Raw genomic sequence first — 72,089 nt, 5'->3', positions numbered from 1 at the left:
GTGGCATATATATAAAAAAAGTGTCACAATACATTTAAAAGCAAGGTCAGTGTGTTCACAGAGGAATAAACATGTTTCTTTTCAACTAACCACCAAAAGGTGGGATCTCATAACCATAAAACATCATTTAAACTTTATAAATCAATTGATTTATATCAAAAATTCATATTTTTAATAATATTATAATTCCCTGTGTTCAGATGTATTCCAGCAACATGTTATGGTCAGAACACTATGGGTTATACATCACAAAAAGTGATGCAATCCCATCTGTTCATTTAATCCCCTGGGGGAAATCGTGTCCAATACAAAAATCCATCTAGCTTCTGCTTGTAGGAGGCGCTTGCCTCTATTACCTCCTCTTGCTGAGACTGGAATATGGTCTATTATTTTAGACCTGATACTTGCTATGCTATGCCCCTTTTGCACACAGTGTCTAGCCACCGGCTGATCACTGGTGCCTGAACTCAATGCATGGCGTATGGCAGTTCTATGGTTCGCCATGCGCTCTTTAAACTGGCATTCTGTCTTGCCCACGTAATAAAGACCACATGGACAAGACAGAATATAAACCACATAGCGGCTAGTACATGTAAGGGGGTACTTAATAGCATATGGGCGTCCTGTGTGGGGGTGACTCACAGATTTACCTGGTAGCATTGATCTACATGTTGTGCACCCTACACATCTGTAACAGCCCGCAGGCCTAGACAGAAAATGTGTGGGTGTCTCTTCTTTCATGAGCCCAGTTATGTCAACTTTTACCAGCATATCACCCAAATTTTTGCCACGTTTGTAGGCCGGCATAATTCTTGAATTTTTGAGGCCTTTAAGTTCTTTATCAGTATTAATTAATGGCCAATGTCTTTTAACTTGCTTGGTGACTTCAGCACTACCATTTGCATACTGTGTCACCCATGGCATCCGATTGGAAATATCTGTGCTATTGGTTGGTCCTGTGGGCACTGCAATGCTTGGATTCCTAAGCACTCTATTTTTAGCTGCTAGGAGATCTTTCTTTTTATATCCCCTTTCCAGGAATTTTTGTTGCATATGATCTAAATCTTCTTGTTTTTGTTTTGATTTCTTGTGTTTGTTTTGTTTTTTAGGGTCAGAGTCTGGTCTTCATCCCGGAGCATTATCACATCTCCATTTCATATTCTCATGGTAAGTATTGACTTTGTGTACCGGTTGTTAGGTTTGTTTTTCATTAACATGTATATTCTTGTTCAGAGAATTGTTTAAAGTTTGTTGGATATTGGTTCTTTTGATCCATTGTCGCATTTATTTTGGAGTTAAGCATTGTATCTAGAGGGTCTTAGAGGTCCCCTCCATTTTGGGTATTTGAAATTCAAAGGTATGACATATAGCTGTTGTTTTCGTTTAAGCCTTTCGGGGTTAGGTAGTCCATTAAACAAATCATTTTTTTTTTTTTTCCCTAAGGCTTGATAATTACATCTTCCCATTTCTCCATTTCTCTGAGCGAATGGAGAAATGGGAAGATGTAATTATCAAGCCTTCGGAAAAAAAAATGATTTATTTAATGGACTGCCTAACCCCGAAAGGCTTAAACGAAAACAGCGGGGATCTAGGGTAAACCTGAAACAGGCTTATTCACGTGCATCTTTTGAAATTAGCCACTAGATGGCAACAAACATTTAGGGAACCAGAGAATTAGTTTGAAAACAACTACCTGGAGGAATTATCCCGAGCACTCGAATTACGAGAAGATTGAGAGGCAGATACACTCAATGTGTATCCAAAACAAAATAAAATCAAAACAATGCACGTAGCCCTGTAACAAACACCTGCCAGATAAAAATAATATCCAATTAAACCGACATACTTACACGTGGAAGATAACCCACCAAAAATAACCAAACCAGTCGGTGATTGAATGACACAAACCTTCCTTCCTATGAGGACTTGAATCAAAATCACAGCATCAATAAGTAGCCAGCCAAAGGGAAATCTATTTTAATCCCTATATACACCCCTATCTTTTCCTGTGCATCAGCACAAACACATTATATGTTATATGTATGTATGTAAAAGTCTTAACCTCTTAAAAAATTTTCACAAGGCACAGAAGAAGATCACCTCGTGAGATTCTATATGCTAAAAAATCTACACAGGTCTGCTCTTTCTTCTTTTTAACAAATACCAATAAAAGTATAAGTTTTAAAACGTAAGGATTCTTTTTTCTCCCTTGCAAAAGATCCTCTTTCCTTTGGTGTGCATCCTCAGTGCAACTCTTTTCTCTCTCAAAATTCCTATGTGTAAAAGTAACCTGGAACCTGTATACCTCAGATCCTTGGAGATGTATAAATGAGTAGGAGCTGTGTCCTCCAGCGGCATCTTGACAAAGACCATAATTGGTAGAAACTAGTTGGTGAGCAGCTGGAGGATATTGCTTGTGGAGAGAAGGAGAAAAGACCAGACTCCAAACAGACCAGAGTCCCCTGTATTATCACACAGTATCCAGCTAAGAACTTTTGGATCTGTGTGCCCGTCAAACGCTGCAAGCGCAGGCAGCAGAGGTGGAGGAGTGTGCCGGCACTTTACATCAAAGACGGACACTCTTTAAACGGGACCCGGGACGGGGAACCAAGCAAGGGAAATAAACCGCAGTGGCAGTGCGGCCCTCCATTCCGTGTTATACCAGACACCGGGGATCCCTTTTGGGGAAGAGTAAGGACTTAGGACCCAAGTGGCAGTACGGTTCCTTTGTCCTGAAAGTAGCCATCCAGATACACTACACAGTAAAGATCTGCAGGTGAGCGCAGAAGGAGGAAGGAATAACCGTAGTGGCAGTGCGGCTTCCAGAACCCAAAGCGCAATACCGTGAGTCCGGGTGGAGCTGAGATCTGGGGAATCCATAAGGACTAGAGAGGTAACCGTAGTGGCAGAACGGCCTCCCAGCCCTGAAACACCCCATACACCCAGATAGGTGTACCCACCATAAGGACCTATAGTGCAGTCTGGAGTATACAGGGATACTTGCGTCTCCAAGAATCTGGTGAGCTACCTTTAAATTGTTTTCTCTCCTATGCAAAGAAGAGAGTGAATCCTTTTTTATATACTTTTAGACTGTTTTTGTGTGATTTTTTAAGGAGATTTTCTTCCTTTTATGTGACTTTTTATTTAATAAAGCATTCAGTACTTTTTTTTACCTTGAAACTACGGAGTGGACTGCTTGTCTTTGGGATTTCCAGTAAATTTATTCATATTGTCCAGCGCTGCAGACTGGTTCCCATTCCATTCCATTTACTTTACTTCCCATGCTGCCTTTCACCAAGGTGCAGGTGATTCTTAGTGCAGCCTGTCCTAGTCTGTTTTTCTGTCATCTGCTGTTTCTTCAGCTTTCCAGATCCAGCCGGTGGCCTTGGAGTTCTCTGCTTGTTCCCAGATCCTGAACATTAATTCCAAGAGAGGAGGAGAAAAAAGAAGTACTCTGGGTGGGGGCACCCTTGTATCACAAACAATGAGAATTGCTGGTATTGCTTATTTTTTAAAACATAGGTTTTTTATTAGGGAGATTATTAAAAACGGGGTATGGGTGATATGAATCCTTGTCACAAGAAAAAGCGCTCTGCAAAAATATGAGTGGATAGTAAGGCTAGTGGTAGCCTAGCAGCTAATTACACACTTATTGGTGTAATTCTGTGATCCTCATATATCCCCAATTGGTCATGCCAACAAACAGGTAAATTGTATTGGGGGATTATAATCATGGGTCACACTGAGAGGACAGAATGGTGGGGCAGCCAATAGGTCGGATCACGCTGTCAGTTACACAGGGAAGCCGACGATAGGCTGTCAGTGACAATATCTAACAGGGTTCCCCCAGCAGATGGCCACACCTCCCGTGACCAAGCGCCACCAGCGAAAAGTACGTCGGGATCGCCGACCACGTGATGTACACACGTGACCGGCGCGCAGCTGAGAGACAGTGGGACGGAAGCGAGCAGCGTAGCGGCCAGGGACTCCGTGCACATATCACCACAGCAGGATAAGGTAACCACTGGACTTGTCCAGCGGACCCTCTCTTATATAGATACGCATATCAACGGTGTAATTGTGCCTTTACCAGCCCGCTCACACGCAGTACACTTTTTTGCTCATCCTACGAGCCATAGCCATACACACTAGCAGATCTACGCTCCAATCTGCTGCAGGTCAAACAGCAGCGAGATAGGGAAAGTGACACCTATTTTTACGATAACATTTCAGCTCAACTAATTAAGAACCAATAGCGCTCCTCCCCCCTGCAAATTTCTATAACCAAAATACAGGAGCAGCTTTATCCTAAAAAGCGCAAGAAAACCAAAATATTCTAAGAAAATTAAAATATAAAAATAATAAAACAAGTAACAATAAACACAAAATAATAATATATAAAAAATAAAAATAATGAAAACCAAAAATCATTAATTAATAGCGTCTCCCACAACTTTAATCCACAAGTGTAACATGCAATAATAAATTCCATCTTTCCTTCAAAATAACCTAAAAAGAAAAATTAACAATATTAAGACAACAATGTCCCTTACAAAATACCTTGAAATACTATCCATATGAATAAGGAACAATGCCACGATCTGGACAAATGGATAGTGATATTCTAACGCCCCTGTACATGACAGAGCATCATGTAAATATGTAGAAATACAACAAAAATGCCCACATACCGGCAGTGACGTCAGGAAACTGCAGGAACGACAAAACCAATTCTGATTGGATCCTCCCTCAATATAATCCCACCGGCAGTGACGCTTGTGTCAGCCCTGAGAAAGCCGTATGTGAAACGCGCGTCGGCAACCCCGATGCACGTGTTGTGTGTTTGTTAAAAAAAATGTGCAGGACAGATTGTTAAATTGTATAAGCCGAGCAACAATAATATGTGCCTGTAATACAACAATAAACAGCCATCAGTTTAAAGTGTAAGCGCAACCCGAGTACGGAGCGCTACCATCTAGCCATCTAGTTAACATACAAATACTATGTGCTTGTAATATAACAGCAGCTAGCCATCAGCTCACAGTATCAAGCGCAACCCAAGTACGGGGCACTATCACCCAGTCATCCAACCAATGTGTTAATACCATATGTTTGTAACATAACAGACGCCAGCTACTAGCCTACAGTGCAAGCGCAACTTGAGTATGAAGCGCTATTAATCAGCTATTCATCTAATGTGTCAGTACAATGTTTCCGTAATATAACAGCAGCCAGCAAATAACCTAAACTGTGAGCGCAACCTAAGTACGGAGCGCAACTATTCAACCAATGTGCCCCGACCAATACTATCAGTGCAATCTCAGTGCGGCAATAAGCACATCTCACAGATATACTATCTGTGAGTCTTAAGCTGAAGAATTTACACTATCATTAGCCCTGTACTATATGTGCACATACTAGTTGAATTGAGCAACGTGTGGTATCATATATAAAAAACACACAAAGGTGCAGAACAAATGCACTCATAAGTACATTATTACACGTGCACACACAAAATTTAGTAAAGTGTGGCATCCAAAATAAAGAATAAACCTAACCATTAGCGGATTATTGCAAGTGCACATATCTGCCAAATTACCGCATATTATCACAAACAAATACCTGCCAATTTGAACCAAGTGCGGTATTATAAAAGGCACCAAAGTGAAGAAAACTTATTGGGCGTATATACACACCATCAAATCTATTGGATGGATGTGCCAAACTGTCGATATTCTAAATAATGTAAAGATATAGCGCACATATCTGCTAAATTACCGCATATTACCATCAGCGCATATACCTGTTAAATTGAGTATAGTGCGGCACTTAGAAACGCACCAACAGCCAAATCACTGGTTGCACACACACACACTATCAAATTTATCGGATGGATGTGCTGACCTCCGATTTTTCTAAACAATATAAAAATACTAGCAATAGAATAAAATACAATTACGGACACATCCTTATGTACGTGTGAATTTGCTTAATTCAGAAAAGCGCGTCACTCTACCATTGACTGTACGCAGAAACTACTAAATTCCTTGGACAGAGGTGCTGAACCACTGATCCCTAAACAGAACAATACCAGTAACACAGCAAAGCGTGACAATTTAAACTGTCACATATGCGCAAATCGCTGGTTTTCGAAACAATCAGGCACACGAATATAGCAACGCCACGAAGTATGGCAACCAAATCATGGTATGCATGATAAATGTAGCAATTCTAGCCCTATATAAACGTGCCAACCGTGGAGCCATATAAAGTTTTGCTTGAGTATGCTCTCATTCTTGCCGGCAGTTTACTTCAGACAAATAAACCTAAATTTGCACAATAAATGGGAATTATACCCCATATGAACTGTTAATTAAAATCAGTTCCCAGTGTCATTCAAACAGTGATACAATATCTGTATGCCGAAATGCTCAAATGTGGAAATGCTTGAATATATACAATACTGTCTTATTATTTAATTTTATTAGAACGATCAACCAGACAAATTGATGAGACTACACCAATACAACTTATCTGCAAAGAGAGCAGCGTAAAATACGTATGCTACCAAAGCAGTGCTCCTGAGCAACAACCTGCTCGAGTACCAAGCTATAAATCAGTTTGGTTTCTGAAACTTAACTTCACTAAAGGGTTATAATAGAGCAGAAAATATTGCTCAACTGCAAATAGAGCAGCAACAAAAATATATGTGCTGCCAAAGCAGTTATCCTGAATAAATCACCCTTTTGTGAAACAAGTAACTAGACTGCTTGCTAAGGAAACATTGTGTCCATTTATTCGATACAGACACACTTAACTATTCAGCTGCCAAAGCAGTCTATCTGCAAATAGAGCAGCTGTCAAAGCAGTCTATCTGCAAATAAATAGAGCAGTACAAGAAAGAAAGTCTCAAAATACCATATTGGTTGATACAGACCCTCTAAATCATAAATTGCCAATGCACTTCTCCTGCAAATAGAGCAATATACTTAACTCAAGGAGGCAATCACTTTCTCCAGCATTTACCAAGAGAGCAGCATGACACAAATATTACATAGAACACTATTACAATAAGAGTGTTACTTTGTAAAAGAATTGTCCTGCTAGTAATCGCAACATTTCCGCCAAACATCATTAGGGCACTGTATACCAGAACAACACATCTATTTTTACAACACGTGCTTCTCTTTTCATTTTACTGTTCAATGTTTGTAACGTTCAATTGTGTGGTTTAAAATTTTCACTTAAACGGTTTTAACAATATAATAATAAAAAGGTAAATTTTATGTATTCTTTTTCTTCTCTTTAAAAGTGTGCCAGGAAAAAAGACAATCCTTTTTTCTGTCCTTCTTTCGTTTTTACTTATTGTCTTTGGCAGCACCCCCAACGTTAGCTGTACTGTAAATTAACCCAGTAACTAATATTTGGGGATCATTACAAAAGAACTCATATATATCTGGTGCAGAAGCAACTCCAAAACCCCTTTTCCCTTTCAAATATAATTCCCTCAGAGATGCAAAAAAGGTGAACAGCGCAATAGTGTTGAGAATCGATATAACAATTTATTTTAATAACAATAAGTAAATAAGAAATTCATAAAAATACAATATTAAAAACTGTAATTAATATAGTGCACAATTGATAGTAGGTGGGTATGAAATATGGGGTTCCCCTGCAAATGGGATAAAGCTCGAGAGTCCGTTCCTATATTTCCCCTGGACAAAGTTGGTATAAGGTATAATTACCACCCTTGATGGGTATGGGATGTCCTCGTCCGAGTGTCCACTTATCGGCCCAAGTTGGCACAAATTACCGATGGTGGAATGTTGGTAATGTGCTCGGATGCTCCAAGGATGGAATTAATAGGTGTATTACCAGATGCTGGTCCTTTTAATGGAGACACGAGAAGACAATGTCCTGTGGTGGTATTTGTAAATCCAGGGGATGGTTCGGGCTCTAGCGGCAGGACATGGCAAAGCAACAGACAGGGAGACTGACTTCTGGAACCATCCCCTGGATTTACAAATACCACCACAGGACATTGTCTTCTCGTGTCTCCATTAAAAGGACCAGCATCTGGTAATACACCTATTTATTCCATCCTTGGAGCATCCGAGCACGTTACCAACATTCCACCATCGGTAATTTGTGCCAACTTGGGACGATAAGTGGACACTCGGACGAGGACATCCCATACCCATCAAGGGTGGTAATTATACCTTATACCAACTTTGTCCAGGGGAAATATAGGAACGGACTCTCCTGCTTCATCCCATTTGCAGGGGGACCCCCATATTTCATACCCACCTACTATCAATTGTGCACTATATTAATTACAGTTTTTAATATTGTATTTTTATGAATTTCTTATTTACTTATTGTTATTAAAATAAATTGTTATATCGATTCTCAACACTATTGAGCTGTTCACCTTTTTTGCATCTCTTCCATTTTATACGGGACTAACTACCCCGTTCACCGAACAGCTGCAGGTCAAGCATACTCGTGACTTAGCGCCCCCAAGTTCTAATCCCTAGGGGACAGTCCTATTACATTTTTATATAATTCCCTCAGAGTAACCATTTGTAGAAATCCTCTGAAGTTAAATGGTCTGATAAGATCTGAGACCCCTCATATACTATGGTCCAGAAGAGAGGTCAGAGATTGTCACCCTCCTCCTCTAAAGGTCTCTTAAAACATGAGGAATGGGTATCAATCACTTTGAAAACAGCAGACAAATTCTGCATGTACTGTAGAAGATCCATTATCTAGGGACATTCACTACATACAGCATGGAAAGGGTCAAAATCCCAAGGGTGGGAGGGATGAGGGAGCCTGCAGATAAAACCACTCTCCTGTCAATATTTGAGTGTTACTTCTTGGGGGAACAGTAAGCTGGCTGGAAGTGACCCATTTGATTCAGGTGGAAATCCCCCCCACTACAGAATGAGTTCTTGGGTGTAAGATACAATTCTGTAATTTTTTAATTCCCTTTTATTTCTGAATTGTATTTCTCTTGTGTGTACTTTAAAATCATTGTAATATCTTGTAACCCTTTTTATCACTTAAAGCTCTGTAGTATTTCTAGGAAATAATAATGCATTTTACGCCAGAAGAGAACGCTACAACATTACCATTTTTATACTGTATTGTGTGGTCAGGTGCGAGCAAGGCGTACCTTGCACAATTGTGAAAGCGCTAAATTAGGCTTTGCTGGTGGCAGTGTACTTCATAGAGGGGACTTGTGTGTCTAAAGTGAACCCCAGTCATGGCCGGAGCTGCTCAGATTGACATATCTAAGGAGGTGACCAGGGGGGTCTGTGAAACATATCTTAAGATTAAATCGCATTTTGATGGTGTCCTGGGTCAGTACGCTGCCCAAGATACTTTTGCTAAAAATTGCAGCTATCATAAATTTGGTAACAAATCAGGCCGACTCCTTTCTAATCTGATTCGTACCCATTCTACATCTTCATCCATTGTGTCCCTACAGGATCAAGCAGGAAGAATTACCAAGAAAGGGCAGGAAATAGATAATTTATTTAGTGATTTTTATAAAAAATCTTTATTCTCAGCCTAAAATAGATGAGACAAAGAAAACTGATTTCTGGAATAACTTAGCCACCCCACATCTAACACAGAAACAAATGGAATCTCTGTTTGTACCTATCACATTAGACAAAATGGTAATGTGCATTAAAACTTTAAAATCGCAAAAGAGCCCTGGGCCAGATGGGTTTTCAGCGGAATTCTTCAAAATCCTACAAGATAAAATTAGCCCACCCTTACTGGCATTTTCTAATGACATTTTCCAAAAATTGACATGTTCCCAATTACTTTAATTCTGCTATTATTAGAGTCCTTCCCAAACCAGGTCGTGACCCCTTACTCCCTGCCACTTATCGCCCTATATCTTTATTAGATGTAGTTTATAAAATATTTATGAAAATCATTGCAAATAGACTTAAAGTTTTCTTGCCTGATATAATAGCACCAGACCAAACTGGGTTTATCTGGGGAAGGCACTACACTATTAATCTTCGAAAGGTGATCTCGGTGATACAGTTGGCAACCCTTCATGCTAGAGGTACTCCTCAGGCAATCATTTCCATGGACGCTGAGAACACACACACAAAAACAGTACAACACACACACAGAACACATAAAAAATAAATACATCATAGCATACCCTTCAACTGTTTTTTGCCATTTTTTACCAGTCTGTACCGGCAAATAAAAACTGTACCGAATATACGATTTTTCTTTTTTTCCCCCCCATATCTGTCTCCAGTCGATCACTGCACTCCCCGGCCGGCGGCACTGAGAAATCTTTGTCCTGGCCAAGGCACCCATTGATAAATACAAAATGGGTACAATGCGCTCCCCCTATTAGTCAGTTGGATATTAGGCGCTGATCTGCCTTAAGGGCGTCCCAGACCCTTTTGGTTCATAGATAATGTTTGGTCAATGGGCATGAGCGCTGCCTGTATTTGTTTGAGTATAAACAGTTTAATAATAAAACTGAGATGAAGATTTGTCACGTTAAAGTGTACAATTTACTCAATAAATTGTGAAAAAAATATAGGTGTACATAGAAATACAATACAATCGAGAAATTAACCCCACAATATCCACACACCCCCACCTATAGATTTGTTTCGCAACCCACCCCCATCCAAACAATTATCAATTTGAATCAGAACTTATATTTTAATCCTACTTTCATTTCTTGATTGTATTTCTATATATATTTCTTTCACGATTTATTGAGTAAATTGTACACTTTAATGTGACAAATCTACATCTCGGTCTTATTCTTCAACTTCTTACTCTCATAACATTCAAACATATACAGGCAGCGCTCATGCCCATCAACCAAACATTATCAATGCACCCATTGATGCTTGCAATGGCTGGATTGGTGGATTGGCCCGGCAAGTGTAGGGAAGAATTTGGCCCATTGCACCCATTCGCAGTGGTGCATTGCAGTCTGGGTAGCGTGTGTTGCATCATGAAGTCATGTGGCCGGCCCTGCAGACCTGCTCCAGCACTCAGGGGCTGCCCCACTGTTTGGTAGAGATGCTCGGTCCATGCACTTTACAAATCTCCAGACGTCAGAGACTGCTGCAGCAACTCTGTGGTGGGAGCAGTGATGGGAGCGGCAGTGACAGTGAGCGGTTAATTTTTAATTAATTATGGTGTGGTAAGTAAGGCCCACCCCGGTCTCCTCGAATTTAGTGCCTGTAATTACATACCCTAGAAACTGTACCATTGAAAGTATAGAAATGGAGGTGTGACCACGCCATTTTCTGATTTTGTACCGATTTCTGACCCTCGGATGTTGGAGGGTTTGTCATAGGTGCTAAATCACAGGAGTGAATGGGAATTCATCCACATACACAAACTATGAAGTCAGGAGCGGTGTGTTTCACACAATACCACACCTGATTTCATTGCTGTCATTGAGTAGCAATGCAAATACATTCTAACATTATGGTTGAGGCTTTAACAAATTATAATCTTAGGTAAACCCCATTGTTTTTCCAGGCAATGCTGGGTGGGTCAGCTAGTAATTAATATTTAACAGTACATACGGTATATAGTATAGGTTGTTTTAAACATTTAAATAAGTTAAGTGGACATGAAAAGGTTAAACATAATAAATAAATACACAAACATACAGTTATAGAACCGGTACGGCACTTTCTAAGCTCACAATCTCCCACTTTATGGTAAGGCTCCTGTCTCTTCCTCCTGGCATCTACTCTCTGGTCCATTGTAATGTTTGAGGGTTCAGATTCACACATACAGTAAATGTGGTAGAAGAATCTGGTACACTAGGCATGTGCAGCGGCTCTGCTCTGTCCCTTACACTGTAGCTCTATTGATCATATAACTGTATATACCAGTGCTATTGTTTTCAGAATTTAAGGCACTTGCCAAGAGGAGGGGGGTTCCCAGGCAACCAGAACCCACACCAACACCCCTGCGTTTGCATATGGCTATACCCCTCAGAGATGTGTGAGCCCTCTTTTAAGGGATTATCTATATAATAAGTTGAAGAGTCTGTGTGCGTGTGTGTGTGTGCGTGTCCGTCGCATTGCGGACACACCGTGGCACTCAGAGACACCAAATTTGGCAACAAGATACCTTTGGACCCGGTGGTGTGCACCTCGAAGCTGTTTTTGGGAAATTTCACTTAGAATTTTAAAAAACACCAAGTTTTAATTTTCCTTCATTGATGATCTGGGGAAAAGATCGACGATCTGGGAAACCGTGGACGAAGGAACAACTCCACACCTGATTTCATTGCTGTCATTGAGTATGACAGACACATTCTAACATTATGGTGAAGGCTTTAAACAATTAGGAAATAATTGAGGATATACATAGACCACACATAACACACACACACGTACACATTGTACACGCACACACACACACAGTACACCACATACGCACACATAGCACACAACACACACATTTATACGTAGAGCACCTCACACACTTAAGCTGTGTACACATGGGGGGAGATAGGGGCTGAAATCGCTGGAAACACACTGCATGCAGTACAATACAAATCCATACACACTACAACACACCCAAAAACAGTACAACAAACACACAACTCCTGGCTTCAATCAATTCTATGGAGACGGACAATGATAAAATGGCCGCCCCATAAAGCAGACAGTTCTCTGAAACTGTTTGCGGTATGGGGGCGGCCATTTTATCGTGGTCCGTCTGCATAGAATTATTAATTGAAGCCAGGAGGGGAGCCGGGACGCGCAGACAGGTAAGCCTGCGGCGATGGGGGGGGGGGGGGGGGGATGGCACCGGCGGCCGGGGTGGGGAGCAGTGTTCCCTCTAAGCTGTACACACAACTCGACGAGCGTGCGCACAGACATTACAACAGAGCGCACAAAGCAGCAGTGGTCCTTTTTTGCAGTTGTGGACTCAATTAATGTGTGTTTCACCCATTAACTACATTGTGTGCTGTGTTTTGAATGTTTAAATGTTTAATATCATTTTGAAGTAAAGTTAACACAAATGCTGAACGTCATTTTCCAGTTATTTATAAGTGACGCACAAAAATTAAAATTTCCCTCCAAAGTTGCACTGCCAAAATCTTTTGCCGCACACAGCCTTTGTAAAATTAGAGGGAACATTGGTGGGGAGGGGGGAGGCGCCCCCCCCCCATTAACGGTGGGGGTGGGGAAGCTGGTGGGGAGGGGGGGAGGCGCCCCCCCATTAACGGCGGGGGGGCGCCCCAAACCAAGCTACGCCACTGAGAACACACACACTTAAACATTGCCAGGATATGCACAGCACACTACATACACATATATACGTAGCGCACCTCACAAACTTACACATTCGGCAGATATACACACAACACACACACACATAACACACAACTCACAGTACAACACACACCAACATTCACTACAACACACACCCAAAAACAGTACAATACACAGAACACACACTTAAACATTGCACAGATACACACACATAACATACCTCTAACAGCACAACCCACACCCACATTCACCACACACACCCAAAAAACAGTAAAACACACACAAAACACACATTTAAACTTTGCACAGATACACAAAGACACAACACACACATACTGTATATACATAGCACACCTCACACACTTAGGCATTGGACAGATACATACAATATAACACACAAAACCACATACATTACAACACACACAAACACACAGAACACATAAAAAATAATTTTCACTACAGTGTCACCGTAGGGGGATTTCTAATTGGGGTTCAGGTGGTCTTTTAGGGACCCCTTTACAATTCGGTTGGTCTCTTCTCCTGGAGCCTCAGTGATTGACTATCATTAAGGGAGATCGTAAGCTCAAGGAGAAGAGACCTACAGGATTGTAAAGGGTCCCTAAAAGACCACCTGGACCCGAATTGGGAATCCCCCTATGGTGACAATGTGACCGTGACACTGTAGTGAAAATCCCATCAATTGAGGGCCCCATGTAGGTGTAACAAACACCAATTATGCCCACAATATCCATACCCCCACCTATAGATTTGTTTCACAACCCACCCCATCCAAACAATTATCAGTTTGAATCAGAACTTATTTTTTAATCCTACTTTCATTTCTTGATTGTACTTCTATGTACACTTAGATTTTTTTCACGATTTATTGAGTAAATTGTACACTTTGTAACATGGCAATTCTTTTTCTCAGTATTATTATTCAACTTCTTACACTCAAACCTTATCAATGCACCCATTGATGATTGTGATGGCTGGATCAGTGGATTGGCTCGGCGGGTGTAGGGAAGAATTTGGCCCATTGCACCCATTCCCAGTGGGGCATTACAGTGGTGCGGGTAGCGTGCGTTGCGTCATGACATCATGTGGCCAGGCCCGTGGACCTGCTCCCACACTCAGGGGCTGCCCCACTGTTTGGTAGAGATGCCCGGTGCATGTGCTTTACAGATCCCCAGACTGCAGAGACTGCTGCAGGTTCGGTGAGGGGAGTGGCAGTGGCAGGGAGCAGTGAATTTTTAATTAATTATGGCGGGGTAAGTAACGCCCACCCCGGTCCCTTCGCACTCAGCGCCTGTAATTACACACCCTAGAAACTGTACAATTTGAAAGTATAGAAATGGAGGTGTGGCCACGTCCGTTTCTGATTTTGTACCGACTTCTGACCCTCAGATGTTGGAGGATATGTCATACAGTAGGTGCTAAATCTCAGGAGTGGATGTGGAATTCATCAACACATACAAGTTATCAACTCAGGAGCGTTGTGTTTCAAACAACAACACCACACCTGATTTCATTGCCGTCATTGAGTATCAATGCAAACACATTCTAACATTATGGTGGAATCTATAACAAATTACAATCTTAGGTCTTTGGCACAGCATACTGTAAGATGACATTTTTTAGCAATTTTGGAAATAAAGAAACCCCAAGGGTTTCCCGGGCAACGCCGGGCGGGTCAGCTAGTGGTTAATATTTGTATGAGTTCCAATTATTATGCTGCGTATTTGTGCAGTTAAAGCTGCGGTACTTGTGTAGTTTCACGGCGGCAGGCTACGCTTGGTTTTTAGCATAGGCTAAACTACGTTGTCAGCGTAGCCCAACGGCTGCCTAGCGTAGTCAGCGTAGTTACTCCGCGGCAGCCATGCGTAGTCAGCATAGTGTCCCCGTCAGGCAGCTAGTCACCGTTCTGTCTCCGGTAGCTGCAGCTCTGTCCCCAGTGTTCCTGGCAAGCCTAGTGAGCGCCTCTCACACAGCACCGGTAACCACCAGATCCCCTGTGCTAGTGGATGCCGGCGGAGAGGGGATCATGCGGGCGCCGTTGGAGAGGTGCTCCATCTGTCTGAGATGCAGGAGTGTCTCAGACACTTGTGCATCTCAGTAATTATTGCGGCAGGGTATGGCAACCCTGCCTGTGTCTGCTTCAGGGAGACAGACAGGGTTAGGAGTTCGGTAGCGCATGCGTCTCCTGCACAAATGGGGGGGGGGTGCAGTGCGTAAGTGCGTCTCATGCACAATAAAGGATGCCTCCATTTCAAACCTCCACTATCCATGCTAGCCCAAAGCATGGCGAGCGTAGTGAGCCCCATGAGGGGACGTGGTACACGTCCTCCCGACGTGTTCATACCCTATCCATGTGTGCTCACCACACTTTATAAAATAAACTCCACACCAACGTGGATAGTGGGGGTATGAAGAAGTCGGGAGGACGCGTACCACGTCCCCGTGCGGGGCGCATATCATCTGCAAATAGAGATAACTTCAGTTGTACGGGACCTATAGATATGCCTTTGAAAGCGAAGCAAGCTCTTAGAGCAATAGTAAGTGACTCCAGGGCAATGGCAAAGAGTAGGGGAGATAAGGGACAACCTTGCAGAGTTCCTCTATGTACACAGAAAGAGGAGGCAATATAACCGTTGCTGGACACCTGGGTATAAGGAGAAGTATATAAAGTTGACAATAGGGATATAAAATGAGCGGGGAAACCAAATTTAGATAGTGTATGATAAAGGTGATCCCAAGTGACAAGGTGAAACACCTTTTAGTGTATGTGGTTATGTTTGTTGTGTTGTGCGTATCTGTCTAATGCATAAGTGTGTGAGCTGTGCTACGTACAGATGCTCGCGCGCCCCTCAACAAATGGAGCATGCCGATGGTCCCTGCCGCCTCCCCCAACCTGGTCCCCCTCGCCGCCCCGACCCCCCCAACCTGGTTAGCGTCTCCCTGTAGAGGAGATGGCCATGCGTCCCAGTCTCTATCGCCGGCGCTCGCCAGTGAAAGGCATCTGGTGAGCGCCGGGCAAAGATAAGGTCCGCTCCATCTGTATATACAGTATGTGTGTGTAGTGTGTTGTGTGTATCTGTGCAATGTTTAAGTGTGTGTGTGTTTTGTGTGTTTGTGTATCTCTGCAATGCTTAGGTGTGTGTGTTGTACTGTTTTTGGATGTGTGTGGTGAATGTGGGTGGGTGTGTGTGTTGTACTGTTAGAGGTGTGTTATGTGTGTGCCTGTGTTGTGTATATCTGTCCTTTGTGTAAGTGCATAAGGTGTGCTACGCAGTGGCATAACTATAAATCCCCCCCCCGCCAAAATGTTTTTAAATCCCCCCCCCCCCCCCCGGGCTCCTCTCCAGCGTATTTCCCCAGCGTGTGATGTGATGACATCACAAGCATAACGGAGAAGCTGAAGCAGGAGAGAGGCAGAGAAACCAGCAAACCAGCAGACACTTCTGCTTCCCCTGGCTGCTCCAATGTGTCCCAGGTTGCCACAGCACGCCCATCCGCTCACCCATCTGCCTGCCCAGCTGGGGCTGCCTTACAGTAGTTAGGCCACTGGTGCTACGTATATGTGTGTGAGTAGTGTGCTGTGTGTTTCTGTGCAATGTTTAAGTGTGTGTGTGTTCTGTGTGTTGTACTGTTTTTGGATGTGTGTTGTAGTGAATGTGGGTGTCTGTTGTACTGTGAGTGGTGTGTTGTGTGTGTTGTGTTGTGTGTATCTGTTCATCGTGTAAGTGTGTGAGGTGCGCTACGTATATAAATATATATATATATATATATATGTATGTGTGTGTGTGTGTGTGTGTGTGTGTGGTGTGTGTAGTGTGCTGTGCATATCCTGGCAATGTTTAAGTATGTGTGTTCAGTTTAATATCACGTGCAATATTAAAGTGTGTCTGTTCTGTGAGTTTGTGATTGTTGTACTGTTTTGGGTGTGTGTTTTAGTGTATGTGGGTTGGTGTTGTACCGCATGTGGTGTGTTGTGTGTGTGTGTTATGTTGTGTGTATCTGTCCAATGTGTAAGTGTGTGTGGTGCACTACGTATATACGTGTGTGTGTTGTGTGCGTGTGTGGTGAACTGTGTGTGTGTGTGTGTGTGTACAGTGTGTGTGTGTGTGTGTGATGTGTAATATATGTATATCCTCAATTATTCCTAATTGTTTAAAGCCTTCACCATAATGTTAGAATGTGTTTGCATTCATACACAATGACAGCAATGAAATCAGGGGCCAAATGTAATAAGGTGATAGTTTCAGAATGTGAGAGATTTTCGGAGAGTTTTTTTTCCATTTTTTTTAAAGCAGCAATCAATTACACTGCAAAACCAGGTTGATTTTGCCATGTAATTGATTGCTGCTTTAAAAAAATGGGAAAACTTTCCCAGAATCTTTGACTTTCTGAAACTCTCACCCTGTTAAATTTGGCCCTAGGTGTTGAGTTGTTCCTTCATCATCGGTTTCCCAGATCGTTCAAATTATTGAACACTTGAGTAGATACAGTATATATAATTTGATTCACAATAATATCAGCGAGTTTACAGTGCAGAACCTAGGGGCCTTCAGCCGCAAATACATATAAGCAATTGCACAAGGACGTAGCAGAAGAACTGGACCTAATGAACACTGCCAATCTATGCTAACCTAAATTGGGTTTAAGGACACTTTATTATCTTAGCAATAAAGCCTTCAGATACCTTTCAACAGATATAGGACAATATTTATACTATTTGTTTCTAAATGGGTAATCAACCTGACTATCAGGAAACACCAAATGATCAATAGGAAGCAGAGCTAACAGGCTGTATACTGTATGCATATACAAGCCGGAATAGATTACATTATAACTTACATTCCCCTAAAGCAACAGAATATGGCAATATATTAACACAGCGATGCAAGCATCATTTTACATTTATTGCACATTGTTTGTAAAATTGTGTATGTAGTGCATATTAAACTTAAAATGCTTTTAATTAAGATACAAATAAAAGGTATATTTGATCTTGAATTCTTTCTTACTCTTATTCTATCAGTGCGCCAGCAAAAGAGACAAACCTTTTGTTTTTCTTTTTTCTTTGTACCAGTTTATTGTCTATGGCAGCAACCCCCACTTTGATAGAATTGTATTGATACAGAAATTGCAATTGGGGCTCATAATAAATAAATAAATACATAAACTAGTGCAGAAGTTTCCCAAATTCCCCTTCTAATTATAGTGGTGCTTATAATAGAGATAAGTACTGGAACATGGAGGGCACAGGTGAACAGGTACTAGGCAAATATTATGACAGAGGTACAGAGTCTAAACCTACCGGTGGTCTCACCAGGAAGTCCCGCTGCAATTTGCTCCACCCGACAAGCAGGTCGTTGTCCTCTGCCAGAGTTTCCCTTATTCAGGCAGTGAGTTCAGAGGTTGTGTATGAGAAACAGACTTTAAAATAATATGTACAGATAATGGTGGATTTCTGGAAACCGATGATCATACAGGTATTTATCAGACTGGTTGCCGATGATACTGGGTGCAGAGCCGAATTTCCCATTAGGCACGTGAGGCACCGGCCTAGGGGCGGCACATGTTTGGGGGCGGCACTTGGATGCCTGTGATAGTACTGTCAGCCCAAAATGTACCAATAACTGCAAAATATCCACTGTACTGTACTATATTCCATCTTAAATAGAGTGTAAATGGATAGGACATGCAGATACTGCCCCTATAAACTGTCCTACTTAGTAAACATTATTGTTGTGCCTAGGGGCGCCCTCATCCCTAAATCCGCCCCTGACTGGGTGGTGTAGGGATGAGTACCGATGGCCAGAGGCGTAACTAGAACTTTGTGGGCCCCAGAGCAACATTTTTGAAGGGCCCCCCAAATCAGGCTTACACTAGAGAGTGTATTTAGCAGTGACGTTTGGTGAGTTCAAAGACAGATTTACACACACACATATGATATATGAACTCAAAGATTTATGTGGACATTATACACAGGTGCTGCTGGAAATCTGGTGAGTTTTGTTCAGAAATGTACAGGAAAGGGCAGCATCTCATCTGTCAATCTTTTTGCTCCAGAGTTTTGACTCTAAAAATAATTTTAATAAATGTAATAAAATATATTTATCATAACTTTTTTGTATTTTTCTTATAATTTTTAGAGACAAAACTCAGAAGTCTGACAGGAGAGGTTCTGCCTTAGTTGACTGCACCTCACTGGTAAAGCTTATGTCCCACATGAGGTGTGCATAGTGTAGTGTGATTAGACAGAGAGTGGCAGCAGGGATACAGAGTCAGAGGAAGTAGAGACAGAGAGAAAGGCAACAGGGATGCAGAGAAAGAGACAGCAGGGACCTAGACAAAGAGAGGCAGTGGAGATGTAGAGACAGAGGCAGCTGGAATGTAGAAACAGAGAGGGACAGCTGGAACGTAGAGACAGAGAGGGACAGCTGGAATGTAGAGACAGAGAGAGAGAGGCAGCTGGAACGTAGAGACAGAGAGGGACAGCTGGAACGTAGAGACAGAGAGGGACAGCTGGAACGTAGAGACAGAGAGGGACAGCTAAGACGTAGAGACAGAGAGGGACAGCTGGAACATAGAAACAGAGAGGGACAGCTGGAACATAGAGGGGACATATAGAAAAAGTTAGAGGGGTTATGCAGACATAGACAGGGGGCACGGAGACAGAGGGGGCATGAAGGCAGATTGGAGCATGGACACAGGTAGAGGGGGCATGGAAACAGGCAGAGAGGATACAGAGACAGGGGCAGAAGGGGCATGGAGGCAAGGGAAGAGTGGGCATAGAGACAGAAGGGGCTTGAAGAAAAAGGCACAGAGGGGGTATGGAGACAGGCAGGGGGCACAGAGACAGAGGAGGCATGAAGACAGAGGTAGGAGAGCATGGAGACAGGTAAAGGGGGCATGGAGGCAGAGGGGGCATGGAAACAGGCAGAAGGGTTACAGAGACAAGTGCAGAAGGGGCACAGTGGCAGAGGAGGTACAGAGACAGGGGCAGAAGGGGCAAGGTTTCAGAGGGGGTACAGAGACAGGGGCAGAAGGGGCATGGTGAAAGAGAAAGAAAGGGTCATAGAGACTGAGGTGGCAATGAGACAGGCAGAGGGGGCATGATGACAGAGGCAGAGGGGTTACAGAGACAGGAGCAGAAGGGGCTTGGTAAAAGAGACAGAAGGGTCACAGACAGAGGAGACAGAGGGAGCATGGAGAAAGAGGGGGCATGGCGATGGAGACAGGGGGGCATGGAGACAGAGGGGAGCATGGAGGAAGAGGGTGCACAGAGGTAGAGGGCATGGAGATGGGACAAAGTGGCCACGGAAGTAGGGGCAGAGTGGGGACAGATTGTGCACGGAGAAATGTCAAAGAGGCAGAAACAGCAGGTGCTTGGCTGCAGCCCCTCCCCTTCCCCCGGACCCGCACTGGTGTGTAATAGTGCTGTCCAGGGACTGTGTGACTAACCTGGACAGCCGGTTTCCTGCCCTCAATCAGATTGTGCGGTAGGGTGTGATGCAAGCCGTGCCGTTGCGGAGCTACCCCATGACTCGTGAGATGATGATGTCATCATCTCGCGAGTCATGGGGTAGCTCCGCAGCGGCACGGCTGACAAGTGCATCACACCCTACCGCACAATCTGAGTGTAACCTGATGACAATATCGATCTGATATTGAAACATTGTTGTTTCTTATAAAGCTGTTTTGATACTCAGAAGACTTTTACACCTGCAATACACAGAATTCTCTGCTAGATGGATAGTAAATAACCAAATATAATATGAAGCATCAATAATATGACAAGCTTATATAACAACAACAATTTATATTTATATTTTTTTACTAGGGCATAAGGAAATATTAGTTATTTAAATAAAAAAAACAAGCAGAGCAGACTTACGGTAGGTCACAGACGTCTGTCTTCTCCTAAGTACTGCTTAATGTGTACACTGTCTAAACAAAGGGTCTGTGTGTCTTATTTCACAATGTACTGTACAAAGGAAATTATCAACATCTCAAATTAATGCTCATCACTTTCTATTCCAGAACTAGTCAGACAATAAATAATATCTTGGGTGAGATTTAGGGGGTTATTCTGGTTGAATTGGTCTGCTATATGCATGGACTGATCGCGTTTTTCCCCCACTGCGCATGCGTACCTTACGCAATGCGCATGTGCGACGACAGCACCCCGCTATTGAAACTAGGCGGGTATCCCTGGGCGTACACAGGGGAGTGTACCCAAACTGCACGGAGGTGCATCCGATTGGCTCGGCGAGCGCTTGGGACACTTTTGCCTATAAACCATCGGTCCAGCAAAAACTGCTCCCTAGCACTCTTAAACCAGCTTCACATTGCAGCTTTAACATGGTATATTGCCGTTTTTTTACCGTTTTAAAACTGAGACAGCTGCAATGTGAAAGCTCCATTGTCAATTTACCGGTAACAGAATTCAGGTATTTTGAAACGTGTTAAAAGCAGGATCCTACACGTTTAAAAAAGTGATGGTAAAAAACGGCATTGAAATGGTAATACCCCTTTCAGACCGCACTTAAATGGGTAATATACCGTTTAAGCTATGCGATGTGAAAGGGGTTAAAAACGTTTCACATTACCGGCTCAATGCCGTTTATGCGATGTGAAACCATCTTTAGACCATCCGGCTGACTACGGCAGCAATCAGTCGGCTAATTAACGGGTACCACACCTAAAATACTGACACCTGAATGCAATAATAAGCAATGATGCAGGCAATTTAGTATAATAGCTTATTTGAGTACCTGCAAGCCATACACAGCCCTGAAACACATTGAAAGGTTCACTTTCTACACTTGCCACCGTTCCAAGGTAGGATTGTTTGTATTGTTTGCAAGGCCAAATACACATGTTGGAATATGTGAAATTAGGTCTCTTTTAAACATCCGGGATGTTACATCCCAGCATCTCATGTGTACCTTTAGCATGTCATACTTATATAATCTTAGCTTATATAAATTAAACCTGAAATAAAGACTCTGAGGCATAGGTTTGGCAGAAATTGTTAACTGATTTATTTATAGCAGAATTTTAAACTAGATTGATTATTTTTATTTAAATTAATTAATGGTGGCCAAGAAAGAACGTCTAACTATAACTCAACCCCAACTCAAACGTGATTGGCCTAACTCAAAAACCAACGGTATCCAACTACACCTACCACATTGACTACCCACCAAGCCGGGTGGGGTCGCTGTCCCCAAACGGGTGATCCAGCGAAGGCCTAAGCCAATGAGAGGTGAGTGCACCGGAAAACAGGCCAATAAAACGTGAACATTAACACGTAGTGTGAGCTAATTGACTTAAACTGCCGTTCTTTCCCACCCATCAGCTAACGCGATTAAACCCACCACCCCTATTAACCAGAGGGAAGGGAGGGCAGAGAATTCAGCAGAAAGAAGCGGAAGTCCCCTCCTCTTCCTGCATATTAACTCAGTCAACCTGACCAAATCTATGCACCTATTGGGTCCCCGAGTCACATGCACCCAGTGTGACATCCAGATGGAGGATGTTTAATTCACTCCACGTCTAGTGCTGGCATTACGTTGGGTGGGGTCGCTGTCCCCGAACAGGTGATCCAGCGAAGGCCTAAGCCAATGAGAGGTGAGAGCACAGGCCAATAAAACATGAACATTAAAACGTAGTGTGAGCTAATTGACTAAAACTGCCATTCTTTACCGCCAAAGCGGGGGATCCAGGTTCAAATCCCCCTGCCCCGCCACCAGCTAGACAACTGAATCTACAACACTGAGCAGACCCTCCAGGAATATAAACAAACCCTCACTCACTAAATGAACCCTGTCAGGCCGGAATAGATGCTGATTACTAAATCTAATTCTATCATGGGAGACAACTGCCCCCCCATTAGTCAGTACCCAATGAGCAACAGCTGCATTGAGCTTTTTCCTAGCCTCGTCAATCGCCCTGGGATCTCTAGCCCCTCTCCAACTAAGCCAAGGGATCACGTAGGACCAAACAATGGTGCAAAACATAGTTACATAGTTACATAGTAGGTAAGGCTGAAGAAAGACTTGCGTCCATCTAGTTCAACCTGGTATAGATATCCATTGCTGATTTGGTAGGTTCTGATATTTTACAGACAGATTATATTTCTTATTTGTACCCATGGATGTTTTTATCCAGTAAATGTTTGTCCAACTTTGCCTTGAACGCATTTAATGAGCCAGCCTTTACCACCTCTCTGAGAAGAGAGTTCCAGAGTTTGACTGTTCTGACCATAAAGAAATTCTTTCTACTAGCTGGCCACGGCCACGCTGTTTTAATGGCAGCAAGATCCTCTAAGATCAAGCTCCGCAGCTCTAATTGGGACATCTTCCCGAGGTCGTTGCCACCCAAATGAATTGCCAAGACTAACGGCAGCCCGTATCTACGGACATTCACCAAGAGGAAAGCCCTCAGGTCTCTCCAACACATACCCCGGACACCTAACCACCTAACCACCCGGGAGCAAGCAAAGGATGGACCCTCGCCTGCGGAGACTGACCTAGCTGCCAAATAAACAAAGGAATGGCCAACTACATGCATATACAGTATCCATACGTCATATTTAGATAAGCAATACATGAGAGAGACTGATTCTTTGTTTCAGGGTCCTGCTCACCTCCCACTCCCTCTTTTTTTGGTGTCTGTTGGTACCAAGACATTCCTATGCTCTGAGACTTTCTTCATGTTATCTTGATAGTAAAGCGGGGGGTGGGGGTCTATAACTTTACTGGTTCAGGACTAGAATACAGAGTGCCAGCATCTATTATAACTCCTAAAAGAAGAGACAAAATGGCTTCCCTCATGTTTATTATATTGTTGTCTCTTTCACTGGCGTAAGCGTCTTAGCGAGCGCTCGCGTTCCCAGCAGGTTTGGGGGCAGATTCGGCACCCGCCCCTCTAGAGGGACGGGCTCTGTGAAAGCAGGTGGCCACCGGGTGATTCCCCGAGCAGTTGATGCAGATGTGCTTGCAACAGGCCCCCAATTGACAAGCAGAGTTATTAAAGGCAAAGCATTTGCCCTTCGCGGCCCCAAGTTGGGCCGACTTCCCCGCCCCAGGAAAACGGCGAAAGACGGAAACGTCCGCCGTCTGCCGTTGTTGCGGAAAGGAAGTTGCCGGAGCAGCCGGTACAGCTGCAGCCGCCTCAACGGTATCTAAATGCACGCGAGCCACCTCCATCCAAACCTCCACGTCTTTACAGCCCAGGTCTAATATGTGCAAACAGTCTTGCTTGCACCTAAACTGCTCATCATATGTTCGCCAAGCTGTCATCCCGTACTTGCGCTGCATTTCGTGGATCATGTGTATGTAACGGATAACATTGATGTGCTCTCCCGGACTGTCCTCTAAGTAACAGGCCGCAAAAACTCAAAAACCAGCCAACCAGTTGTCATAGGACCGATATGACTCGGACCCCATGCCACTCTTGTCCTTAGCGGCCTTAAAAGCCTTCTTGGTGTCTTCAGTCAGACTGAACACATCAACGTAATCACCCTTCTCAATCTTCCGCCGGCAACTCTCGCGTAGCCCCCTCAGAACTGCAGTGTAATCGCAGTGCACAACTCTGGGCAGATTACGCCTCTTCCTTTCCCTGCGCGACATGGCAGACACCTTCCTTCGATTTGCATGACTAGCGCGCCTACCCGCCTCCTTCTTAGCATATTTTGCTGTGTGTTTGCGGGCTTTCGCAGCGCTACCCACGTCAGAGCCCCCTGCAGAGGAGGAAGAGAAAGTGGAAGAGTGGCTACTCCGAGACCCCCCCTGACGAGGAACCCCCATCAGACCCATCATCGCACTCCAAAGAGTCCTCACCTGATGCCTCTGGCTGGGCCGCCCAAGTGTCGTCGTCATCCACATCATCTCCAGGGTCATCCGCGTCGACATCTGCATCATCATCGTCCCCAAAGGGGGCTCCCATCGCATCATAGTCGGTCCTAGCGTGACCAGGGGACCGCCACTGTGGGACCTCCTCTGCCTCCTGGGCACCACAGGTGGATTGGTCCCACCCTCCATTTCGGCTACCGCCGAGCCCATGTCCCGGAATGCCCGCAGTAATCTGGAACAACCCGGGACGGGCGCTCCATGCGCACCAGATGACCTATTCCCCCTTGACTGGGAATCACTACCCTCCTGGGGAAGGCTGTCAGCTAAGGGCGCCAGAGCGCTGGCCACGGAGGAGAGGGCAGCAGAAAGGAAGGAAGGATCAAAGGCCGGGGAGGAAACCGGCTCTGCCATGCCACCCTCACTCCGGCTCAAACTCCCCCTACGTGCCCAGCTAGGGGTATATGGCTGTATGAGGGCCGGTTGTGGAGCCCGCTGCCGCTGTGCCCCCCGCCTGACCTCCCTGTCTGCCACCACAGATTCATCCTCATCCAGCTCCTGAGGCCCTATGTGAGCCCCCCTGCCAGCACTCATCCGTCCGCGGGAGCTGGGAGCAGCGCCAGTCACGGGGCGCAGGCTCGACTGGCGCCTTGAAGACCCCTGGCGTGCGGCCCTCCCGTCCCGGCCAGCACCATGCCCGCGCCCTGCCGTCTGGCGAGTCACCGGCTATGGTGCCCCACCGGGCGCCCCTCGATGATACGGCCCGGCCGCGTGACCTCACCACATTCCGCCTGGCTGCTGCCCGCGTTACAGGCCGTGCCATCACAGGCGCGAGGCCCGGATCGGCGGGTGCTACAGCACGGGCCGGCGCCGTCCAGCGGGCTGTGTGACAGCCCCAACAGTAGGAGCCGCATCAGGGTACCCGGCGGTGCCGCCATCGCCGCCCTCATCAAAGCGGGCCGGCCGGCGAGATGAACTCCTCGGATGAGGTGAGGGGGCCATCAGATGTCTCAATAGCAAGAGGGAGGCTGCAACTGTATAACTAACGGGGTAAGTGGGTGACACAAGGCAAATGGGGAGCCCAGGGAGAGCACGACCACTCACCCTGAATTCAGCATAAAGAAGAGGAAGTCTCCTCCTCTTCCTGCATATTAACTCAGTCAACCTGACCAAATCTATGCACCTATTGGGTCCCCGAGTCACATGCACCCAGTGTGACACCCAGATGGAGGACGTTTAATTCACTCCATGTCTAATGCTGGCATTACATTACTCTAAACATCTACACTCTTAATGCAAGTGTGCCTGTCATGTTAGGACAACAGGACACACAATTCACAGGAGTCGACATGTGTCAACACTCACACTTGCACAAAAACATACACACACCTCTATCAGGTCAAACAACACCACTAATGTGTTTCTAACCCTCTTTTCCTTTCAATGTTTTAGAAATAGATACCTTTACTCTGTCCTGCTCATGCACACATTATGGGACACAAGTACCAAGCTTACAATTTGTTAATTCGGACACTGATATTCAACCAGGCAATCTGCTCCTAACTGTCTTTTTCAGACTCTGTATGTATCATGGCAGTTAGGACCTGATTGCCACCACCTATCTCTGGTTAAGGCTTCCTACATCTGCCCACCACTCTGTAACATTGAATTTGGTAGTTTTTTAGCTGTCTGTTTACCACTCTCCATTTTTACACTTTTGGAGGAAACACACATCTGGCCCTCTAACACTCACTCTTACCATCCATCACTGCTGTTTGGGAACTGTGCACACATCTTTATTCCTCCCTTACAAATGTCACATAAATCCATCACTTCATCCACTTCAACACCCTACACAATATGTGTGTGTGACACATACACACAAATAATTAATATATGTTTAACACTGCACACAAAACATTTCACAACAAACTTGTTGAGTTAATTTTTTTTAGTTAGGTTTTATTGCCCTTAAGCTTCACAGCAAAAACAAACAAAAAAAATTATTTGTAATAATATGAAAAATAAAAAACAAAAACCAGACAGAACAAAATGTGCCATTAACTAAAACATCTGAGACACAACAGTTGCGTGCTGAAATGAAAGTCCACCCCAGCATAGTATCTGCATCATCCAGGAATTATGCTAGGCAGGATACACAACACAAAAACAAGACCGTACATTTCCAGAGTGTGAATTTGGGATTTTGGTACCCTTTGCACGGGAATAGAAAGAGTTTGCCCACAGGAAGTGGCCCTCCACTGCAAGGACAATATTTGGGCCAAAACCACACACAAAGTCAATTTTTTGCCCTTGGGTGGTGGTGACTTGGGAGCGGCTGGTCTGCATCCTCATCGGGCCGTGTCCTGAGGAGGCTCAGCTGCTGAGGAATGGGGTGGTGGTGGTGGGTCCCGTCTGGCAGCACGGGGTGGGGCAGCAGGTGGATTGGCTGCCTGGCCTGCTACAAGTGCCCTGGTGGTGCTGGCAATGTCCGCCAGAATGTCACAAGATGGCTGCTGCCATTAACAATCTGGCACAGCAGACCAGCTGCCAGAGTGACATTCTGGCAGCTGCCATTAACAATCTGGTGCAGTAGACCAGCCGCCAGAATGTCACTCTGGCAGCTGGTCTGCTGCACCAGATTGTTAATGGCAGAAGCCATCTTGTCCAGCACCACCATTTGGCTCTAATTGTGCTCGCCACTTTCCACCCCAAGCTGCCTAATGTCCCTCAGCAGCTGGGCTCGGACGTCATCATCGATCTCTGTGGCGCGCTGCTTTTCGTGTGGCCCTGAAGTGGAAGCTGCTGGTGACAGTGGAGGCTCCTCCTCAGCTGTAAAAAGTAAAAAACATTGTCACCACCACATCAATATAGAATGTATGTTAACACCAACAAGGCATTTGCCACATTTACCTGCTAACTCTGCAGCAAATACCTCCACCGGGAAGGTCACTATCCATGTTAGCTACCCCCTGATCTCTGCCTCATCAATGACATCTACTGCAATACGATCCAGGGGGGTTAGCTCCAGGTCTGATGGTATAGGTCTACTCCCGGTGGTCATGCTGTGCCTCCACCGGTCAGTCAGCTTCCTCTTCAGGGCACACTTGAAGTCCAGCCACCTAAATTTGCCAAAGTAGATAAATCTACTACATATGTCATGGTCTCTGCTACCACACATCATTAATATAGAAAAGTTAGCATTGTGGCTGGTATGGTATGATTCAATATAAGTTAGCAGCTTCCAGATTGTGGACTCCATAAAACAGCATGAAACTATGACATATTACCACCCATTGAAGTGAAACGACATCCAAATGTTTAATGGCCACAGTTTTGGACATGTTACAGTAAGGTGAGTTAGGCCACACAGTTTTTTTTTTTCAACTTTTTGGGATACACAATTATGGCTGTATCATCACATACAGCACATAAAACCAAACACTGTCCTCAAGGCACCCCACCGGTCCTGTTTATAGGTATATTCATGGCTCAGCACAGATGGTTAAATCAGACTGGCTGAGATACTATTTAAGTGACCTGTGGCCAAGCATGGATATACTTAATACCTGGAATGTTGGGATGCCTTGAGGAGCGCGTTTGGGAACGAATGACATCTGAAATAATAGTCCATGGTGCAAGGTGTCATAATCACACCACCTGGACAGCACTCCCCTATATAAATGTGCACACATGTGTAAAGGGAAGGCATATCTTTATCATAAAAGGTCTATTTTATTTTTCAATTTTTACACAAACAACTACATATCAGTTCAAACAACACACTTACCTTTTGCGCACAGACTTCTCATGCAGAGATGCCACCTTATTGACTTCATCTGTAATTTTGGCCCAAATCTTGGCCTTCGCAGAGGGGGTCAGCTTCCTGGGGGTTAACTCAATCCATTCCCATGCTCGGGGTACCAAAATCTGTAGTTCACGCTCCAGAAATGCAGGGTTCTTGTGTTTTTTGTTGGGATCCTGCCTACAACGCTTCCTAGATAATGCAGACCTATTGCTGGGGTGGGCAGTCACGTCAGCACGCAACTGCTGGGTCTCAGATGTTTCAAGTAATGGCACATCTTGTTTTGCCTGATTGCTTGGCCCTGGTTGAGCCACAGAACTTGGGGCTGCCTCTGGCTGTGAGGCTGACCCTTGGTCTGACTGGGTCATTTGGCCGCTCCTCTCTCTCCTCCTCCTCCGCTCCTCTGCCTTCCTGCTGACATTCTCTGTCATAGAGTTGAGTTTTGCTAAGATCATCTCAGGGTCTGAGGTCCCCCCACCTGAACCTGAGTCAGACATATTGGCAGCAAGTTTTCCTTCTAGGCGGTCACCTAAATATATGCTAAATCCTTTTTTTGTGGGCAAAACTCCTGCCGAAAACAGAGTAAATTACGCCGACTGAACGCATGTGAGCATGCTACAGATCACACACAGACTGAGTTGGATGTGTGGTCCATGGCCCAGTCTGTTGTGTCATTGCTCACTTAATATGTACAGTATGTACAGTAGAGTATCATTGTATGTGTGTGTTTGTTGTATTGCAGTCTGGATAGTAAGGCCATGCCACACTTTAGCAAAAAGGACATCATAACAGGTGTCATTAGTTGATATATACATATTTGTTAATATGATTTTATGCAGATGCAAACTATTCGCTGATCCGTTTTTTTGAAGTATGTATTCTTATGTACGAATCGCTCAGTACAGTGACGAAATGGGCAAGCATGTGTACGCCCGTGTAGATATTAAAGTCTGGCATACATTTAAACGCACACATACTGTTAATATTGAAAGTAATAATAAAGTTTATACCAAATAAGAATGTTTGCAACCAATCAGTGAACAGCATAACATATATATGTACCTGAAATTATTTGCTGTGCCATTGCCAATATGACTTTGACCAGGGCTGCACCCTTTGCTCCAAGGGAGTTACTGGCGCTGGTTGAAGTGATGGACCAGTGCCTGGGGCAAATAGGCCCTTATATTTTGAACGCTGGTAAGCTCCAGGCTTACAATGCTGCCCGGCGCAGAATTCGTGCCCGCACGGGTGTACAGCGAACAGTCGCCCATCTGGAAAGGAGGTGGTCGGACCTCAGATGGAGGCAGCCAGATTTGCTGGTGAGGATCCCCCGCTATGTCCGCCACTGTTAGTAATGTTTACAGTTCAAACAGTATATACAGTACATGTTAATGTTTGCAAATGTATGCTAAATGTGTTTGTATGTGTATGTGTGTGTATTTGTGTGTGTATGTGTGTATGTATGTGTATGGTATGGTATGTGTGTGTATATGTGTGTGTGTATGTGTATGTATATGTGTGTGTATGTATGTGTGTATGTTTTAATTTATAAACATGCAATAATTAAATATAAATTATGTTTGTTGTTTGAATTAATAACTGTTTTTTGTTTTTATTTTTCATTTCATATACCACCACCTTCAATAACCCTTCAATCAACATTCACATCGCAGCACGTGCCAGGGCACACATCCGGGCACGAGAAGCTTGGGAGCAAGAGGAGGAGGCTCCGGAGCAAGAGGAGGAGGCTCTGGAGCAAGAGGAGGAGTAGGAAGAAGATCTGGCAGCTGCATCTGCTGGTATCCACACCATCTCCCACTCCCCTACCCCCACCCACTCCTCTGCCCACATCCACATCCACTCCACTGCCCCCACCCACTCTTCTGCCCACATCCCTGATTGGCTGTAGGCATCTCCATCGAGACACCTACAGCCAATCATGGCTGAGTGCTTCTGTAGCACTATGACAGCGAGATTCTGACAGTGGAGGAAGCGGAAGCAGAGTCCTGCCATTTTCACCCCCCTCCGCCAGCTACTGCATTCTTACTAATCACATACAGTATGCAGTGCACTAACATATGTGATTAGTAACGTAAGGGGCAGCTCTTGCAATAAGAGATGTCCCTTGCGATGCAGCACTGCAGAGCCTGCCCTAAGCAATTTGATGCCCTAGGCAAGATTATTTTTGGTGCCCCTAGCAGATAATTCAAACCAGCTATAGATTAAAAACACACACACACACAAGGGGTACCGACTGTCGGTACCCCTTCCGGCACCCGTGCTGCATACCTTTGACTGCCCATGCTGCATTTGGAGGTAGGAGCATGATTGGCTCTATTTAGTACCCCTCCAACTGTCCACCCTGCACAGCTCTCTGATCAGTGTCCTCCTATCACAGCTCAACCTTCACTGTCCACCCAAAAGTACTCTCCCTCCCTGGCTCCTTCAATAATAACCTCGCAGCAGAGCAAGCAAACTTACCTGTATCACTTTAGTCTGGACTGGCTCCTCTTGCTTGAGGACAGCTTGCTCAGGTCCCTTACAGTGATGCGCAGGTACAGTTCCGGAGTCAGTCTGACTCTGCAAAAGAGCCATCGGAGGAGGGGCTGCTGCAGCTGGGCATGTGCAGCAGCCCTCCTCAGATGACGGTGGCCATACTTGTTAGGGGAATACATGACATTCTCTCTCCCGCAGTCTACACCTCCTTCATGTTTACTATGACCATCACAGAGGAGCCGCAGCGTGCACCCCGCCCGGCGCTACCACTGCCGGCTTAGCTGTGCAAAGTCAGAGGCGGGCGGCGGCGGTTTATGGCCACCAATGTTGAAACTGAGCCAGCCCTAGGCATTCAATGGATGCCCCTAGGCATTACAAATCACCCAAGGCAATTGCCTAGTTTGCCTATGCCTAGGGCCGGATCTGCAGCACCGTCTCTGGACTTTCGAGTCAGAGACCCGAGAGTCCCTCTGCACAGGTGCAGAGTGACTGCCCGACACAGGGCATGATGGGAGGGGTCCCTGATGGATCCCTTTAAACAGCGCTGTGTAGAGAAGCCCACAGGCTTCTACTGGGAATCGCCAGCTTTTTTACAATAACAATTATTATTGAATAGCCAGGAAAACTATATTTTTCTATCTTTAAACACAGGGTACTGTTACTGTAATTACCAACAGGATTTTCTTAACTCCCTGTTTGTCAAATTTCACTGAATTAGTGCCAGTCCTATTGAATTAGACCAGTGTTTTTCAACCACTGTGCCGTGGCACAATAGTGTGCCTTGAGCTGTTCTCAAGTGTGCCCCCAGATCTAGAGATGCCCAAACCAGTTTGCAGCCACCACCATTTCAACTGTTATTTACTGGTCTCTTTTTTTCATGTAAAGGGCCAATCTATTTTATTTGTGTTACCTTTGGGGACCAGTGTGATTGTTTTTTATATGGAGGGCAATAGGTTTGATTTTTTTCCTGTGGGGGCCAATGTGTTTTGCCCTGTGGGGATCTCATGGTGTGCCTTAGCAATTTTAAAATCTTATTTAGTGTGCCGTAAGGTAAAAAGGTTGAAAATCACTGTATTAGACTATAAAGCTTCAAGGATTATGCAGTGTTACTCAGAAATCGATACTTTTAGTAGCACTGATGTACAATGTTGCTACAATTTAGGTACATTCTAATATAAACTTTCTAGTCCACTGCTGTGAGAGCTGTTATGTTGGTGCAGCAAATATTATTGCTGATTAATTGTAAGTGCCTTGCTCAAAAATTGTGCATGTTGCTTTCAATTACATTCAGTAATGTGCACTGCCTCGATGTTTGATTACCACTAACACCATACAGTATCAAGAATAAATTGAAAGTTCATATACAAAATAACTGGTAATCACTATCCAATGATAAACTAGCAATATAAACCAAATGTCCTAAATGTCATTAAATTAGCCCTCTTATTTAGATGGTTACTGGGCACTAAAATTCTAATAATCAACAATGCGCACAGCAGTAAACTGCGCTATTAAGCCTGTTTCAGTTTATTGTATATTGGCTATGATGCTCTTCCCTAACAGATAGGGCAAGAGCTAGTGAAGACACTTTTAATTTGTGTATTCTATACTTTAATAGATTTTGTGCGCTATGAATGTGCCGCCTGAACACAAGGATTAGATCAGTTATATATTAATTAATAGTGTTTGTAGTTTAGGTCAAAGGCTTCTAAAGGTGCATTATCAATTAGTATAATTAGCGCTTACAGCCAGTTACTGCAACGTGAGTGAGCCGATATCAGTTATGTGTATTGCAGCCTTATGACAAATGGATGTTATACCCTGGCTGCACCTTAAATTAAGTAATATAAGGACACAATGTAATGTATTATTGGTCATATACACCGTGGAGCATTTCTGACATTAGATTTATTTGAGAGGCTTGCACTCAGCTGTTTAAAAGATTGTTCAGGAAAGCACCCCTTATAGTATACTGCCACATGGGTGAGCTAATATCAATTTTATGTATTAAGGCAGAATTATAGCAGATAAACAATACACTTTGACTGCACCATCAATTAAGTAATAGGTAGATGCAGTGTGTCATAATGTTAATCACATATACCATGGAGCATGTCTAACAGAACGGTTGAATTCAGGCTATCACGTTATGAGGCAGAATAAACTGACATACTGTTAATATTAACGGAGTGATCTAACACAAATCACAGTACATGTTAAATTTAAAATAAGAAGAAAGACAGCATACAGTAACTCCTTAGATCATGGAGTTAGCTGTATGCCTATGCGCATTTCGTGTCAGCTTCGTCTAGGGCAAATATATATGTGGATAAACAACAAACAAACCAAATGATATAACAGTAAAAAAAGGTGTTATGTTCTGATGCACTTAAGTGGCCTAGCCAAAGCAACTCAGGGGACCCCCAACACCCCAAAGTTCAACCCAAAAACATTATATAAAAATATAAAGGACTTAAGCTGGAGCTGGCCATACATTTCTCCGATTTGGCCACTTTTTACCCGATTCTTACTGATTAGGCTGAGAAATTGGGTGAAAAGTTAGCAAAATCAGATGGGTTTGACATGTGATCCAATCTGATGCTTGCTCCAGTGTGCATCGGATTGCAGTCGGAGATCGGGCTTGCTTGAACGTATGACCTCCAACTCAGACAGCCTGGCATCAGGCAATAGGATCGCTTGCGATATATTACAATCAAAAAGACTGCATGCTGTTGGAGAAGTCTCAGTAATATATGAGGACCTTAATGTCAGGACTCGCGGGTTTTGTGAGTCTGTCTGCTGATCAGGAGATAACAGGCTGACTGGGGGACAAAAGGTGGAAGGCCTAATGTAAGTCTTTCTCATAGACAAAGTCAATGCATCCACATGTACCTGGAAGTCACTGGAACACAGGTGCCTGGGAGCACATAGTGCAGATGCGGGAGCGCAGGTGCCTGGAAGCACGGAGCAGAAGACACTGGAGCACAGGTGCCTGGAAGCACAGAGTAGAAGACACCGGAGCCCAGGTGCCTGGAAGCATGGAGTAGAAGACACTGGAGCACAGGTGCCTGGAAGCATTAAGTAGAAGACACTGAAGCACAGGTTCCTGGAAGCACGGAGTAGAAGACACTGGAACACAGGTGCCGGAAGCACGGAGTAGGACCACGGGAGCACAGGTGCCGGAAGCATGGAGTAGGACCACTGGAGCACAGGTGCCCGGAAGCACGGAGCAGATACAGCTTGTGCACTGGTGCCTGGAAGCACGGGACCCGCGGCACAGGTGCAGATAGCTGGGATCTGTGGCGGTGAAGGTAGTCACAGGTGCTGATAACAAGGCACCCAGGTGTAGGAACTGGAGCACACAAGTGCAGGTGGTTGTAGGTGCAGAAACTGGAGCACAGGTGCAGATGGTAACAGGTGCAGGAAATTGGAAGCACACAGGAACAGGTGAACACTGGTGCAGGTACTTGGAATCACACAGAAACAGGTGAACGCTGGTGCAGGTACAGTACTTGGAAGCATACAGGTGTAGGTGAATGCTGGTGCAAGTACTTGGAAGCATACAGGTGTAGGTAAACGCTGGTGCAGGTACTTGGAATCACACAGGAACAGGTGAACGCTGGTGCAGGTACTTGAAAGCACACAGGTGTAGGTGAACACTGGTGCAGGTACTTGGAAGCACACAGGTGTAGGTGAACACTGGTGCAGGTACTTGGAAGCACACAGGTGTAGGTGAATGCTGGTGCATGTACTTGGAATCACACAGGAACAGGTCAACGCTGGTGCATGTACTTGGAAGCACACAGGTGTAGGTGAATGCTAGTGTAGGTACTTGAAATCACACAGGAACAGGTGAACACTGGTGCAGGTACTTGGAAGCACACAGGTGTAGGTGAATGCCGGTGCAGGTACTTGCAAGCACACAGGTGTAGGTGAACGCTGGTGCAGGTACTTGGAAGCTCAGGAACAACAGGAGCACAGGTCGCAGGATACCTCCTAGGGAAGATATAGCGAAGCACTGGCGCCGGCTGGGTCTCAGGTGAAGGATTAAATCCCCCCGGCATTTTCCTGATTGGAGGAGCCGAGAGGTCCGGTGAAAGCGATTGGATGGCTACAGGAAGATGGCGGCATCCCATAGGACAACATGGCACCCGGGAATGGACGCCAGGAAACAGCTAGGTAGGAGGAGACAGATGTTGCTGGCTGGACGGACCAGCAGAACTCCCCCGGCCAGTACCAACGCAGAGGGAGTGGAGACCCCGCCGCCGAGACCGGACCAGTAAGTGCTGCTGACGTCCTGCGGTCGTGACAGCACTCCTCAATTTAGAAGTGGACTCCGGACACTTCCCTGGTTTACTTGAAAATTCACAGGGAAACCTCTTGATGAGTGTTGGGGCATCAATGCTAGAGGTGTCGACCCATGTCTGTTCTCCTGGACCGTATCCTTTCCAATCCACTAAATATTGTAACTTGCCAAAGCAATTTCTAGAATCTAAAATCTTCTTGATCTCAAAGTCAACATCTCCCTGAGACTGAATAAGAGATGTTTTGGGTACTTTCTTCTGAAATCGATTCAACACCAAGGCTTTTAGCAATGAGATGTGGAAGGAGTTAGGAATCCTTAAGGATCGAGGCAATTGAAATTTGTAAGCCATGGGAGAGAGTACAGACACAATAGAATACGGTCCAATATAACGAGGAGCGAATTTCATGGAAGGAACTCGCAATCTAATATTCTTTGTGGCCAAACAAACTTTATCTCCAATCTTTAAAACTGGAACGGCTCGTCTGCGCTGATTAGCAAATCTTTTGTACCATTGAGAAGCTTTTTGCAGCGAGGAATGCACGTTCCTCCAAATGTTTGCGAAGGAGTGAAGAGTGGAATTCACTGCCCGTAAACTCGAGAGCTGGAAGACTCTGGAACTAGAGGATTTTGACCGTAGACAACTAGAAATGGAGTTTGGTTCAAGGAAGAATGGTAAGCGTTATTATGAGCAAACTCAGCCCTGGGTAACAACTCACTCCAGTTATCCTGTGAAGAAGACAAGTATAAACGGAAAAATGCATCTAAATCTTGGTTGACCCTTTCCGTTTGGCCATTGGTCTGTGGATGGTAGGCCGTAAAGAAATTAAGTTTGACTTGAAGAGCACGGCACAGAGATCTCCAAAATCTAGCCACAAACTGTACCCCTCTGTCAGAGATAAGTTCTCTAAGCTGTCTGTGTAAACAAAATATTTCAGAGATGAAGAGTTGAGCCAATTTAGGAGCAGAAGGCAAACCCTTTAATGGAATGAAATGAGCCATCTTGGAGAAGCGATCAACAATCACCCAGATGGTGTTGTATCCCTAAAGCCCCGTACACACGGGGGAGATATATTGCTCAGCCATATATTGCTAGCAATATATGGCTGAGCAATATATTGCTCAGTTTCTCCTTTTCATCAGCGACCAGAGATGGTCGCTGATGAAAGGGAACCTCTGCCGGGGAAGCAGCAGAGGTAATCAGCAAGCTCCTGCGACCAGCGATCATAAGGGGGCTAAAAACGGGAGTGCGCACCCGGCGATTTATCGCTGGTGCGTACTCCAATCACTGGCAATATGGTCGCCTGCGACCAGATTTCCAGCGATTTCAGCCCCTATCGCCCCCATGTGTACACAGCATAAGAGGCTGGCTAATCGTTAATAAAGTCCATTGATAAATGGGACCAAGGGCATTTCCGGGATGGACAGAGGCTGAAGAAGGCCTGCTGGAGACTGGCGAGGAACTTTATGCTGGGAGCATTGAGTACATATACACTGTCGAACTAATGACCTGTCAAACTAATGACTTTTCGACCTAGTTGACCTTTTCCCATGTCGACCTAATGGTGTCGACCTAATGACTGTCGACCATCATTCTGTACACCAAATTACTACATCCCAATGGAATCATCCATGCCATTTCTCAGCATCTCTTATATATTTGGCTACATCTGTCACTCAAAGTGTGTGAGTGTGTCTCTAACGCTGGGTGGAGCCTCTGACTCACATGACACACTCACATGACAGAGAACCAGCCCAGTGAGCCCACAGTGCCAGACACCCTCTGCCTCCCCATGTTTCCCAGCAAGCTATTCCACAGCCACCAGGTGAGAGCCACCTCCACTATTCCCGCCCCCCCGCGACCCCCCCCTCCCGCGGCACCCACCCCCCGCCCCCAATCCCGTGATTCGCGGCAAAACACCCCCCCCGCGACCCCCCCTCCCACGATTCGCAGCACACACCCCCGCGCGACCCCCCCCTCCCGCAATTTGCGGCACCCCCCCCCCCAACCCCCCCTCCCGCCATTCACGGCAAACCCCCCGATTCGCAGCACCACCCCCACCTCCCGCGATTCGCGGCAACCCCCCCCCTCCAGTGATTCACGGCAACCCCCGTGACCCCCCTCCCGCGATTTGTGGCACACACACACACACACCCCCCGCGACCCCCCCTCCCGAGATTCGAGGCACACACACCCCGGGGCCCCCCCTCCCGCGGTTCGTGGCACCCCCCTGCGATACCCCCCTCCCGCGATTCACGCCAAACCCCCCCCCCCGATTTGCGGCACCACCCCCACCTCCCGCGATTCGCGGCAAACCCCCCTCCAGCGATTCACGGCACCCCCCGTGACCCCCCTCCCGCGATTCGCGGCACACACACACACCCCCCGCGACCCCCCCTCCCGAGATTCGCGGCACACACACCCCGGGGGCCCCCCCTCCCGCGGTTCGTGGCACCCCCCCTGCGATACCTCCCCTCCTGCGATTCGCGGCAAAACCCACCCCCCGCGCCCCCCCCTTCCGTGATTCGCTGCCCCCGCCTCCAGCAAATCGCGGCACCCACCCGCGACCCTCTCTGCCGACATGGCTATGGTCGACAATGAATAAGGTTGACATGAGTTTTTGAAGATTTATTTTTCATTTTTTTGATTGTTTTCATAAAACATGCCCCCCTCCCGCATTTCGCGGCACCCACCCCACCAACCCCCATGACCCCCCCGTGACACCCCCTCCTACGATTCGCGGACACCCCCCCACCCCCGCGATTCACGGCAAATCCAGGATTAATCTGCACATGCAAAACACTGACATGGCTATGGTCGACAATGAAAAAGGTTGACATGAGTTTTTGAAGATTTATTTTTCATTTTTTGAATGTTTTCATATTCACTCTCATGTGTCGACATGGACACCAATGAAGTGCCACACTTATGTCAACATTTACATGTGTTGACCTTTCTGTGTTGATTTTTTCTTGTGGCAATTTTTTTCCAGTGGCAACTTTGTGCACGTCAACCTTGTCATCATCAACCAAGACCTGTTCTGTTTCACTGTAGGTGTTTTAAGGGGAAACGGTCATCTATTAGACCACACTTAGTGAAAAACTCATGTCGACCTAATGACTGTCGACCTAGAACCATGTCGACCTTGACCCACGTCGACCTTTACCCATGTCGACCTTAACCCATGTCGACCTTTAACCCTGTTGACATTGGTCCATATCGACCTTCCGTGGTCGACCTAATGACTGTCGACCTAAGTTTGGTCTAACAGTTGTACCATAACCGTTTTAAGTCATATCTTTTACTGCCACTATTACTGTTTATGTAAATGCATTCTGAATGACAGCAACATCCTACCATCCTGCTACAAGAATATATAACCAACTAGGTGATTCATCGCACCCCGTGCCCCCCCCCCCTCCCGCAATTCGCGGACCCCCCGCGCCCCCCTCCCGCGATTCATGCCCCCCCTCCCACGTTTCACGGCACCCCCCCCGCAAATCACAACCCACCCTCGTGAAATTCACGCCCCCCTCCCGTACTTTACGGACCCCCGCCCCCTCCCGCGGTTCACGGACACCTGCGAGCCCCCCCCTCCCGCAATTCTGCCCCCCTCCCTCCCTTGATTCACGGCACCCCTGTGCCCCTCCCGCAATTCACGGCACCCCTGCGCCCCTCTTTAGTATGCCCACACACCCCTATCACTACCCAGCCTCCTGCTCTCATGCACCCTAACTCCCACCCAGTAGGAGGAGACGCTGACTCAGGGCCACCATCCTGTACTCCTGTACTGCCACGCTGGACCCTCCCCCACTGGCAGAAGCTGCACAGTATCTCCCACCCTCCTCTTTAGTCCCCCTTATGCCCAAACACCCCTATCACTACCCAGCCTCCTGTTTTCCTGTGTCGTGACCTCTGCCAGTGGGGAGCCGCTGACTGAAAAACACCCTACAATACTATTGCACACACACATACACCTAAACAACACGCAAACACACACACACAACCCCCCCCACACACACACACCCACAAATGTCACTGTACCATCCACACTATCCATCTACATCTTACTCTGTAACCGCTTTTTAATTAACCCCTTCCCGACAATTGACGTACATTTACGTCATGGTTGGGAAGTACTTCCCGACACATGGCGTAAATGTACGTCATGGCTTGTAACTGTCACCGCGTCTATAGACGCGGTGACAGTTTCAACATGTCTGCTGTCCCTGACAGCAGACATGTCCGTGCATGCCCAGGGGGGGCTGCGATGCCGCCCCCCCGTCGGCGATCGCTGTGATTGGCTGTTCAGTGTGAACAGCCATTCACAGCGTTTTACGTGTCACCGGCGAATAACGTTCGCCGGTGACACGGGATCGGAGGTGATTGGTGCTGTAAAGTACAGCACCAATCACCGCGGGGTGTAAGGGTGACACTGGTGTCACCCCACCTCACCCCGCCCGCCCCCAAAGGCCGTGATTGGTTCGTCGGACCGACGGACCAATCACAGCCATGGAGGGGGGTTTAAACTAACGGTGACTGCACTGCAGACGCCATTCCGGTCTGGAATAGCGTGCAGTGCGGTCACCGTGCCCACCTGCCGCCATATACTGACCTGAACTGAGCAAAATACTTACCTGATCACTGCTTCATCACTGCTTCATCACTGCTTGTAGTGTGCTTGTAGTGTGCTGGATGCTTCCTGGATCCTGTTGCTACTTGTGACTTCCTGTGCTGAGAACTTGTGCTGCTGCAGTGTAATAGCGTTAGATAGAGAGAGAGAGATAGAGAGAGATAGTGTCAGAGTGCTATATTTTTGTGCTGCTGCAGTGTGATATAGTTATAGATAGAGAGATAGAGAGAGAGAGATAGAGAGAGAGAGAGATAGAGAGAGATAGAGAGAGATAGAGAGAGAGAGATAGATAGAGAGGCCTAGTGACAGAGTGCTATATTTTGTGCTGCTGCAGTGTGATAGTTATAGATAGAGAGATAGAGAGAGATAGAGAGAGAGAGATAGAGAAATAGTGACAGATTATATATTTTTTATATAACTGACTGCTGCCCCCCCCTTTTGTGCTGATCAGTATAAATTAACTGATCAGCAACTTTTTGGGGGCGCAGGTTTTTTTTTATATATATATATATACACCTGTCAGTGCTGCTGCTGCAGTGTCATAGAGTGATAGATAGAGAGATAGAGAGAGATAGTGACAGAGAGTGATAGAGAGTGCTAAATTTTGTGTCTGCTGCCCCCGCCTTTTGTGCTGATCACTATATCTGAGGTGATCAGCAATTTTTTGGGGGTACAGAGTTTTTTTTTTTTATATATACCTGTCAGTTGCTGCCAGTTGCACTGTCAGTTGCACCAAAGGTTGTGCACCTGCTGCCCCTCACTGGTAATCAGTGTCGCATCACTGATCACCTTTTTTTATTTTTTGTGAGTGCTGTGGGGTCTTTTTTTAATTTTTTTTTTACACACACTGTGATTTTGTGGGTGTCCTGTGGCCACTGTGCGCTGATCAGTGACGTACATCACTGATCAGCTTTTTCGGCACAGGGTTGATCTATTTTTTTTTTTTTTTTGATCAAATTCCTGTTGCCTTTGAGCGCTGTTCAGTGACGGACGTTACTGACCAACATCTGTGCTCAATTTTTGGCGCAGGACCTTTTTTTTTTTTTTGTTTAACCCCTTCCATTTTTTTTTTTTAAACCCCTTCAATTTTTTTTTTTAACCCCTTCAATTTTTTTTTTTAACCCCTTCAATTTTTTTTTTTTTTTTGTATAAAGTATTTTTTTTTTCTGCACTACATACACACTACACACTACATACCCCCCGGGTTGAAATAAAGTTTGTACCCCCCCCCTACACTATACACGTGTTGAAACATTTCACTACCAGTAACACAAAAATAAAAATGGCATCCCAAATGTCATCCCAGTCATCCAGAAGAATTTATTCAGCGGAGGAGGCATATGCCATGCTTGCTTCTGACTCTGACACAGCCAGTGATGCAAGCGGGGAATTTGAAGGATTCGCCTTAAGCTCCTCTTCCTCCTCTGGTGATGAGGGACCCCCTCAAAGACGCCCCCGTAGAGCAGCTGAGACCCCCCCCCCCAATAATTGATCTCGTATGGACCCCACCACCAGACAATTTTGAGCCCCAGGTTCCTGAGTTTTTGGCCATGCCAGGAATCCAATTTGATTCCACAGGTCTCAGAGAAATTGACTTTTTCAAATTATTTTTCTCTGATGATTTTATAAATTTAATGGTGGACCAAACTAATTTATATGCCCAGCAGTTTAGTGCTCAAAACTCCACGTCATCATTTGCTAGGTGGACCCCTGTTGATGCAGTAGAGATGATGACGTTTTGGGGTCTGGTGTTTCATATGGGCATAGTAAAAAAGCCAGAAATTAGGCAATATTGGAGTACAGATGTTCTGTACAGCACCCCATTTTACCGTATGGCCATGCCCCGGGCTCGATTTGAGACGATCCTTAAATTTTTGCATTACACCGATAATGCACAGTGCCCACCTAGAGATGATCCCACCTTTGACCGGCTATTCAAAGTCAGGCCGGTCATTGATCATTTCAGTGCCAAATTTGAAGACATGTACATCCCAGATAAATTCATTTGCATAGACGAGTCCCTTATACATTTTAAAGGAAGGGTTAAATTCCGCCAGTACCTTCCCAGTAAGAGGGCAAGGTATGGCATAAAAATGTATAAGCTGTGTGAAAGCACCTCAGGGTACACCCACAGGTTTAGGGTATATGAAGGGAAGGATTCAAGAATTGAACCACAAGAATGTCCCCCCTCCCTCGTAGGTGTTAGTGGGAAAATTGTCTGGGATTTAGTGCACCCCTTCCTGGATAAAGGTTATCACCTCTATGTGGATAACTTTTACACCAGCATCCCCCTGTTTAAGGCCCTTGGTTCAAGAGGTACAGCAGCTTGCGGTACTGTGCGCAAGAACCAAAGAGGCCTCCCAAAAACGCACATTGCCCAAGTAATGAGAAGGGGTGAAAGCAGGGGAATATGCACCGAAAATATGTTGTTGGTCAAATATAAGGACAAGAGGGATGTCCTTATACTGACAACAATTCACGGAGACAGTACCACCTCCGTCCCTGTACGAGGTACCAGTACCCACACCTCCAAACCTAATTGTATCCTGGATTACAATAGGTACATGGGCGGAGTGGATCTTTCAGATCAGGTACTGAAGCCGTACAGTGCCCTGCGGAAAACAAAAATCTGGTACAAGAAGGTGGCCGTGTATATCATCCAGATGGCACTGTATAACGCTTACGTGCTATTCCGTTCTACCGGCCAGAGGGGGACATTTATGCACTTTCAAGAGGAAGTCATAAAGGGCCTAATATTTGGGAACCAGCAGGCAGAGGGCCCCAGTACTTCTACTACTGGCCCCCGTATTGTACCAGGGCAGCATTTTCCTGATGAAATCCCCTCCACTGGAAAAAAGGGCAGGACACAAAAAAGGTGCAAAGTTTGCTATAAAAAGGGAATAAGAAAGCAAACTATTTTCCAGTGTGACACTTGCCCCGACAAACCCGGCCTATGTATAAAGGAGTGTTTTAAAATATACCACACATCTATGGATTATTAGGTTCATAATTTCACCGTGCTTCGGGGGTCTTGCTAATGCCACATAGCACCCACCATTCATTCCACCAGAATCTGAGCCGCAAAATCCAAAAATCACTCCTTCCCTTCTGAGTCCTGCCATGCACCCAACTGGTATTTTTTGGTCACATGTGAGGCATTGCCGTACTCGGGAGAAATTGGGGCACAGATTTTGGGGTGCTTTTTCTCCTTCATTCCTTGTGAAAATGAAAAATTTTGAGCCAGAACTGCATTTTTGTGTAAAAAAATGTAATTTTTCATTTTCACTGCCCACTTGTATCAAAATTGGTGAAACCCCTGGGGGTTTAAAATGTACACTATACCCCTAGATGAATTCCCTGAGGGGTGTAGTTTGCAAAATGGGGTCACTTGTGGGGGAGTTCCACTGTATTGGTGCTTTGGGGGTCTTGCTAATGCGACATAGCACCCACCATCATTCCACCAGAATTTGTGCTGCAAAATCCAAATATCACTCCTTCCCTTCTGAGTCCTGCCACTTTTTGGTCACACATGAGGCATTGCCGTACTCGGGAGAAATTGGGGCACAGATTTTGGGGTGCTTTGTCTCCTTCATTCCTTGTGAAAATGAAAAATTTTGAGCCAGAACTGCATTTTTGTGTAAAAAAATGTAATTTTTCATTTTCACTGCCCACTTGTATAAAAATTGGTGAAACCCCTGGGGGTTTGAAATGTACACTATACCCCTAGATGAATTCCCTGAGGGGTGTAGTTTGCAAAATGGGGTCACTTGTGGGGGGGTTCCACTGTATTGGTGCTTTGGGGGTCTTGCTAATGCGACATAGCACCCACCATCATTCCACCAGAATTTGTGCTGCAAAATCCAAATATCACTCCTTCCCTTCTGAGTCCTGCCACTTTTTGGTCACACATGAGGCATTGCCGTACTCGGGAGAAATTGGGGCACAGATTTTGGGGTGCTTTGTCTCCTTCATTCCTTGTGAAAATGAAAAATTTTGAGCCAGAACTGCATTTTTGTGTAAAAAAATGTAATTTTTCATTTTCCCTGCCCACTTGTATCAAAATTGGTGAAACCCCTGGGGGTTTGAAATGTACACTATACCCCTAGATGGATTCCCTGAGGGGTGTAGTTTGCAAAATGGGGTCACTTGTGGGGGGGTTCCACTGTCTTGGTGCTTGGGGGGTCTTGCTAATGCGACATAGCACCCACCAAAATTCCACCAGAATCTGAGCTGCAAAATCCAAAAATCACTCCTTCCCTTCTGAGTCCTGCCATGCACCCAACTGGTATTTTTTGGTCACATGTGAGGCATTGCCGTACTCGGGAGAAATTGGGGCACAGATTTTGGGGTGCTTTTTCTCCTTCATACCTTCTGAAAATGAAAAATTTTGAGCCAGAACTGCATTTTTGTGTAAAAAAATGTAATTTTTCATGTTCACTGCCCACTTGTATCAAAATTGGTGAAACCCCTGGGGGTTTGAAATGTACACTATACCCCTAGATGAATTCCCTGAGGGGTGTAGTTTGCAAAATGGGGTCACTTGTGGGGGGGTTCCACTGTCTTGGTGCTTGGGGGGTCTTGCTAATGCGACATAGCACCCACCAAAATTCCACCAGAATCTGAGCTGCAAAATCCAAAAATCACTCCTTCCCTTCTGAGTCCTGCCATGCACCCAACTGGTATTTTTTGGTCACATGTGAGGCATTGCCGTACTCGGGAGAAATTGGGGCACAGATTTTGGGGTGCTTTTTCTCCTTCATACCTTCTGAAAATGAAAAATTTTGAGCCAGAACTGCATTTTTGTGTAAAAAAATGTAATTTTTCATTTTCACTGCCCACTTGTATCAAAATTGGTGAAACCCCTGGGGGTTTAAAATGTACACTATACCCCTAGATGAATTCCCTGAGGGGTGTAGTTTGCAAAATGGGGTCACTTGTGGGGGAGTTCCACTGTATTGGTGCTTTGGGGGTCTTGCTAATGCGACATAGCACCCACCATCATTCCACCAGAATTTGTGCTGCAAAATCCAAATATCACTCCTTCCCTTCTGAGTCCTGCCACTTTTTGGTCACACATGAGGCATTGCCGTACTCGGGAGAAATTGGGGCACAGATTTTGGGGTGCTTTGTCTCCTTCATTCCTTGTGAAAATGAAAAATTTTGAGCCAGAACTGCATTTTTGTGTAAAAAAATGTAATTTTTCATTTTCACTGCCCACTTGTATAAAAATTGGTGAAACCCCTGGGGGTTTGAAATGTACACTATACCCCTAGATGAATTCCCTGAGGGGTGTAGTTTGCAAAATGGGGTCACTTGTGGGGGGGTTCCACTGTATTGGTGCTTTGGGGGTCTTGCTAATGCGACATAGCACCCACCATCATTCCACCAGAATTTGTGCTGCAAAATCCAAATATCACTCCTTCCCTTCTGAGTCCTGCCACTTTTTGGTCACACATGAGGCATTGCCGTACTCGGGAGAAATTGGGGCACAGATTTTGGGGTGCTTTGTCTCCTTCATTCCTTGTGAAAATGAAAAATTTTGAGCCAGAACTGCATTTTTGTGTAAAAAAATGTAATTTTTCATTTTCCCTGCCCACTTGTATCAAAATTGGTGAAACCCCTGGGGGTTTGAAATGTACACTATACCCCTAGATGGATTCCCTGAGGGGTGTAGTTTGCAAAATGGGGTCACTTGTGGGGGGGTTCCACTGTCTTGGTGCTTGGGGGGTCTTGCTAATGCGACATAGCACCCACCAAAATTCCACCAGAATCTGAGCTGCAAAATCCAAAAATCACTCCTTCCCTTCTGAGTCCTGCCATGCACCCAACTGGTATTTTTTGGTCACATGTGAGGCATTGCCGTACTCGGGAGAAATTGGGGCACAGATTTTGGGGTGCTTTTTCTCCTTCATACCTTCTGAAAATGAAAAATTTTGAGCCAGAACTGCATTTTTGTGTAAAAAAATGTAATTTTTCATGTTCACTGCCCACTTGTATCAAAATTGGTGAAACCCCTGGGGGTTTGAAATGTACACTATACCCCTAGATGAATTCCCTGAGGGGTGTAGTTTGCAAAATGGGGTCACTTGTGGGGGGGTTCCACTGTCTTGGTGCTTGGGGGGTCTTGCTAATGCGACATAGCACCCACCAAAATTCCACCAGAATCTGAGCTGCAAAATCCAAAAATCACTCCTTCCCTTCTGAGTCCTGCCATGCACCCAACTGGTATTTTTTGGTCACATGTGAGGCATTGCCGTACTCGGGAGAAATTGGGGCACAGATTTTGGGGTGCTTTTTCTCCTTCATACCTTCTGAAAATGAAAAATGTTGAGCCAGAACTGCATTTTTGTGTAAAAAATGTAATTTTTCATGTTCACTGCCCACTTGTATCAAAATTGGTGAAACCCCTGGGGGTTTGAAATGTACACTATACCCCTAGATGAATTCCCTGAGGGGTGTAGTTTGCAAAATGGGGTCACTTGTGGGGGGGTTCCACTGTATTGGTGCTTGGGGGGTCTTGCTAATGCGACATAGCACCCACCAAAATTCCACCAGAATCTGAGCTGCAAAATCCAAAAATCACTCCTTCCCTTCTGAGTCCTGCCATGCACCCAAATGGTATTTTTTGGTCACATGTGAGGCATTGCCGTACTCGGGAGAAATTGGGGCACATATTTTGGGGTGCTTTTTCTCCTTCATACCTTCTGAAAATGAAAAATTTTGAGCCAGAACTGCATTTTTGTGTAAAAAAATGTAATTTTTCATTTTCACTGCCCACTTGTATCAAAATTGGTGAAACCCCTAGGGGTTTGAAATGTACACTATACCCCTAGATGAATTCCCTGAGGGGTGTACTTTGCAAAATGGGGTGACTTGTGGGGGGGTTCCACTGTATTGGTGCAACATAGCACCCACCATTCATTCCACCAAAATCTGTGCTGCAAAATCCAAAAATCACTCCTTCCCTTCTGAGTCCTGCCATGCACCCAACTGGTATTTTTTGGTCACATGTGAGGCATTGCCGTACTCGGGAGAAATTGGGGCACAGATTTTTGGGTGCTTTTTCTCCTTCATACCTTCTGAAAATGAAAAATTTTGAGCCAGAACTGCATTTTTGTGTAAAAAAATGTAATTTTTCATTTTCACTGCCCACTTGTATCAAAATTGGTGAAACCCCTGGGGGTTTGAAATGTACACTATACCCCTAGATGAATTCCCTGAGGGGTGTAGTTTGCAAAATGGGGTCACTTGTGGGGGGGTTCCACTGTATTGGTGCTTGGGGGGTCTTGCTAATGCGACATAGCACCCACCAAAATTCCACCAGAATCTGAGCTGCAAAATCCAAAAATCACTCCTTCCCTTCTGAGTCCTGCCATGCACCCAAATGGTATTTTTTGGTCACATGTGAGGCATTGCCGTACTCGGGAGAAATTGGGGCACAGATTTTGGGGTGCTTTGTCTCCTTCATATCTTCTGAAAATGAAAAATTTTGAGCCAGAACTGCATTTTTGTGTAAAAAAATTTAATTTTTCATTTTCACTGCCCACTTGTATCAAAATTGGTGAAACCCCTGGGGGTTTGAAATGTACACTATACCCCTAGATGAATTCCCTGAGGGGTGTACTTTGCAAAATGGGGTGACTTGTGGGGGGGTTCCACTGTATTGGTGCAACATAGCACCCACCATCCATTCCACCAAAATCTGTGCTGCAAAATCCAAAAATCACTCCTTCCCTTCTGAGTCCTGCCATGCACCCAACTGGTATTTTTTGGTCACATGTGAGGCATTGCCGTACTCGAGAGAAATTGGGGCACAGATTTTGGGGTGCTTTTTCTCCTTCATACCTTCTGAAAATGAAAAATTTTGAGCCAGAACTGCATTTTTGTGTAAAAAAATGTAATTTTTCATTTTCACTGCCCACTTGTATCAAAATTGGTGAAACCCCTGGGGGTTTGAAATGTACACTATACCCCTAGATGAATTCCCTGAGGGGTGTAGTTTGCAAAATGGGGTCACTTGTGGGGGGGTTCCACTGTATTGGTGCTTGGGGGGTCTTGCTAATGCGACATAGCACCCACCAAAATTCCACCAGAATCTGAGCTGCAAAATCCAAAAATCACTCCTTCCCTTCTGAGTCCTGCCATGCACCCAAATGGTATTTTTTGGTCACATGTGAGGCATTGCCGTACTCGGGAGAAATTGGGGCACAGATTTTGGGGTGCTTTTTCTCCTTCATACCTTCTGAAAATGAAAAATTTTGAGCCAGAACTGCATTTTTGTGTAAAAAATTTAATTTTTCATTTTCACTGCCCAGTTGTACCACAATTGGTGAAACCCCTGGGGGTTTGAAATGTACACTATACCCCTAGATGAATTCCCTGAGGGGTGTAGTTTGCAGAATGGGGTCACTTGTGGGGGGGTTCCTAAATTTTAGCATCTTATGGTGCCTAGAAACCTACATGGTGCCTAAAAAATAATCTCATAAAAAGGAGGCTCCAAAATCAAGTAGGTGCTCCTTCTATTATGAAGCCTGTGGTTTGGTCAACGTGCACACTAGGGCCACATATAGGATATTTATGAAAACAAAAGAATTGGGGGAATCAATTTTTAGTCACATTTCTCTAGTAAAATGTACTGTGTTCCTTAGAAAAATGTATTAAAATTGCAAATCTGCAAAAAAAATGAAATTTTGAAATTTCACCTACACTTTGTTTTAATTCCTGTGAAACACCTAAAGGGTTAACAAACTTCCAAAATGCTGTTTTGAATACTGTGAGGGGTGCAGTTTTTGAAATGGTATCATTTATGGGGGTGTCTCACATACAAGTCCCTCAAAGTCACATCAGAACTGAACTGGTCCCTAAAAAAATCAGTGTTTGAAATTTTCTTGAAAATTTGAGAATTTGCTATTCATATTGTAAGCCTCCTAGTGTCCAAAAAAATTAAAAGGAAGTTTAAATAATGATGGAAACATAAAGTAGACATATGGTCTATGTTAGTTATTAACTATTTTGAGTGGTATTATTATTTGTCTCACAAGCAGAAAATTTAACATTTTGCAAATTGCTAAATTTTCCATTTTTTTACGACATTTTGGTATTTTTCACAAAAAAACACAGACTGTATCGACCCAAATTTACCACTAATTTGAAGTACAATGTGTCACGAAAAAACAATCTCAAAATCACTGGGATAAGTAAAAGCAAAAAAAAGTTATCCCCACTTAAGTGAGACATGTCAGATTTGAAAAAAAGGGCTCTGTCAGGAACGCAAAAACTGTCTCTGTCAGGAAGGGGTTAAACAAAACAATACACACCCCTTCCACATCATATGCTCTCTATTTAACACATTTCACCCATATCTCAAGTTGCAATACAGGCCATCTTTCATACAATTCTAACCATATTTCTCATATACAAATGTTCACAAATTAAGGGGGCGCAGCCCCTTACGACGGTGTGAAGAGCCCCCGTAGGGCGGGATGAATCACCTAGTTGGTTATAAAAGCACGATGATCCATATGGCTACATGCATTTTATATAAGGTTTTTCATGGCCACTTATACTGAATCTCATGTAATAAACAAATAATGTATTCAACAATCACACTAGATCTTACTATGTGCTTTGGGGATCATCTACTGTACATTTGAATATAAGCCATTTTATGGCAAGCCTCACAAATGTAGCAGTACAAGTCCACATGCATTCTGTAGTTACCACTTTCACAATCTCCCTGACATACTTTTATAAAGAAATATTCTTAGTGGATTCTGATACTTTGCATACAGTAGGCTAATTAATAAATATAGTATGTGTGCCAGAATATGAGGTTATTATTTATTAAGGGTGTGTCCCTGACAGTTTGGTTAAAGCACACAAGAACTTGGTGGTGCTCCCACAGAAAGGAATAAAATAAACCTTTGTTCTAGGACACTACTGTATTTTCACAAATTGGAGAGTGACGGGACCAATCACTTTCTCTCTGTAACTGGTAGCATTGAGTGGGGGGACAGTGTGCTGTTAGGGGTGCTGTTATAGGTGCTGTTGCTGTCATGTGCTGTGCAGGGGTGCTGCTGCTGTCCTGTGCTTTACAGGGCTTCTGCTTCTGTCATGTGCTGTACAGGGGTGCTGTCCTGTGCTATATAAGGGTGCTGTTCAGTGCTTTCAGGTGCTGTACAGGGGTGAGGCTGTCCTTTGCTGTCCTGTTCTGTACAGAGGTGCAAGCTGTACAAGGGTGCTGTAGAGGGTTTCCGCTGTCCTGTGCTGTGCAGGGGTGCTGTCCTGTGATGTATAGAGGTTTTGCACAGGGGTGATCTCTGGCACTGTAAAGAGGTGCTGTAAAGGTAGAGAATTTTTTGCTGTATCTGCGCACTGTGATTGATGTTACAACTAGCTGCGAACACTTATGGATCTGACTGGGATCCAATCTTTTTGAACGTATATAATTTCTGTGGGTAAGTGTCGCGCTCTGCCTTAATTGTTAATCAATATGCAGTGAATATACATATATATGGGCTGTATACAGTAGAAATTGGTAATAGACTCAGTATGTTTGCAATTGTAATTTACTTTAAACAAGGATTCAATTAAAATGTACATAATTGGCCACAAAAAAGTGTCAATTGGTCATAAGCATAAATTGGATAGTCTGTATGCTCAGTCCCAACTGTGCGCATCAAAGGTTGGTGATTCCTCCCTAGGATTGCGTAAACTTTAGGAACATTTCATAACACACATAAATGACAATAAAAATAATCTAATATTCACAACCTCATACAGCAAAAAAGAGGTGGCCAATTGTGTACATTTTAATTGGGTGCTGTAAAGGGTCGCTGCCCTGTGCTGTATAGGGGTCCTGTATGGGGTTCCTGTTTGGTGCTGTATTGTATGCTATAAAAATAAAGGGGTGCTGCCCTTTGCTGCCATATATAAGTCCAGTGGTGCTGTCCTGTGCAGGGCCGCCAAGAGGTATGCCGGGCACCGGTAACATTTTGGGGGTGACCGTCTCATGAGATTAGGCCACCCCCCAAAATGTTTAAGGGGGGTGATAAAACACTCCAAGGTCGAGGGGGGAGTGTTATTGCCCACACCCCAACCTCAGCAGCAGCACACACCTGCAGCATATGCTGTGCTAACAGCAGGCTCAGGCATGAGCTCTCACACTGTCAGTAAGACGCTCAATATTTTGAAAGAACATTACTACAGTATCTCAAAATGGACTTATACCTCATCTATAATCTATGTGCATAAAGAGGAAAAAACTCTGGAACGCAAACAAACGTTTTTTGGAAAGCAAACAACAGAACACTATTTCCTGGAAAACCAGATGAACTACATTACATCTTCTCCTGCCAGTACAAGCCGCGAAATGTCACTTCCTGCTACGAAGAACCGGAGAATCAGCTGTCCTGCATTTTTTATGTGATTGCGGGCGGGGTACATATGAAGGTCCCGTTTGATGGTGATCCATCTGCTTCTGAGGAAGGGCTCAAAGGGCCCGAAAGCGCGCTCAAGCAATATCGATCACCACCGAACGGACCTGGGGATGCTGGGAGTTGTAGAATCTGACTGTGATTCCAGATCTGGCCAGTATTTGAGGGATCCGTTACCCATTTGGGTTTTATGCAAGAAAAAGATCTCAAATAGAGATCGAAACGCGTTCGAAAGTGACTGGGACATATAACAGCTGAACTCGTTTGAACGACCTGACTCACACCAGAGGGACTACACACGGGGCCCCGTGAATTACACCTTTTGACCTCTGTGGTGTCAGCTAGCCTTAGATGAGCAACACAGCCTCTTTTTTAACATTTTTTTAACATATTTTGAATAAAGGATCCAATATTTTTACTAGCTTGGAGTTTGTCTTGGCTTCACGACACAGGAGAAAGAGCACCAGATACATCTTTGAGAAATCAACTTAGTGTGAGTACATAGAAAGGGGGGATCCCCGCCTTTATTTCTATATCCACACAGAATACAGAGATCGTGATTTGGTTATCCTGTGATATGTTCTAATATTTCCGTTCAGTGTGAGTGATTTGAAAGGGGACAACCCCCGACCATTGCGTTCATCATTTAGATTGTTGTGGTTAACCCTGCATTATAATAGCATGCCTGTAAATCCACAGAATTACACGAGGGCGGAGCTCTCTCTCTGTTTTTGTCTTTCATATTCGACCATCCAATACATATGAGACAGAATCCAGACACGGGCCTGGTAACAGGGAAGTTTTATTTTCATATTTAGCGCATATCTACGGTGGAGGGCATACACCTTTTTTTAGGATAAGGCCTTGGCCTATGTTCATGATGCTGTACAGGGGTGCTGCTGTCCTGTGCTGTACAAAGGTGCTGCTGTCCTGTGCTGTATAGGAGTGCTTCTGCCCTGTGCTGTACAGTGGAGCGTGTTCTATAGGGGTGCTGTACAGGGGTGTTGCTGTCCTGTGCTACAAAGGGTTGCTGTAATGGGGTGCTGTTCTGTGCTGTATAGGGGTGCTGTTTGAAACTGTAAAGGGGTGTTGTCCTGTGCAGTATAGGGGTGCTGTACAGGGGGTGCTTTCAGGTGCTGTGCATGGGTGCTGATGTCCTGTGCTGTCCTGTTATGTACATATGTGCATGCTGTACAAGGGTGCTGTTGTCTTGTGCTGCACAGGGGTGCTGCTGTACTGAGCTGTATAGGGATTATGTACAGGAGGGTCTCTCTGGAACTGTAAAGGGGTGCTGTAAAAGAGTGCTGCCCTGTGCTGTAAAGGGGTGCTGTACAAGGGTGTTATCTGGTGCTGTAAAGGGGTGCTTTCTGGTGTGCTCTAAAAATAAAGGGGTGCTGCCATATATAAGTCCAGTGGTGCTGTCCTGTGCTGCCATATATATGTCCAGTGGTGTTGACCTGTGCTGCCATATATAAGTCCAGTGATGCTGCCTTGTATTGCCATATATAAGTCCAGTGGTGCTACTCTGTGCTGCCACATATAAGTCTGGTGGTGCTGTGATTATATGTCCAGTGGTGCTGTTCTGTGCTGCCATATATGTCTAGTGGTGCTGTCCTGTGTAGCCATATATAAGTCCAGTGCTGGGGCATGTTCATACAGAAATAGAGGTGGAGGACACAAAATGTAAAGACCAGAAACCACTTCCTGCTACTATTGCTGATGCTGCTGCCTACCAGTAATGACATTGACAATGCAAGTCCTTCAACGTCATCTGCTAAGGCCAATGCCAAATGTCGTAGAGGGCATGAAAACCAAATAGAAAAAAATATTACTAATAAAAAAGCAGAGTCACATAATGAAAAACTTAAAATTTGCAATATGCCATTCACTACACTGTGAATCAAGTGGCAAGGAAAGGCTAAGGCCTTGGCCTAAGTTTATGACTCGTAGTGCAGCTTCTGATAAAGTTGGAAGCCCTCACTCCCTCTCAAAAAAAAAGAAAAAAAAAAAAAGCACAGATATCACAAATCCCCAAGGAGAGTCCAAGTGCATCCGCGGTTGCAGTGTCTATGCCTGACCTTCCTAACACTTTACCGGAAGAGGAAGATACATTTCTCATTTGCATACCCTCTGCAAGTGCTGGGAGGAGCACCACCAGTCCAGTTGCTGAGATTGAAGATGTCACTGTAGAAGTACACCAGGATGAGAAAGATATCGGTGTACCGGCGCTGAAGGGGAAGTTGACAATAAGGGTTCTGATGGTGGTATGGTTTGTTTGAATAAGTCACCAGTGGAAACAGTTGTTGGCTGTGGGATGAAAAAAAACAGTGTTAAGCCTAGGCAATAGAACAAAAAATCCACCTCTTCGTTCTGGAATTATTTCTATCCAAATCCGGACAACTGTCTTGACACTGTAGTCTTTGTAAGACTGTAATAAATAGGGGTAATTACACTAATCATCTAGGAACATCCTCCCTTATTTGTCACCTTCAGCACATTCATAATAAGTAATAATCTGTACTTAGTTTCACGGCGGCAGCGTCTCAGTTACAGCAACATCTGTGTTCCCTTGCGGGGCTCGCTACGCTCGCCCATGCTATCGACTCGGTGGCTCGCTACGCTTGCCACACTATCTAAAATCAACTCCATGCCAATGTGGATAGTGGGGGTATGAACTATTCACATTGGCATGGACTTTATTTTAGAAAGTTCACCGAGCGCCGAACCCGGAAGTGGCGGGTGGCCATGCTACCGCCGTGAAACTAAACAAGTGCCTAATAATCAAATTCAGAAAGTAGTCCAATGACACCTAAATCTGATTCTAATGTTGCATAAAGCATTTACAATCCACACTACCAACTCCCTCATTGTCAATTTCCTGGATCAGCAACGGAAGTACTGTAGTCTTGTCGGTCATTTTACTGCTTCAGAGGAGGGACAAGGGGAGGAGGAGATGATAATACGCACACTGGTTGATTTTAACCCTTCTAATTTTGAGGGTTTAGGGGGACCGCCTGTTTGTAAATTTATCGTGGCGGGGGTGCTATCTGGGCAAACTGGGTACAGTATATGAAGAAGAAGAAAATAAATTGCGCTGTGGATGTACACCTAAGAAGATTATTTTTTTAAAGGATTTGGTACTTTATTGTTTAATTCATTTTTAAAAATAAGGGGGAATTCGGTCTGTATTCGTTTAATCTATAGGTTCTCGGATAATATCCCACCTTATTTGTTGTAAAATTTTTTAAGAATTAAAAATTTAGGACACACATGTCACGCTAGCAGTAGCACCAGCTGGAGTGTAACGGAGGCTAGGTGCCTTGATGTAAGGTTTTTGCAAAGACGACAGAAGGGAGGGATGCAATTGGATAAAAGAAAACCAGTTTTAATAAAGATACTGCGATACAGAAGATGAACTGTGGCACAAAAGGTAATACTGAAGATATGAAATAACCAGAGTCAATGATATATAGAACTTATTGTAAAGTTCGTAGTGGATGGATAACGAGGTTGAAAACTGACGATGATGAAGTGTAGATTTGAAGAATAAACGTAAACTTGAATAGTTGATTTGAAGGATTTACTTGAAGAGATGATTGAATTGAAGATTGAATGAAAGTTTGGATGATTGAATGGTTGAACGATTGGATGATTGGACGATTGGAAGATTGGATGGTTGATAGGATGAATCCGGGAAGTATTGCAGCAGGCCTGAGTAGCTGTGACCAGGGAGAGTTGCAGTGGAAGTAACCATCAGGTGAGGAAAGGGTGATCCCCTTTGGGGGGGCTAACCTTGTCCGGATCGTAGAGGTGGCAGCAGGGTTCTGCAGGTGGATGGTCTTCACAGCAGGCGAGCAGGAGTGGATTCAGTCTGGAGATAGCTGACAGGCAGCAGCGCTTTCAGCAGGAGTGGGAGTCAGATGCCTAGGGAAAGGACATCATTGTACTGACTGCCTGTTTGGCCCAGGTGGTCAGTATTTAAAAGGAGAGCTGCACTGTAATTGGCTGAAGGTAATTGGCAGTGCAGCCTGGTTGGAGAAACCAACAAGATGGCCGCCTCCAGGGAAGGCGACAGGTTTCAGAACCAGGAAGTGTGTGCAGTACACTCCAGGCAGCGTGTCCAACATAGGCGTGCGCACGGGGGGTGCCAGGGGTGCACAGGCACCTCCTAATGCACCCACCCGCACAATTGCAGCACCTTTTCCCTCATTTAAAAAAAACGCTGCTACTGTAGCCCCGGAGGAAGAAGTGGGGCGGGTCAGGGGTCAAGCAGCATGATCCGCCCCTCCCTCCCGTCAGCAGCAGTGTGGACTGTGGAGCTGGCTGTCATCTAACGGCTGTCACTGGAGGAACTGAAGCAGGTTCCTCATCCTCCGCCGCCGGATCCTGCGTCTATCCGCCCCACCGCCATCGGCTTCATAAGCATGGAGACGGTATCCCCTCCAGAAGCGCTCCTCACTCCGTCTCCTCCTCCCCCACCTACTTGCCAGGAGCACCGTGCATCAGCAGCAGCGTCACCCTGGACCACCAAGGGTAATAAGATACATATTAATTGTCAGAGTGGCGGTGTTGTATGTAAGAGGGCAGTTTATGTACTGTATGTATGTATGTATGTATGTATGTATGTATGTATGAATGAATGAGAGCAGTGTATGTGAGCAGCTATGTATGTATGTATGAATGAGAGCGGTGTATGTATGTATGTATGTATGTATGTATGTATGTATGTGAGTGGTGTATGTATGTATCAGAGTGGCTATGTATGTTTGTATGTATGTATGTATGTATGTATGTATGTATGAGAGAGGGTGTATGTATGAGAGCGGCTATGTATGTATGAGACAGGTGTATGTATGAGGGTGGCGGAGTATGTATAAGAGCAGTGTATCTATGTATGAGAGTGGAGGTGTATGTATGTATGTATGTATGTTTGTATGTATGTATGTGAGTGGTGTATATATGTATCAGAGTGGCTATGTATGTTTGTATGTATGAGAGAGGGTGTATGTATGAGAGCGGCTATGTATGTATGAGACAGGTGTATGTATGAGGGTGGCGGAGTATGTATAAGAGCAGTGTATCTATGTATGAGAGTGGAGGTGTATGTATGTATGTATGTATGTGAGTGGTGTATGTATGTATCAGAGTGGCTATGTATGTTTGTATGTATGTATGTATAAGAGAGGGTGTATGTATGAGAGCGGCTATATATGTATGAGACAGGTGTATGTATGAGGGTGGCGGAGTATGTATAAGAGCAGTGTATCTATGTATGAGAGTGGAGGTGTATGTATGTATGTATGAGAGCGATGTATGTTTTTGCACCTTTATCTTCTCTTCAACTGACCAATTACTTTAGATAAAAGTTTGACTTCTACTTTTTGAGAATTTATCAAATTCCTTGAGCAATTATCTCCTCAATATCCTGGAGGTCAGCAAACATTACTGGAAGTGTGCGTGGCCGGAATAGGATGTTACTGACGTAAACTGTGTTTTGAAAAATTGGGAAACTGATGAGCAGACCATGGCTAGGACCACATTTTGGGAAATGCTTCTGACCTCTAGTGTTGGGAGGTACAGGCAGGACAACCTACTGTTATTTGCTGTAAATGGAACATGGACATTAGATCAAATAGTGGGGCAAGAAAGTCTTGTGTTGGTGTTATGTACTAAGTTCATATAAACCCCCTCATGACCAGATCAGAATTACGCCTGAGTACCGCACAGTTGTAGTGTATGGAATGAACTGTCTAGGCAAATTAATCGGCTCTTGTAAATTGATCTTACCAGCTATATTTATTTTGCTTGGAGCAAATTCATTTGTGCCCCTTATGACTCCTCACTGCCCCTCTCCCAGGTGCTCACTGTCTTATTATACACCCTCATGGCCACATGAACAAAATTCATGGTGCTTTCTATATATGACCAAAGTCATAATTCTATTACAAACCTGGTTGAGCCCTAACTGCCAGGGCATCTATACACACAGAGGTGAAGTACCAGACAATAAAACTGCCATGTTACATTGTGTGTTTGACAAAGGACAGTAAGGAGCAGGTTGGTATTTTGGGTGCGGGGAAAGTATTCATTCTGAAGTGCATATACATAAATAAGTCACCTTCTATTTATTTGCATTGATGCCCAGTAGGCGGTGATGGACATGCCCAGTAGGCGGTTATAGACACACATCTCCAATGGTGCACCCCCTAAGAAAATGGGCTGCGCACGCCTATGGTGTCCAACCAGTTTCCCATTATACATTGGCAGACAGTATTAAAATCAAAGACTGAATCTCCAAAAGGGTGTTTAGCAGCCAAATAACTGGCAGCACCATTGCACATACTGTGAGAGAACATGCCAATGACATACTAACAGTATATACACACTAGAAGATACAGTAGCATAGAAAATCATATGTGGAATCTTTAAATGTGCAAATAAATCATATACTGTGAAATAGCATACCAATTATGTGCAGGTCCCTAATTGATTGAGTACTAGGCAACTGTAGAATGGTCTTCTACCCTTAAGCAGGGGATACTCTCATACAACCACTAACCCTATCTAGAGGACAATAACCTACCACCAGTTAAGATAGGCTGTATTAGATACAAACACATGCGGATGTAATCCAGCTCACCTATTATTAAAAGATCAGCAGATCACCAATAATACATATTGGGAGGATAGCATAGAAATTATATGCCAAACCTCCGAGAGTGGAAAAAGGGTGATCAGCAGTAAAACAGCTAGCAGCATTATAATTGCATATGCTGTGAGAGAGCATGCAAATTACATGCTGCCCTCTCTAAATAACAAAATCACTGAAATAACTGTGATCGCTAAACAACACAGTGTATACACACACCAAAAGGCAGCATCAAAGTTTATATGCTGAACTCCTTTAAATGTGTAAAGAGTGATCAATAGTGAGATAATCAACAGCACTAATTGCAAACTGTGGAATAGCAGGCAAATTATAAGGCTCATATAACTATAAACCCCATTGTGAGGAAAATAATTTACCATCAGTAGAAACAGATTATATGAGATAAAACATGTGCAATTGCAATTGCGCCGAATGACCACAAGAGGTCAGCAGATCACTAAAAAATACTCTGCATGATAGTTGTATAGTTATAAGAACCGAATACCCTTCTGCATAAACTGTTACCAAACAAATAGTAACAGTAATTTAAATGGAGAAGTATCCCAATGTATGAATAATACAACAGACACAGTTCTGGACATTATGTCATTTATTTGAAACAATGTATTACTCAAATACCATATGAAAAAGAGCAGAGCTATATGATCAGTGTGTAAGCTAACATTAAGACATATAATTCAAGGCCTATTTTTACTCTTTATACACACCTTTCATTCTTTATAAAGTGCCGCTACGGCAAGTCACATTATATGTATGTTCGTTTATGTGTGTCCTAAATTTTTAATTCTTTAAAAATTTCACAACAAATAAGGTGGGATGTTATCCGTGAACCTATAGATTAAACGAACACGGACCGAATTCCCCCTTATTTTTAAAAACAAATTAAACAATAAAGTACCAAATCCTTTTTAAAAATAATCTTCTTAGGTGTGCATTCACAGCGCAATTTCTTTTCTTCTTCTTCAGGTCATGTTACTGGCAAGACTGACTCCTCTCCTATCTGAGATTTCTCAGGAGGATTCTTGAGTACTGTACAGGGATACTAACAAAAGTGTGCTTAGTATTCTCAAAAATGCCATTGTACTTACTGTCTACTTATCATGGACATGTGTAAAAGTGGAACAGGGCAAACTAAGGACTACATGACTGGCTGTCACAGTCATGTGCACTGGGTAGATATATTGCCTTTACGCAGCAACAACAGCAGCGTCACCAGCAGGGCAGGCGACAGGGGGGTCAAAGGGGACAAGTGTGACGGGCCCCAGCGATCTGAAGGGCCCCAGAGCTTCCATGCCCCATCACGACCACCGTCTGTTCTAGCTGGCCTGTCAGTGACCCTCGCGGCCAGGCCGTCTACTGTGTACCATCTGTGTGTGGCTGAGACTGACTGACTCACTGTGTGCCACTGCTGTCTACTGTGTGTGCGCCCTGCCGTTCAGCGCTCAGAACCATCTACTCTTTGTGTGCACACTGCCTGGGGCTGCAGCCACACAGCCGTACCCGCCACTGGCACTGTGGCCTCAGTCTCCTGTACTTTATAGCGCATGTGCAGGTTGTCTGTTCCGTTCCTGCTCGTGATGCTCGGCATTCTTTTGTGAAAGTGACAGGCCAGCAGAAGGCAGCAGCCAGGAGCCAGGCCAGCAGGACTGAGAACAAGAAAAGTCTGCACTTGGAAGCAGGATCTGGAGCAGCAAAAGGTTAAGTGAGGCTCATGCAGAAGAGGGTTGTGTGGATTTGGGATTAGGTTGGGGCCCCAAAAATATCATTGTACAGGGCCCCAAGATTTCTATTGCCAGCCCTGGTCACCAGTAGTAGCATCTTGGAAATGCCAACTCGTTCCTTGGAAGGCTTTGCTGTTTAATACCAGTTTAAGTAAGAGGCAAATGCAAAGACCTTTTTAACCCCTTCCTGACACAGCATGTTTTTGCCTTCCTGACAGAGCCCTTTTTTTCAAATCTGACATGTATCACTTAAGTGGGGATAACTTTTTTTTGCTTTTACTTATCCCAGTGATTTTGAGATTGTTTTCTCGTGACACATTGTACTTCAAATTAGTGGTAAATTTGGGTCGATACAGTCTGTGTTTTTTTGTGAAAAATACCAAAATGTCGTAAAAAAATGGAAAATTTAGCAATTTGCAAAATGTTAAATTTTCTGCTTGTGAGACAAATAACCACTCAAAATAGTTAATAACTAACATAGACCATATGTCTACTTTATGTTGCCATCATTATTTCAACTTCCTTTTAATTTTTTTGGACACTAGGAGGCTTACAATATGAATAGCAAATTTTCAAATTTTCAAGAAAATTTCAAACACTGATTTTTTTAGGGACCAGTTCAGTTCTGATGTGACTTTGAGGGACTTGTATGTGAGACACCCCCATAAATGATGCCATTTCAAAAACTGCACCCCTCACAGTATTCAAAACAGCATTTTGGAAGTTTGTTAATCCTTTAGGTGTTTCACAGGAATTAAAACAAGGTGTAGGTGAAATTTCAAAATTTCATTTTTTTTGCAGATTTGCAATTTGAATACATTTTTCTAAGGAACACAGTAGATTTTACTAGAGAAATGTGACTAAAAATTGATTCCCCCAATTCTTTTGTTTTCATAAATATCCTATATGTGGCCCTAGTGTGCACGTTGACCAAACCACAGGCTTCATAATAGAAGGAGCACCTACTTGATTTTGGAGCCTCCTTTTTATGAGATTATTTTTTAGGCACCATGTAGGTTTCTAGGCACCATAAGATGCTAAAAGTTAGGAACCCCCCCACAAGTGACCCCATTTTGCAAACTACACCCCTCAGGGAATTCATCTAGGGGTATAGTGTACATTTCAAACCCCCAGGGGTTTCACCAATTGTGGTACAACTGGGCAGTGAAAATGAAAAATTAATTTTTTTACACAAAAATGCAGTTCTGGCTCCAAATTTTTCATTTTCACAAGGAATGAAGGAGACAACGCACCCCAAAATCTGTGCCCCAATTTCTCCCGAGTACGGCAATGCCTCACATGTGACCAAAAAATACCATTTGGGTGCATGGCAGGACTCAGAAGGGAAGGAGTGATTTTTGGATTTTGCAGCTCAGATTCTGGTGGAATGTTGGTGGGTGCTATGTTGCATTAGCAAGACGCCCGAAGCACCAATACAGTGGAACCCCCCCACAAGTGACCCCATTTTGCAAACTACACCCCTCAGGGAATTCATCTAGGGGTATAGTGTACATTTCAAACCCCCAGGGGTTTCACCAATTTTGATACAACTGGGCTGTGCAAATGAAAAATTACATTTTTTACACAAAAATGCAGTTCTGGCTCAAAATTTTTCATTTTCACAAGGAATGAAGGAGACAAAGCACCCCAAAATCTGTGCCCCAATTTCTCCCGAGTATGGCAATGCCTCACATGTGACCAAAAAATACCAGTTGGGTGCATGGCAGGACTCAGAAGGGAAGGAGTGATTTTGGGATTTTGCAGCTCAGATTCTGGTGGAATTTTGGTGGGTGCTATGTCGCATTAGCAAGACCCCCGAAGCACCAATACAGTGGAAGCCCCCCACAAGTGACCCCATTTTGCAAACTACACCCCTCTGGGAATTCATCTAGGGGTATAATGTACATTTCAAACCCCCAGGGGTTTCACCAATTGTGGTACAACTGGGCAGTGAAAATGAAAAATTAAATTTTTTACACAAAAATGCAGTTCTGGCTCCAAATTTTTCATTTTCATAAGGTATGAAGGAGAAAAAGCACCCCAAAATCTGTGCCCCAATTTCTCCCGAGTATGGCAATGCCTCACATGTGACCAAAAAATACCATTTGGGTGCATGGCAGGACTCAGAAGGGAAGGAGTGATATTTGGATTTTGCAGCACAGATTCTGGTGGAATTTTGGTGGGTGCTATGTCGCATTAGCAAGACCCCCAAAGCACCAATACAGTGGAACCCCCCCACAAGTGACCCCATTTTGCAAACTACACCCCTCAGGGAATTCATCTAGGGGTATAGTGTACATTTCAAACCCCCAGGGGTTTCACCAATTTTGATACAACTGGGCTGTGCAAATGAAAAATTACATTTTTTTACACAAAAATGCAGTTCTGGCTCAAAATTTTTCATTTTCATAAGGTATGAAGGAGAAAAAGCACCCCAAAATCGGTGCCCCAATTTCTCCCGAGTACGGCAATGCCTCACATGTGACCAAAAAATACCAGTTGGGTGCATGGCAGGACTCAGAAGGGAAGGAGTTATTTTTGGATTTTGCAGCTCAGATTCTGGTGGAATTTTGGTGGGTGCTATGTCGCATTAGCAAGACCCCCGAAGCACCAATACAGTGGAACCCCCCCACAAGTGACCCCATTTTGCAAACTACACCCCTCAGGGAATTAAACTAGGGGTATAGTGTACATTTCAAACCCCCAGGGGTTTCACCAATTGTGGTACAACTGGGCAGTGAAAATGAAAAATTACATTTTTTTACACAAAAATGCAGTTCTGGCTTAAAATTTTTCATTTTCACAAGGAATGAAGGAGACAAAGCACCCCAAAATCTGTGCCCCAATTTCTCCCGAGTATGGCAATGCCTCACATGTGACCAAAAAATACCAGTTGGGTGCATGGCAGGACTCAGAAGGGAAGGAGTGATATTTGGATTTTGCAGCACAGATTCTGGTGGAATTTTGGTGGGTGCTATGTCGCATTAGCAAGACCCCCAAAGCACCAATACAGTGGAACCCCCCCACAAGTGACCACATTTTGCAAACTACACCCCTCAGGGAATTCATCTAGGGGTATAGTGTACATTTCAAACCCCCAGGGGTTTCACCAATTTTGATACAACTGGGCAGTGAAAATGAAAAATTACATTTTTTTACACAAAAATGCAGTTCTGGCTCAAAATTTTTCATTTTCATAAGATATGAAGGAGAAAAAGCACCCCAAAATTTGTGCCCCAATTTCTCCCGAGTATGGCAATCCCTCACATGTGACCAAAAAATACCAGTTGGGTGCATGGCAGGACTCAGAAGGGAAGGAGTGATTTTTGGATTTTGCAGCTCAGATTCTGGTGGAATTTTGGTGGGTGCTATGTCGCATTAGCAAGACCCCCGAAGCACCAATACAGTGGAAGCCCCCCACAAGTGACCCCATTTTGCAAACAACACCCCTCTGGGAATTCATCTAGGGGTATAATGTACATTTCAAACCCCCAGGGGTTTCACCAATTGTGGTACAACTGGGCAGTGAAAATGAAAAATTAAATTTTTTACACAAAAATGCAGTTCTGGCTCAAAATTTTTCATTTTCACAAGGAATGAAGGAGACAAAGCACCCCAAAATCTGTGCCCCAATTTCTCCCGAGTACGGCAATGCTTCATGTGTGACCAAAAAATGGCAGGACTCAGAAGGGAAGGAGTGATATTTGGATTTTGCAGCACAGATTCTGGTGGAATGTTGGTGGGTGCTATGTCGCATTAGCAAGACCCCCAAAGCACCAATACAGTGAAACCCCCCCCCACAAGTGACCCCATTTTGCAAACTACACCCCTCAGGGAATTCATCTAGGGGTATAGTGTACATTTCAAACCCCCAGGGGTTTCACCAATTTTGATACAACTGGGCAGTGAAAATGAAAAATTACATTTTTTTACACAAAAATGCAGTTCTGGCTCAAAATTTTTCATTTTCAGAAGGTATGAAGGAGAAAAAGCACCCCAAAATCTGTGCCCCAATTTCTCCCGAGTACGGCAATGCCTCACATGTGACCAAAAAATACCAGTTGGGTGCATGGCAGGACTCAGAAGGGAAGGAGTGATTTTTGGATTTTGCGGCTCAGATTCTGGTGGAATGAATGGTGGGTGCTATGTGGCATTAGCAAGACCCCCGAAGCACGGTGAAATTATGAACCTAATAATCCATAGATGTGTGGTATATTTTAAAACACTCCTTTATACATAGGCCGGGTTTGTCGGGGCAAGTGTCACACTGGAAAATAGTTTGCTTTCTTATTCCCTTTTTATAGCAAACTTTGCACCTTTTTTCTGTCCTGCCCTTTTTTCCAGTGGAGGGGATTTCATCAGGAAAATGCTGCCCTGGTAGAATACGGGGGCCAGTACTAGGGCCCTCTGCCTGCTGGTTCCCAAATATTAGGCTCTTTATGACTTCCTCTTGAAAGTGCATAAATGTCCCCCTCTGGCTGGTAGAACGGAATAGCACGTAAGCGTTATACAGTGCCATCTGGATGATATACACGGCCAGCTTCTTGTACCAGATTTTTGTTTTCCGCAGGGCACTGTACGGCTTCAGTACCTGATCTGAAAGATCCACTCCGCCCATGTACCTATTGTAATCCAGGATACAATTAGGTTTTGAGGTGTGGGTACTGGTACCTCGTACAGGGACGGAGGTGGTACTGTCTCCGTTAATTGTTGTCAGTATAAGGACATCCCTCTTGTCCTTATATTTGACCAACAACATATTTTCGGTGCATATTCCCCTGCTTTCACCCCTTCTCATTACTTGGGCAATGTGCGTTTTTGGGAGGCCTCTTTGGTTCTTGCGCACAGTACCGCAAGCTGCTGTACCTCTTGAACCAAGGGCCTTAAACAGGGGGATGCTGGTGTAAAAGTTATCCACATAGAGGTGATAACCTTTATCCAGGAAGGGGTGCACTAAATCCCAGACAATTTTTCCACTAACACCTACGAGGTAGGGGGGGCATTCTGGCGGTTCAATTCTTGAATCCTTCCCTTCATATACCCTAAACCTGTGAGTGTACCCTGAGGTGCTTTCACACAGCTTATACATTTTTATGCCATACCTTGCCCTCTTACTGGGAAGGTACTGGCGGAATTTAACCCTTCCTTTAAAATGTATAAGGGACTCGTCTATGCAAATGAATTTATCTGGGATGTACATCTCTTCAAATTTGGCACTGAAGTGATCAATGACCGGCCTGACTTTGAATAGCCGGTCAAAGGTGGGATCATCTCTGGGTGGGCACTGTGCATTATCGTTGTACTGCAAAAATTTAAGGATTAACTCAAAACGAGTCCGGGTCATGGCCATACGGTAAAGTGGGGTGCTGTACAGAACATCTGTACTCCAATATTGCCTAATTTCTGGCTTTTTTACTATGCCCATATGAAACACCAGACCCCAAAACGTCATCATCTCTACTGCATCTACAGGGGTCCACCTAGCAAATGATGACGTGGGGTTTTGAGCAATAAACTGCTGGGCATATAAATTAGTTTGGTCCACCATTAAATTTATAAAATCATCAGAGAAAAATAATTTGAAAAAGTCAATTTCTCTGAGACCTGTGGAATCAAATTGGATTCCTGGGATGGCCAAAAACTCAGGAACCTGGGGCTCAAAATTGTCTGGTGGTGGGGTCCATACGAGATCAATTATTGGGGGGGGGGTCTCAGCTGCTCTACGGGGGCGTCTTTGAGGGGGTCCCTCATCACTAGAGGAGGAAGAGGAGCTTAAGATGAATCCTTCAAATTCCCCGCTTGCCTCACTGGCTGTGTCAGAGTCAGAGGCAAGCATGGCATATGCCTCCTCCGCTGAATACATTCTTCTGGATGACTGGGATGACATTTGGGATGCCATTTGGGATGCCATTTGGGATGCCATTTTTATTTTTGTGTTTCTGGTAGTGAAATGTTTCAACACGTGTATAGTGTAGGGGGGTACAAACTTTATTTCAATGTAGTATGTAGTGTGTAGTGTGTATGTAGTGCAGAAAAAAAAAAAAAAAAGGTCCTGCGCCAAAAATTGAGCACAGATGTTGGTCAGTAACGTCCGTCACTGAACAGCGCTCAAAGGCAACAGGAATTTGATCAAAAAAATTTGATCAAAAAAAATTTAAAAAAGACCCCACAGCACCCTCAAAAAAAAAAAAAAAGGTGATCAGTGATGCGACACTGATTACCAGTGAGGGGCCGCAGGTGCACAACCTTTGGTGCAACTGACAGTGCAACTGGCAGGTATATATAAAAAAAAACCTCTGCACCCCCAAAAAGTTGCTGATCACCTCAGATATAGTGATCAGCACAAAAGGGGGGGCAGCAGACACAAAATATAGCACTCTCTATCACTCTCTGTCACTATCTCTCTCTATCTCTCTCTATCTCTCTCTATCTCTCTCTATCTCTCACTATCTATCACTATCTATCACTCTATGACACTGCAGCAGCAGCACTGACAGTTATATATATAAAAAATAACCCCTGCACCCCCAAAAAGTTGCTGGGGGTGCACAAAAGGGGGGCAGCAGACACAAAATATAGCACTCTCTATCACTCTCTGTCACTATCTCTCTCTATCTCTCTCTATCTATCACTCTATGACACTGCAGCAGCAGCACTGACAGTTTTATATATATATATATATAAAAAATAACCCCTGCACCCCCAAAAAGTTGCTGGGGGTGCACAAAAGGGGGGCAGCAGACACAAAATATAGCACTTTCTATCACTATCTCTCTCTATCTCTCTATCTCTCACTATCTATCACTCTATGACACTGCAGCAGCAGCACTGACAGGTATATATATAAAAAAAAACCCTGTGCCCCCAAAAAGTTGCTGATCAGTTAATTTATACTGATCAGCACAAAAGGGGGGGGCAGCAGTCAGTTGCACACGCAGTACAGCTGTATATATATAAAAAATATATAGCACAATCTGTCACTATCTCTCTATCTCTCTCTATCTCTCTCTATCTCTCTATCTATAACTCTATCACACTGCAGCAGCACAAAATATAGCACTCTCTGTCACTAGCCCTCTCTATCTCTCTCTATCTCTCTCTCTCTATCTCTCTATCTATAACTCGAACACACTGCAGCAGCACAACACAGCACAGCACAACACAGGAAGTCACAAGAAGTAACAAGATCCAGGAACGCTACAAGCAGTGATCAGGTAAGTGTTTGCAAGGATCAGGTCAGTATATCGCGGCAGATAGGCACGGTGACCGCACTGCACGCAATTCCAGACCGGAATGGCGTCTGCAGTGCAGTCACCGTTAGTTTAAATCACCCTCCATGGCTGTGATTGGTTCGTCGGTCCGACGAACCAATCACGGCCTTTGGGGGCAGGTGGGGTGAGGTGGGGTGACACCAGTGTCACCCTTACACCCCGTGGTGATTGGTACTGTACTTTACAGCACCAATCACCACCGATCCCTGTGTCACCGGCGAACGTTATTCGACGGTGACACAGAAAACGCTGTAATTGGCTGTTCACACTGAACAGCCAATCACAGCGATCGCCGACGGGGGGGCATGCAGGGACATGTCTGCTGTCAGGGACAGCAGACATGTTTAAACTGTCACCGCGTCTATAGACGCGGTGACAGTTTAAAGCCATGACGTACATTTACGCCATGTGTCGGGAAGTACATCCCGGCCATGATGTAAATGTACGTCAAATGTCGGGAAGGGGTTAAGGAAACTGAGGGACATCATTGCACATAATTGCACAATGCCTTACAACACAGTCTTTCCTGGGGATTTGTGATCTCTGACAATGCCACAATTATTTTGTGGCAATGCACATTGTCGGCAAATTCCAGCAAGTCCCATGTTTTGCTCACACAATTAATTTGATGGTGCAGAATTTTTTATAAAGTTGTATGCAGAAGAGTCTGTCGGTGGCCCGAAAAGTTTTCAAATTTCAGCGACTGAGTTACGAAGACTGGAGCACCAGCAAACACCTTTAAACCTGCCCTGCCATAACCTGAAGCAAGGTTTAGTAACGAGTTGGAATTCTACCCTCTATATATTTAGAGGATGGAGGAGCAGCAAAAGGCAATTCAATACTATACATCCGCCTATGACATAGGCAAAGGAGGGGAATACAAAGGAGGGGAATATATCTAACTCAAGTACAGTGGAAAAAGATTTCTATGTTGTGCAAGGTTCTCCAACCCTTCGAACTTGCCACACGTGAAGTACGTTCAGACACTGCCAGCTTTGGTCCAGTCATTCTACTCATTAGGCTTTTGCAGGATCAGCTGGAGAATGTGAAGGAGAAGCTAAAATGGAGCATTTCAGCTAAGTATGGGTGGATGGAGCCTATCATTCTCTTTGCCAGAATTCAAACAGGGTCAGTCTATGGAAATTAGATCTCTACATTTTCGCCACCAAACGTTTTAGCTCTCTTCAGCAAACACAAGTCTGCAGAGGTGCAAAGACCTGTTGGTGAGATAACAGCTCCTCCTTCATTTTCTCCCACAACTGGGGCTGCAAGGGATGCAGGGCAGTCAGTGGCAATTTTAGACATCTGGTCCAGATTGTAGGAGCTGTTTACAACTACTGAACTGCATATAATGCTACTAACATTGAAAAAATGGTGCAGGAATAAATTGGTGACAGCATCCAAGTATGTCAGGCAATCCATATCTATTCCTCCAGGAAGACCAGTGTTTGACTCCAGAAGGTACAAGGGACCTGTGATGGTGGTTTCCATTGGGAACAAATTACTGTAATACAGATGGGGCCGCTCTTATCTGAGCAGCTCTCATTGCGACTACCGCCTTCTGCTACCCTGCGCAATCCACCAGAATGGGTCACGTGCACGTCGAGATGCTTTTATGCCCCATTCTTGGCAATGGACCCGTGATGGACCCATGATTGTGTGAGACGCATCCACGTCATGTCTCTGCTGGATCACCATCCACCAGAAACCTGAGGGTGGCGATCTGGTGGCAACCACGATAGTGGCCCCATCTGTACTTTGTGAGGATGAGGATGTAAACACTGAAGGCATATGGAATAAGAGGATAAGGAGGGCATCTTGCCTCTGTAGAGCCAGTACTGTATGTGCAAGGAGATACAGATGGAGGCGGGCTACCTCTTGCTGGCGAATCGGCAGAATGTCACCGCTGGCGATCTGCCAGCAGCCCGGATCTCCATCTGACTGAGACACGCGTGCATCTCAGTTTCCGTGCGGCGGAGTGGCGGGAACCTGTCCATCTCCACTTCAGGAAGACGGACAGAGTTAGGGGGGTGCGGGGAGGCGGTGGGGACCCCGGGTGACTGCCGACAAGCCAGCGGGGACCCAGGGGAAGCCGCCTGAAGGGGACGCGCGCGCATCTCGTGCGTGTGCCTCCCCTTTCGCAGATACAGATTATAAACCTTTCCGCTTATTGCGAATAAAAGCCAAGACTCAGTATAAATTTCCAGGATAAAGTCCCAGTACCATATATTTCAGTCCCTAATGGACAACAGAGGGTTAAAGAGATATAGAAACAGATAACATGTTATACAGTCTGTTACACAATACAAAATATGTTCTAAACTAACAAGGGAAAAACAACCGATATTAAAGCAATCAGCCACAATACAGAATTCACATACAGGAATGCAAATGTTACCTTCTCATCAATAGAGCTGGCGCAACCTGGTCTGAGCTCACTATATTCTGTCCAGAATACAGTCCAGGGAAAAAGAGGAGGAGCAGTGAGAGTGAGTTTAGGTTGTGCTTGAACTGTTATAGTGTCCAGATAGAGGGGGGTAGTGAGGGTCATCATTGGTCAGAAGATCAGATTGGATTGGTGCAGGAGAATGCATGACCATTAATATGTAATTGTTCCATAACTTTTGGCTGTTACAAGTTGCTAACTTTAACCCAGAACCGGAGCGCTGCGCATAAGAGACAGAACACATAGATGCGAAATATGTACAAGAAAGATAGTGTTTTACCATTTAAATTATGTGCTGCGGATTAAAACCATTTATCTATATTTTATTTGTATGTAAGTGTGGAATATGAATTTATGTGTAATAGTATGGCTGCGCTCGGGGTTCACATTATTATTTCACCTAATTCCTATACTCCATTTACGTAACTCTGCAAACCAAGATGACAGCCAGACTATTCTATTGTGGTGTGTATGCAACTCGACTTTGACAGTCCACCCTTTGACAGTAAAATAAAACAGTCACATTTCAAACTTTCCTAAAAAAAAAAAACACAAAAGAAATTCAAAACCCTAAATAAAATTTTAGTTACATGAATTATACATAAAAGGGGAATAAACCTTATGCGCTATGTCCAATCCTAGATTATGGATAAATGGGGAACACATTTGCCTAGCAATTTATTAATTGGTGACAAGGGGCAATATTATACAGATTTTTTTGGGACCTAAATAAAAACAGGGGTGTTACATTTATTTACATTTTCCAGATATGATATTCTTCTATGGATTATGGTTTTGATCATAAGGTCATGTACCAAAACTGTTGATAGTAGTCCTTCCAACCTTTTTACCAGTGGGCTTTGTCACAGTCCTTTTTGTAGCTTGTACAGGTTATTGACCTTTGCTGTTCTTCAGTCCTCCCAGAATAATGCCTCTTGCGATATTTTCTTTCTTTCGTTCTTAATACATGGAATTTCCGGGTTTCTGGCCTTCTTGCAGTGGGACAAACATACTCAAGTCTCTCTTTCTGCGACTGTTATTGAGGTAGTCCTGGTCAACAAGACTTGGTATGGTCCTTCTCAATGGTCTATCAAGCAACCTGTGTGTGGCAAATTATGGGAAACAACAAAATCTCCTGGTTCATGGTGATGACAAATCTCAACAGGCATGTCGGGTGTCACCAAATTCTTCTTTGCAATAATTTCAGATGTTGGGTTATCTTTAATTTGAGTTGAAAAAATCAGTTCATGGTTACGTCTAAGATCTTACTGTGGAGCTATCATGACGTGTGGCTGCAAGCCAAGCAATGTTTCGATGGGGACAACTGAGGTGGAGCACTGAGAGGGATTCTACTACTATACAGCACAATGGGCAGTGCCCGTGGCCATAGCAACTCTGTTTCAGCCATGACTTTACCCAGTTTGTTCTTGATGGTACCCTTCACCTTCTCCACCTTAGTGGTTACTTGGGATCAGTAGGGAGTATGGAGTGTACTATCAATCCCTAAGAGTTTACACGTGACTTGATAACACATGACTTTAAAAAATAATAAAAATAAGTAAATAAATATAAATACTTCTGAGATACCATATTTATACCTAACTATATCAGTACATACCAATAATAGTAAACACATTTCTAAACACTTCTACTGGGTGGTAACTGTACAAAGTCAATTTGTATTACCTGGAAAGGGCCTTCTGTAGGAGGGATGTGGGATGGCCCTGTTGGAACGGTTTTCCAATATTCTTCCTCAAACAGGTGAGGCATGACATTGCAACTCTACCTGCTTGTGAAGCGACCCCTGGTGTACAACAGTAGGCTTTCACCAATTTGCACATACCTTCCTTGCCGAGATGTGTCAGCCCATGGGCCACCTCGGCCATGCTAGGAAGGTATGCCCTGGGGACCACTGGCTTTCCATGTCCATCTCTACAGAGTCCGGTGGACTCTTGACCACATCCCTTCGACTTCCATACTGCCCTCTCCTGTGATGAACACAAATTCTGCATGTCTATGAACCTTTGAATGGATACAGGTTAGAACACGTAAACATTTACAGGGGAACAAACATTATTTGCAGAGCGCGTGGCTCACCCAGCTGCCCCACCAGCACAGCTATTACCAAGTGACACTGGAT

The sequence above is a fragment of the Crinia signifera genome, chromosome 3, assembly GCF_055691185.1.
Source record: "Crinia signifera chromosome 3, ASM5569118v1, whole genome shotgun sequence".
Taxonomy (NCBI): domain Eukaryota; kingdom Metazoa; phylum Chordata; class Amphibia; order Anura; family Myobatrachidae; genus Crinia; species Crinia signifera.
This window is presented reverse-complemented; position numbering follows the sequence as displayed.